The sequence below is a fragment of the Callorhinchus milii genome, unplaced genomic scaffold (genome assembly GCF_018977255.1).
Source record: "Callorhinchus milii isolate IMCB2004 unplaced genomic scaffold, IMCB_Cmil_1.0 Scaffold1, whole genome shotgun sequence".
NCBI lineage: Eukaryota > Metazoa > Chordata > Chondrichthyes > Chimaeriformes > Callorhinchidae > Callorhinchus > Callorhinchus milii.
Window position 1 is genome coordinate 65,908,285 of NW_024704742.1, and position 65,440 is coordinate 65,973,724.

Genomic DNA, 65,440 nt, shown 5'->3' on the forward strand with positions numbered 1-65,440 from the left:
TTCAGAACAAATCCCTTATGGTGGCAGTGGACTGACAAACAGCATTTAGGATACATTCAATCCTCACTTGTCACAATAGGAGCTGGGGGAGATGGCGACTCATTGAAGCAAGGGCAAGCTGCTCTGTTTCCAGACAGGATTGAAAGGATTCACTTGACAAGGCTTCAGGCAACCTCTGAACATTCTGTCGGTTCATGTAGGGCTTGAGCTGTAATTGGAAGCCATACTTGCTGCTGTGTCAGCCTGGTATCACTCTCACCTCGGGGTCAGAAGGTTGTGCATTCAAACCTCATGTCAGGACGTGGACTTGCAATCTAGGCTGACACTCCAGTACAGTGACAATAATAGTAATCCTTGCATTTGATGTAGCGCCTTTCATGCTGGAAGGATGTTGCAAAGTGCTTTGCAGGGTTTACCATAAAGTGAATCTTGACTGTGTAATTTGTTTGCCTATAAAACACACAGTCACTGCACTTTAGGGTATATCTTGTGAAATACTTTTGGACGTCCTTCCGATGTTAAAGGCACTTTCCCGAAATACCAAATACAAGGATTATTATTTATTTTGCAATGAAAAACAGCAGGCAATTTGCTCACAGCAATGGTTCACAAACAGCTATGAAGTGAAAGACCAATTTTATCTGAAGAATTGTCAGCCTAGGCGCCAGGGGCAACTCCCTTCTCTGTTCAAATAGCACCATGGGATCTTTAACATCCACCTGAACAGGGAGACAGGACCTCGGTTTCACGTCTCACACAAAGGACGGCACCTCTGACAATGTATCCCCCCCCCCCCCCCCTCCCTTCCTCCGCGCTGCACTGGAATGTCAGCCTAAAACCAGAAGCTCAAAGTCCCATCATAGGCAGAGCTGAGTGCCGTACATACTTTGTTAGACAAGAACAAGAGAAGGAACACATGTTTTAAAACAATATCTTTTTATTGTTGTGGAATGGAATAGTTCCATGTTAATAACAAAGTGTCACAAAGGTTCTGATCAATGCTGGTTTCTTAACTCCAACAAGACCCATCTGTGAACTCTTTGCAGGCTTCTGTCATTTAAATAGAGGAAAGAGTTTTTTTTATATATGAATTAGAATTTTTGCTTTCTTTCAGTTGAGTTCTGCGATTATTCCCCAGACTGGAATGTGTCAGGTGACATGTCTCACTCTAAACCACAGAATATAAATCAGACGATCACCATTTATTATTGCAAATAAAATGCTTTTAGAATTTCAAATCTCTCCACAAGAACATTCGGATATCATGTTAAAAGTTCGGTCAAAGCTACAATACATTTTGTTTTAAAAAACTCAATAAATTAGATATATAATCTAAGTTCTTTTGCGTAAATCATGCACAAATTTCAATATTGGAAAAGGTTGGTTTTATTCATTAGATACCCTGGAATGTACACTTTCCACAGCGTAAGAAAATACTGACTTTATTTCTTTGCGATTTTACAAAAAATTACACAGCTCTACAGAACGCCTACTTCTATGACACAGAGAGAGAGTTAAACAGGGTCACTTTCAGCTTTCGAATGAACCTTTCGAAAGAGAAAAAGAGCTTTGCGGATCTAATGAGGGGTGGAAAACGGGATGAGTTACTGATTTTTAGCAGGATCCTGGAATTCACACTTCTATGTTAACTGTGGAATCCCACCCAAACTCCACGTCTCTTGAATTCAACCCCCAGCAAACCCTTAACTGTATAGTGCCTTGGGATGCTCTTCCGACGTGAAAGGCACTATATAATTGTCATTTATTGTTATTGTTGGAATCCTATTTAAAAATCATTTGTTTGCATACCCTCCACAACGCAACTTGCCATTTCTACGTCTTTTTCGACGGCAAAGAAAAAAGTCTTAAAGAGAGAAAAATGAATCCCCCTTCAAACAAACAGGGTTTAACCTCTGCAAACATTGCACAAAACGGTAGGAGCCCACAGCAGTCTCACCATCGTGCTTTGGGAGGGGGTTTGGCTGCTTTTATAATCTACATAAAACATAGAACTCTCCTCTCCTTCCCCCCAACCCCAACCAAAAAACGGTCATAGAATCATTACACACTTCCTTGATGATGGGAGGAGACTGCAAGATTTTTTTTTGGGGGGGGAGGGTTGAAGGTACAACGAGGACATCTGTGATCATTACCTCGCAGTTTAACAGTGGGAAGGAGTGACGGATGTCCCCATAATAATAACTCTTGTACTTGATATAGCTCCTTATCACATTGTCGCAACATCTCAAAGCGCTTCACAGAATATACTGTAAAGTGGATTTGACTGTCTATTTTGTGGGCAAAACGTGGCAGACAATTGCTCACAGTGATGTCCCACAAACAGTGGTGGGAGAGGGACCAAGTTTGTGCATATGTTTGCAGGGCTGACTTTTTCGCAGGTCCAATGGGGCGAAGGTTTGTCTGTGTGTGAGGGGGAGGACAGAGAGGAATTGGGGAGGAAACGAGAGGCTAGGTGGAAAGGGGGGAAGGAGGGAACGAGAGGAGGGAGAGAGGGCTGGGAAGGGATGAAGGGGAGATGGGAGAGAATGGGAGGGGGAACATGAGGCAGTTAGGGAACACACTCATGCACACTAACACTCTCTCTGTGCCCCCTTCGCCCCATACTTTCTTCTTGTGAAACGTAAACACAAGTCAGCCAAAAAGCAAAACCATGGCTTGTTATATTGCAGAGAAACCAAAGAGTTACGGAATCGAGATCCTAAAGCAGCAAAAAAAATCATTGCAATCTGAAATCAAATAAAATTTCACGCACTCTGTCCCCACATGGCCTTTCAAAACTGGCCGCTAATCCTTGCTTCTCGGAAAAACCTGGCTCTGCGGCGCCTCTAGTCAATTTTACGGGTAATAAATTAAAATTAAAATTTATTAATAAACACAAAATAAATCCAGAACCTAGGTTACGTTACTAAAGGTGTGTACAGTGACCGGGTAAGTAAGCTGTATTCTTATAAATCTCTTAACCAAAAAAAAGATATGTTAAATGTCTATAAACAACTTTACAAATATACAATATGCTAATCAGGTTGCAAATAATTATTTTTGTAATTAATTTAACCCCTTGTGGAATGAGTTTCTTTAAACGATTAATACTAAATGCCCTAGACTGTGATGACTGTAGGAATCATGTCCTCTCCCCTTGTAGTTATAATGAGCAGTGAATCTTTTTCTCTTCTCCCCCCCATTCCCCAGTCCTTCTCTCGCCCCCTCCCCCTCCTCTCCTCAAACAGACAAACCTGTAAGTATACAACCTTTTTTAAAAAAACATTATCATACATATCCGTATTTATATATTTACACAATGTCCTGAAAATCTGCAGCTTCACGCAAATAAAAACTATTTAAACACTCTCTCTCTCTCTTTTATATACGTAAAGAAAAATAATGCTTTGTTTCAGTCTTCCTGTTGCTCTAATGCTTGCGTTCTGGTCTCAGGCACAGATTGGTGGCTTGTAGGAGTCACAATGCCTGAGGTCAATAAATCATCCCCTCCAGGTTTTTTGCAACAAGTTCGATTTCAGCTTCTAGCTATTCAAGAATTATTATTATTTTGTTTTTAAAAAAGTTTCGCTCCCCCCATCAACTAATCCTCCCATAAATATATATGTTATATATATATAACATATATATAATATAGATACAGTACTTAAAAGATGTAAGGCTCAAATACATATGGGGAAAATAAAACAGGACATATTGACCAGTTTGCTTGTGTCCTATGTTTTCTCTGTTGCGATCTGTCCATGGTTCAATGTAATATTGTCAGCCTGGTTGATCAGCACAGTTTCATGTCCTGATGACACCATTGCACTGCTGCTGGTGTTTGGGAAGGCAAGGTTGCTCGGGCAAGGGATCGTGAGCAAAGACTGAGTCGTCTCCCGAGGAGCAAGTGCTATGGGAATCCTGGCAGGCAGGCGAATACTGCTCGAAGGGCGCGGACAGGTCGAGGTACTCCTGAAAGATGGAGGGAAGAAATAAACAGGTTTAAAAAAGTAATCAGAATAATCTTCGTGTTTGATAAAGCGACTTAGCAGATCGTTGAGATGCCTCAAAGCGCTTCTCAGAATTTACAGTAAAAGTCACAGAAAATAATAATAATCCTTGCATTTGATATAGCGCTTTTCACATCTTCTAGACGTCCCAAAGCGCTTCACAGAATATACTGTAAGGTGAATTGACTGTATATTTGTGGGCGAACGTGGCAGCCAATTGCGCACAGCAATGTCCCACAAACAGTCGTAGATTGAAAATGACCAATTTATTATTGTTTTTGGTTTTGGAGGGATTATTATTAGGCTCTGTGTGGAGTAAGGAAACTTGCCCAAGGTTTCGCCCTCTGCCTGGAATTGAACTCAGGTCTCTCGATTGCAAAGCGAGTGCTCTAACCACTGAGCTACAGGACTCCACAGAAGTCTTATCCTTATAAATCGGATAATCACCTAAGTTGTACATTCACCCCATTCAGTTTTCTATCAAAACCACTTTGATTTATTTGCATTACTCATATCAATCACCTCCTTACTCATAACACCATTCCCCCATCGTCTATTACTTCTGTACTTATCGGCTGCATTGAATCATAGGAAATTACTGAATTATGCATGAACAAGGGACAAGCAAGAGGCCGGAGCCAGCCGAGCGGGGGCAGCGGGTAGTGCTGATATTGATTAAATCCAATTTTATATTGCTTATACATTTTGTTTGCAACTTGGACTTTGCTTACGTCATATTAAATGCTAGGGTCCCGACTGATATGACTTATGTGAGTTTTACTGAAATGCAAAATAATAGTCTGTATTTTGGGAACGGTTGCAGCTGCCAAATTGTGCACAGCAACGTCCCACAAAAAACCACGGAGTGAGTGACTAATTTTATCTGGGGGATTGTTGGCCAGGACACCGGGAGAAACTTTCTTCTATAAACTACTGTGTCTGTGTAGGTGTTAGGCAAATGTGGCAGCCAATTTCCACATAAGAATGTCCCACAAACAGTAACAAGCGATTTAACTACCAGATTGCTGGAGCCTCCTGACCCTTAACCCTCCCATCTTCCTCACCCAGCCTACTCCTTCTCTTTAAAGCTCTCTGAGACGTTTACCCTATCAATGGCAAGCTATGCGGGTATAGTTGATTAGACACAATCCGCTCGGTCTTGCCAACCTGCGCCTAATACTTTCCGGAATTAGGTAAGCGAGATGTGTCCCTCCAGGGAGAGAGGGCGGATTCCATTCCAACAATCTATCTCTGGAACCTCCATGTGTAGATGGGATGGGATGCCTGGAAATCTCAGCTTGGTTTGGATACTCTTAAGCATGGTGATGGGTTTCTGCAATGAGTCACCCGGCTGACCAAAAAACAGACGTTCACCCTATGTGAAATGTGTGACACAGTCTAAATTGTTGCTCTGATTGGTTTGAGATATGTTGTGAAAGGTGCTGTTTAAGTGCTAACTAGGATTAGAACGTAGTTATGTGTTATGAAATTGCAATTCAGACTCAGGATTTTGAGCTATAGCTTAATGAATGTCTATCAGAGTTTAAAAGGATATTTAAGGGTGCTGATTATCTCTTTTGTCGATCTTGTGTGCTTTTATATTTTAAAAAATCAAATGATTTATATAAAACATTATTTCAAATGCACTAAAATGAATTGTAAAGTTACAGTCTGTCGCATATATTGCATTTGGTATTTGAATAATAATAAAAGTAATAAATCATTCCTGTCAAATATTGGCTGTTGTTCAGAACGTTTCCCACTTAGCATGTCAGCCAAAGACGGCTTAATAATAATTATACTTAAAAATATAGAAATCGGAGTAGGCCATACGGCCCCTAGAGCCTATATTCTGTAAGATCATGGCTGATCTGTACCTCAAGTACAATTACCTGCCCTTGCCGGTATCCCTTAATACCCTGACCTAACAAATAGCCATTGTGGAGTCCTGTAGCTCAGTGGTTAGAACACTCGCCTCGCAAGCAAGAGACTTGCGTTTGATTCCCGCGAGGGCGAAACGTTGCCTTATTGCGTCCTCGAGAAGTCTCAAAGTGCTTCACAGCATATACTGCAAAGTGAATTGACTGTGTATTTTGTGGGCGAAATGCGGCAGCGAATTGCACATAGCAGTGTTCCACAAACAGCCAGGGATTGAGTGACCAATTTTATTTGCGGGGTGATTGTTGGCTAGGACACCAGGAGAAACTCACTGATCTGGTCTCTACCCTCACACCCCAACCCCCCCAGGTGGTGGTGTGGGCAAGCCGGAGGATTGAGGGAGAGGTAGTATTGCGGAGCACTTAACAGTCTCGGAGCTTGGCGTTGAGCCGAGAGGAGGGAGGATATGACTGTAAGCACGGTCGAAGAGGAAGTTGTGATCTAAAAGAGGGGCAGCAGGGGGCAAGGTGGAGAGATTGAGAGAGTTCCAGAGTTTTGGGGTGTAGTGGCTGCTGATGATGGAGTGGAGGAGACGAGGGACAAGCAGGAGGCCAGAGGAGCGGAGGCAGCCGGTAATGGAGTGGGCAGAAAGGAGGTCAGAAAGGTAAGGAAGTGTCAGGGCGTGAAGGAATTTGTAAACTTACCTCATTCGATGCTACCGTCAGGACTCTGTCCAGGTCCTCCACCAGCTGCTTGAAGGTGGGCCTCTGGGATGGTATAGCGTGCCAGCATTCTCTCATGATCATGTATCTGGGAGTGAGGCACAGAACACAGCGTCAAACACCAGCACCACATGTCTGCACTGCCCTGGGAATGCTCACAAACACAATGCCAAGTTCAATGCCCAGTTTACTTGGAGGTTTGGGCGATGGGCACTGTGATCAGAAAGATTTTAATTGGAAACAGCCTGCGAGACGCCAGCAGGAGAGAACTCTGAGACAGAGGGAGATAGGAAGTAGACGGGAAGGAGGAGGGAGACAGGAGGAAGTGAGAGAGTGAGTGAGAGAAATGGGAGTAAGTGAGGAGAGAGGGAGGGAGGCAGGAGTGAGGAATGAGAACGGAAGGGAGGAGGGAGACAGGAGGAAGTGAGAGAGTGAGTGAGAGAAATGGGAGTAAGTGAGGAGAGAGGGAGAGAGGTGGGAGTGAGGAATGAGACAGGAGTGTTAGAATATACACTTTTTGTATACTGCTAGAATCATAATAGATGTTGTGAATGGGTTAACTTTTAAGTTAAGTGTGGGGGGCAACTGGACTGACACTCATGATTAACACTCAAGAGCAACAAAAGGCAACCCTCAAGAATAGCAGCTAATGAGCAAATTGCTTAAACTAGAGGACCTTGGTACCATCCCGGGATACTGATAAGAAATAACCAGTCACTTAAAAGGAATGTACTAATGATCCCACCTTACAAAATAACAAGCATCAGATAACAGGGGTCTTAAGGACAATGTGTGTGTGTGCTGAGGCACGTACACCCCATGAGGTGTTCACGTGAACCCAGCATGATTTCGGCAGGTGGTCTAATGTCCGCACCATGATTGGATGAACATCGGTATAAGAGTTCCGTTAACTTTGTGAACGGGGCCGTCCCGGGTCGCGGAGACAACGGTATGGGAGATGGGGCCATCCCGGGCTGCGGAGACAAGGGTACGGGAGATGGGGCCGTCCCGGGTCGCGGAGACAAGGGTACGGGAGATGGGGCCATCCCGGGCTGCGGAGACAAGGGTACGGGAGATGGGGCCATCCCGGGCTGCGGAGACAAGGGTACGGGAGGATGGAAGACTGAGAGCTAGAAACACTAAGACTGAGGATATCAGATGGAAGATTGAAAGCTGTAAGCAAGAAGACTGAAAGCATGAAGAATCAAGCTTGTGTGCTGGAAAGACACAGTGTTGAACTCGAGATATCTACGGTGGTATTATTCTGTTATAAGATCTGTTGATTGTACCGGCCTTTGGTCTGACCCATCGGGATATTGGGGAATAACGAACGAATAATAATAAAACAGTGATATCTGGTTGCAAACGGATTATGGCTGATTTTATTTTCTAACAGGAGGGAGGAGGGAGACAGGAGGGAGGGAGACAAACAGGAGAGAGTGAGGAGGCAGATGAGAAGCAGTAAGTGAGGGAGGGATGGAGGCGAGAGAGAGAGAGAGTCACTCACAGCTCGTGTGTGCAGTTGGCCGGCTTGTCCATTCGATGCCCTTCCTTCAGCAGTTTGAAGAGCTCCTCCACTGGGATGCCAGGATAGGGTGACCCCCCCAGTGTGAAAGTCTCCCACAACATCACACCGAATGACCAGCTGGGGAGAGAGGAACACAAAACAATTGTTGGAACATTTTAAAATTATTGTCTCCATCCCTCCCCAAGTGTGGTGGGGGGCGTGTGTGACATACCACTTCCTTTGCGCTTTCGGGCTCCCCCCACCTTATAAATGGGAGACCTTGGTTTCCATCCTCAGCTTGGGTACCAGCCAGCAGTGAGTGGTATGCACTTTAAGATGTCTGTTGCTCCTCCCCCCCACCCCATCGTGAAAGCTGCTGTGAAAATATACAGGGTGTACACAAAGTCCTGTTAGCCCCATGTTTTTTTTTACGCAGTGCACTGACCAACAACTGAAACATGTGGAAGAATGATGATAATTGTGTTTAGAAGCACTTCATTGTATTCAGTGCAAGTGTTTAACTGTATTTAGATCCTCATAGAGGATCGGTGAGTGTGAGTGCCATCCTTTTCATGGCAGATAATGATCCATCACAACGTTTGATGTGACATCTTCTGTAACATGATGGCGTGATGAGGAGAAATGTATCTCTTCAACACTTGTTTCAGCTCCTCCGTAATCTCATATCACTGTTTTGTAACAGGACTTTGTGGACACCCTGTAAATTGCATTGTCTTGTTCCTCTGGACAGTACTTACACATCACTCTGGTGAGTGTAGACTCGGTCAAACAAAGCCTCTGGGGCCATCCACTTCACAGGCAAACGACCCTAGATTTGGAAGGGGAGGGGGAGGAAGAGGAGAAATAAAACACACTATTTTAGTGATGGATGGATCCAGACACACATAAATATAAGACAAGAATGAATAACCCTTGCATGTTTGATGCAGTCCCTTATTACATCGTCAAAGTTGCTCAAAGCTTTCACAGGATTTTATAATAATAATAATCCTTGCATTTGACATAGTGCTTTTGACGTATTCTAGACGTCCCAAAGCGCTTCACAGAATATACTGTAAAGTGAATTGACTGTATATTTGTGGGCGAACGCGGCAGCCAATTGCACACAGCAATGTCCCACAAACAGTCGTAGATTGAAAATGACTAATTTTATTGTTTTTTGTTTTGGAGGGATTATTATTAGGCGTGTGGAGTAAGGAAACTTGCCCAAGGTTTCGCGCTGCCTGGAATTGAACTCAGGTCTCTCGCTTGCAAAGCGAGTGCTCTAACCACTGAGCTACAGGACTCCACGATTTTACTGTGAATTGTAGTGACTGTGGGATTTTGTAGGTACATGGGTTGGGGGGGGAGGGAGGGCGAGGAACAGTAGAGAAGTGGGCCTATACAAACAGCTTGTAGAGAGCCCGGCAATGGCATGATGGGTGGAATGGCCTCTTTCTGTGCTGAAACCATCTGTGATTTTCTGCAAAATTTCTCCAGGAATCCCTTGGCCATTCACTGCTTGCACCCACTCTCGGCCTTCAAAACCCTCCCAACTGAAAAATGTCTCTTTGAAAGTGCTTTTGCCAAACATCCCCCTCGCGCGCCTTGGTCAGTAATCCAGCTCTGTCTCTTTCTAGAGGAAGAGGGGGTCACTGCGTTATGTGAAGGCCACTATGTTAGGGTACGTTGTAATACGTTGCATCCAATCTGCGCTTTGACCTGCGCTCGTCCGATCACTGCAGTTAGCGGCAGGTGAAAGGTTATATATAATACACAGGCAATTTCCACTTGTAGGTGGGATGCATGGATCTCTGCAGCCTGGTTTGTAGATACATATATAATAATAATCCTTGCATTTGATACAGGGTCTTATCACATCCTTCAGACGTCTCAAACACCGTAAAATGTAGTGACAGTGTATTTTGTAGGAGCAACGAGTCAGCCAATTCTGCACAGCAGTGTCCCACAAACGTGGAGACTTGGATGCTCTTAGGCACTGCGATGAGGTTTCCGCAGACTGAAAGACTAAGCAGCGAGAGAGGGTCGCGGAGACACGTACGTTTGTGGTTTTCTTGTAGTAGTCGATGTTGTGCACGTCCCGGGCCAGACCGAAGTCCGCGATCTTCATCACGTTGTCATCCGTCACCAGCACATTGCGAGCTGCCAGGTCCCGGTGAATGCACTGCAGCGAGACCGCAGGGGAGCAAACAAACCAGGGCAAGGTCAGCCCGACATAACACATTTATCCTGTGCGTAGGGTTGGGGGGGGAGGGGGGGCAGTGGGGTTGACTACAATGTGGTATTTGCTAATAGACTACGATGGCAAACAGCAACTCCCACCATTAATTGGAGATGTGTCCCACCAACCCGGGCACCTTGTACACATCAGCCATGGTCTAATGGAATGGTGGAACAGGCTCGAATGGCTGAAAGGCCTACTCCTATTCCTATGTGTCCACAGTCTCCACAGAGGCTGGAAGTGGAGGACTATTAAAGGGCGTGTGTGTGGGAGGGGGTTGCTGGGGGAGAGGGAGAAAGTGAGCAGGGGAGCGGCATTGGATTAGGTGGCTCATGTGAGCACAAACCCCAGTGCTGGCCTGATGGACAGTTGGAGGATGCGTCTGTTGAACGTGTTCTTACCTTTTGGGAGGCCAGATACTCCATGCCACGAGACACCTGGTAGGCACAGGACACCAGGTCCTTGAAGGTCAGCTGCTCATCTGGGATCTTGCAGGTGTGGAAGGAGTAATCCATGCCAGGTGGCCTTCGTGCCTTCAGGTACTCCCGCAGGTTGCCTTTCGATGCATATTCAACAATGACGTAGAGAGCGCCTGACAAGAGAAAGGAGAGGCTGCAAGTTACATTACCGAGTGAGACACGGGGATATTTACATGTGTGGGCAGAACACATACTGCCTGTTCTTTGAAACTTCGTTCGAGTCCCTCCAATACCCTCCCTCTTCCACAACACGTCTCAGAATCTACTTCTTTGACCACAGCGCTCAGATCTGTGCTGTGTGAAGGGTGCTATATAAAGTAGTATATCAAATCCAAGGATTTATCATCTGAAGCGCTTTGAGGTCTTTTCAAACAACAGGACACTGTATCAAACACAACCATTGTTACTAATGGGCTAAAAATTCACGAGGAGGCAGGTTCCAGCCATTAATAAGCAGTTTGTGGCACTGTGGGTGTGAAGGCCATGTGTCCCACAAGCACTCACCATCCTGTGTGCAGGCCCCGAGCAGGTTAATGATATTTTTGTGTTTCCCGATCATCTTCATCATCTCCATTTCTGACACCAGGTCAGACAGATCCTTGTCAGTAGCATCATCTGAAGGGAAAAGAATGCACAGTTCAGCCACTTAACTTCAAATGCTGGCTCCTTTAAGAGCAATCCTTCTGGTCCCATTTACCTTTAGCTAAGCTTTGGAACTCTCTGCCTCAATCCCGCCACCTTACCCCCTCCTTCCCCTCTTTTAGATCACGACTAAAGACCTTCCTCTTCGACTGTGCTTATGTCACCTCCTCCCTCTCCCTGGCTTGGTGAGAGGTTCTGCCACTGTTAAGTGCTCGAGATGCTGCTCTACGTGAAGGACGCTATATAAATGCAAGTTGTTGTTGTAACTACTCTACATGTGAAACATTCCCCCGAACCTTCCCATTTGCTCATTTGCTAACAAGTTAAATAAATTTAAATAAATTGAAACCGTGACTTCACTCTGAGCTGGTCCCAGCCCCCACCCCCTCCCTCCACCCCGAGATCACCTGATGATTGTCTCTTGCTGATCCACACAGACATGCCCGCTTCCTCTGCACAGCGGGATCTGGCTTGTCCCACCATCGTGGGTTGGGCCTTCAGCCTCTTTGCCCCCACCCTTTGGAACTCTATCCCAGAGTCCCTTTGCCTTGCTTCCCTCCCGTGCCTCCTTCAAAGCAAGTCTCAAACCCTCCTCTTCAACTACGCCTTCGGTCACCCTCCTACCCTCATACTCCCTGCTCTCCACTCACCCTGATCCCAACCCCCAGCTCGGGTCCAAATCCCTGACTGTCCTTGGGACGTCCTCCCAATGTCCTCCCGCCGCTCCCCACCATCACTCCCACTTTGAAAAAACCCTCCCTTGATGCGTCGCAGCTATCAAGCTACCGGCCCATCTCCAACCTCCCCTTCCTGTCCAAGGTCCTGGAACGAGTTGTCGCCTCCCAGCTGCGCTCTTTCCTCTCCACCCATTCATTATTCGAACCCCTTCAGTCGGGTTTCCGTGCTGCCCATAGCACAGAAACCGCCCTGGTCAAGGTCACTAATGACATCTTGACCATCTGCGACCAAGGCTCCCTCTGCCTCCTCAACCTATTGGCCGCATTCGATATGGTCGACCACGCTGTCCTCCTCCACCGCTTGTCCTCCCACCTCAACCTTCAAGGCCCTGTCCTTGAGTGGTTTAGGTCATACCTGTCCCACCGTCTTCATTTTGTTTCCACAAACGGCTTTTCCTCCGGCCCCCGCACTGTCTCGTGCGGTGTCCCTCAGGGCTCTGTCCTCGGTCCCCTCCTCTTCACCCTCTATATGCTCCCCTTTGGTGACATCATCCGCAGACATGGGGTTAACTTCCACATGTATGCGGATGACACCCAACTCTACCTTTCCTCTTCTACCCTCAACTCCACGACCACCGATGTCCTGACAGCCTGACTGTCCGACATCGAGTCCTGGACGAGAGACAACTTTCTTCAGCTCAACGTGCGAAAAACTGAGGCCCTCCTGATTGGCTCACGTCAGCGCCTCCGCACCTCAGGCGCTGACAGCATCAGCATCCAAGGCTGCACTCTCCACCTCTCAAAGCCAGTCAGGAACCTCGGCGTTTTGTTCGACCCTGAGCTGTCCTTTCTTCCTCATAACCGCACCACAACTGGCACCGCCTTCCATCACCTCCGGAACATCGCCAGACTACGGCACTACCTCACCCCTCACGCTGCTGAAACTCTGGTCCACACCTTTATCACCTCAAGGCTGGACTATGGGAACTCTCTCCTCGCCGGCCTTCCCGCCACCTCCCTCCACAAGCTGCAGGTCATTCAGAACTCTGCAGCTCGTGTACTGTCCCGCACCAGGACCACATCACTCCCACCCTCGCTCGCCTCCACTGGCTCCCCATCCCCCAGAGGATCGAATTCAAGATCCTCATCCTCACCTACAAGGCCATTCACGGCCTTGCTCCCTCCTACCTCTCCGACCTACTATCCCCCTACCTACCTGCCCGTACCCTCCGTTCCTCCGGCTCCGGTCTGCTCCACATCCCCCGCCCCAACCGCCCTACCATCGGTGGCCGGGCCTTCAGCCTCTCAGCCCTGAGGCTCTGGAACTCTATCCCCCAGTGCCTTCGCCGCCTCCTCCCTTTCCTCCTTCAAGGCCGGTCTCAAGACCTTTCTCTTTGACCGTGCCTTCAGCTCCCCTCTCGACTCTCTACCCCCTCCCCTCACCCTGCTCGGGTCCCGATCCAACTGTCCAGCACCTTGGGACGTCCTCCCGACGTGAAAGGCGCTCTGTAAATGACATCTTGTTGTTGTTGTTGTGAAAGGCGCTATACACATGTCATTTGTTGGTAAAACCTCTCACCTTTCAGCATTTTGACAGCGACAGTTATGGGTTTGTTGGGCTTCTCTCTCTCAATGCCAATGGCCTCAGCCATCACCACCTGCCCAAAGCAGCCCTCACCTAGTGGCTTCCCCAATGTCAGTCTGCAAACAGAACATTAAATAACAATGATAAATAATATCAGCTTTGCATTGATATAACACTGTTTACATGTCAAAGCACTTCACAGGATTGGCTGTGGAGTGTTGGGACTATGTGTTTTGTAGACAAACACAGCCTATGTGTCTCAGTCTGTGTCTCAGTCTCTTTCTCTCTCTTGTACTCTATCTCTTTCAGTCTCTTTCTCTCTCTCTCTCGCTCTCTGTCTCTCAAACACACTCTCTCAGCAGCCAATTCATGCTCCAGCAAAATCTTACAAACAGCCACAAAGTGAGTGATCTCACTTTTTCTGGGGTATTGTCTCCGGGGTCATGTGTGCGCGTGCGTGTGTGTATGTTGGGGGAGTGGGGGGGTTGTGTGGGAAGTGGAACTTGATCTCTTTTCAGCCAATATTAACATTAAGATGAGTATTCAGTAACCTGGAGCGTTGAAACTCCCACTTGGGATCGGCGGGTAGTTCCAGTTCGGAGACGTTGGCCAACATGGGTGAGTCACTGGAGGATAGGCGGGTGATGCGTACGAGCGGGGTGTTGGAATTCATGGAGGAATTGGATTCCAAGGACACCTGCTTGAATGAAAAAACAATTCACATTTGTTACCGATCAGTGTAAGTTACTGCAATGACCCTCCGAGTTAGCAACGCCATCCTATTTGCTGACAATTTGAACTTCGAGGGGCAGAGATTTGCGGGCCCTACAATTGTGCCAAAATACCGGTGGGAGAGGAGGGGGGAGGGGGGGGAAATGGTCAAACCTGAAATTGTTGACAATTATATCTGTGGAATCTGTTATGAAATATGTCACACTCCCTTTCTATATTATGCACAATCTTAACCAGAAATGGAGACAAAGAGAGGGAGAGAAGGTTGCAATTTGGAGAGTGTTTCCCGAGACTTGGATTTACTCCACGTACCTACTTGCAAACACCACTCATCAGTGACCAAAAAGGTCTTAGAACTAGAGGATGAATTCAATGCTTATTAATATAAAGAAAATAAAATGCCACAAACATTTTTACAGATCTCCGAGATGCTATCCTGCGTGAGGGGGGCGCTATGTAAATACAACTTGTTGCTGACAAATATATAGTGTTGTCATGTAGGATGAATGTCTTGAGATATTTCACAGAGATGCTGGGGATCAAGGAGCCGGGAGGAAAATCAAGGGAGCTTACAGGGTGTTGACCAAAGGCACGATCAAAGAGGATTTGGAAGGCAAGGTGTTCCCAAACATAGAACCAGAGGATATGTCCTGAGATTGAAGGGCGGGTAAAACTAATCTGCAGAAACATTATTTCAGTGAGAAAGTGATAAATCTACAGAACAGCCCCTCTAGGGAGACAGTGGAAGCAGAAAATGTTGATCATTCAAATAGCTAGATTTCTTTTAGAAAATAGTATTTTGGATACAGTATATAAGTAATTTGAGACATGACATATAGTAAGTGCAGTATGGCTTGGAAGAACCAGGCAACTTTGGATCTAAGGTTCTCAAATGCTTTCCACTCTATTGTAGTCTAATCAAGATAGAATTAATTGCTGTCAACATCTCCATTATTGTAGCATTTGACTACAAGGATGATTGAAGGTGAACTACATGGACATTGAACTTTTCATCAAACAATTCCTATGTTCCTATGAGTGAAGCCTCAAGGTGTGAAAAGTGAATGGCCCTGAAGATTAGGATGAGAATCATAAATTCGAGCTGTTGTGGAATTGGGAAACCAGTGGCTAGGATGGGGGTTGAGGAGGATGGGTGTGTGGGGAGCCTGGTGCAGGAGAAAATGTATATAAATACGAATTATTGTTGTAAGACTGTCTGAACTCTTGTATCTACTTTCTGTTACCTGTCTCTTGAGTGGGAATTTGGAGAGTTTCTGGACCGGAGGTGGGTTCAGAGCTTTCTTGGAGGATGTCCTCATTCTGCACATAATGACTATGATGACAGTCAGTATGATAAGGACGCAGCCCGTTACGTAGATGAGGACGTCAGCGTAGACTGACCCCGAGTTATCCTCCTTCACCAGCTCTTCTGCTGCGGGCAAGGCAGTTGTTAGTGAGACACCAGGTTAAAGAGGCAGCAAGACTCTCTAGGAAAACAGGAGCAGGAGGAAGCCATTTCAGCCCATCAAGCCTGTTCCACCAATTCATCAGATCTTGGCAGATCTGTTCATCCCAATGCCCCGCTATCTCTGGCACCGAGCCAGTGATTCATTGCGGCAGAGAACCAGTCAGCGAGGGGCTCACTTCAGCTCGTGAAGGAGAAAGCCACGTGATCGTCTGAACGGTTAGAGGTGAAATGTTCACCCGTGTCTCTCTCACATGCTGCTGTGGAGCGAGGAGATCAGCACGCCACCTAGTGGCGACGCTGTACCCTACACCAGGCAGCACCTTCACCTTCTGGTCCCATCCCTTGACACATTAGATACACACAAACATTAAATTGTAAAACATCATCACATTAACTGACTGTAACGAGCGGAAATGGAAGTTTTTCCCCTGGGTGGGTGGGGGGGTGGAGATGGAGATATGGATAGGAGTGAAGGGGGAGTGACTACTTCACACAAAGTTGTGACTGAAGGGATGGAGGGGAATGCCTGGTTACCCTCCCCACCTGCGAAGGAGCTCGTCCCACCGAGAGAATGGGGCGTCACCTCTCAGGTGACACCGGGTCCATACTCTTTAAACACCAATGTCATCTAATCAGATCTTTTGGGGAGGGGGCAGGGCGACAAAATGCGATATGTGATAATTGTCACATTGTGGGATATTTTGGTCCTGGAGGAAGGATGGAGATGGAGGCAGGAGAAGGGTGGTGGAGGAGGAGAAGATGGAGGAGGAGGAAGTGAAAGACGAGGAAGAGGAACAAAAATTGAACAGCGACAAAGAGAAAGGGACCTGATGTCACGTTTCCCTTTGAACAATTTACACCGGATGCAATCAGTACGAGGAAGCAGGAAATTTCAAGCCCAGGGAGAAACAGACACCCACCACAACCGAAAGAGGAACGAAAGAGCAGAAATACCTGGCAGGACGGTGAGCCATGCAGAATGATGGGAATAACCGATAGAATTACCAGCCAAGCAGGTATACTCCCCCGCATCCTCAAAAGTAACATTTCGCAAGTACAGAATTTCTATTTCTTTATCCGTAGTGTTAATACCAGCCGTCTACAAGAGAAAAAAGACACCAAACAGAAAGGACAGAAGGAGAACCAATAAAACCAAACCACCAATGAGACAATGAGATGGAACAAGAAGTAGAGCACCTCGGTTAATGAACCTGCCCGCCACCAACCTGACAGCAAATTTTTTGTGACCTGTATGTTAAGTCAACCAAACGTTTCCCTTCACCAGGCTCTCACTCTCTCTGTCCCATTGTTAGGCAAGCACGTGAGCACTGAAAAATGACGCACAATTACTCTGGATTGCTTCAGCCAGCCAGCAAGGAAGTGTCGGTCTGTCTGCTCAGACCGGGGTGGTAGAATTTAAGGGGGAGGGGGGGGTGGTTAGGATAAAGTAAGAGGGTAGCAGTTTAGGGACCAGGGAGCAGTGAGGTGAAAGCATATGAGCTGGCAAGCCAGTCAACATAACTGGTGCCTGTCGTTTGTAAAGTGTGGTTAAAATAGAAAGGGGGCGGAAAGAAAGAAAATAACATTCAGGCCCCAAATTCAACCTGGGTTTAGCCCTGAGACCGTTGCCGTAGAAACTTCAGCCTGCGAAACTTCAGCCTGCGAAACATTTTGGCCAATTCTTAAAATATAACCTTAATTTGAAAGGCAGACCTTAAAGAATACGATCTTTTAAAATTAAAGTCGTATTTTAAGACGTTCACAAAATATAGTCAATCCACTATTCTGTGAAGCACTTTGAGACGTCTCAATGACATAAGGTGCCATATCAAATGCAAGGATTATTATTATTATTATTATTAAGATCTGGGTTGCTTCAGAATTCAGGCTGGGTTGAAGAATTAGCACAAAAATTGCTGCACAACTCCCCCCCCCCGCCACCCCACCCACCACCCCCAAATACGCACACATAGAAACTCTTAAGGTAACGGTCCCAAGATTTAAGGCCTTGAGGAATTTGGGGGCCAAGGTTGGAGGGGAAGAATGCAATCTTCTCGTACTGTGGGAACATTTCAATGCAACAAGCAGCAGATTAAGCATGGCAGGCAAAGCGGAGAGGGTTACACTAGATTTGGCTGGGAAGTTTGCAGCAGTTGAATAGTTTTTCTTGGTTCCAGGGTGGAGAAGGAGTTGGAGGAGGTGATGATGAGGAGGGGGTTATAAAGGTCAGATTTGGGGTTTCCAGTGCCTGGGACAGAGTTTCGCGTTTACCTGGTTTCGGTTCAGCGACGTACAGCCAGAAGGGCTTTTCAGCCGAGCCAACAAAATTGGTGGCTCGACATAGATACTCGCCCTGGTCCAGTTCTGTCACATTGTAAAGAAGGAGCTTAACGTTCGCTTCAGCTGTATTACTTATCCACGACTGCAAGGGACAGATCACACAGAGCTGTTATCATCTCTTGTCATGTGCTAACTACACCCAGCCAGCAAACCAAACTCAATTTTGGATCACTTTCTGGGGGTAATAATCTCTTAAAAAAAATTTTTTTAAGTTAATAAATAATAATAATTTGGTCACTCAATCCACAACTGTCTGTGGGACACTGCTGTACGAATTGGCTGCCACATTTTGTCCACAAAATACACAGTCAATTCACTTTACAGTATATTCTGTGAAGTGCTTTGAGACATGATAAGGCACCACATCAACTGCAAGGATTATTACTATTATTAGTCCTCGTTGCTCTGGAATGCACTCTGTGGTGCCCGGAAAAAACTCCCCTTCAGGATTATTGGAAACCAATGGTAACCGTGCTTTCAGCCACGACATCCCCGACCCTCTGGAACTCCCTGCCTCAATCCCTCCCCCTCACCCCCTCTTTGCTAGTCTTCAAATCACACCTGAAGACTTTCCGCTTCACTCGTGCCTATGGTCAACTCTCACTTCTACCCGGCTTGGTGTCATTTTTAAGCGCTCCGAGTCACTGTACATTATATAGCGCTCCATGTGTAGAGCGCTATATAAATGCACGTTGCTGCTTTTGTTCACCCAGCTTTTCAGTCTCCCAAGTCTTTCCCAGCAACATAATGGTCTAAAAACTAACAGCTGCTGCAGGAGGCATCACTGGATGGTAATAACCCAGATTAATAAAAATGATAGTTCACAACACGGTTGTTTGTGAGACATCGCCGCATGGAAAAAAGGGTTGTTTACAAAATACACGGCTAGTAGCTACTACACTCTACAGCAGTGTCTGTGAAGCACCCAGAGATGTTTTGAAGTTGTAGGGACCATATGAAATACAAAGAATGCTATTAATGTTAATTTGGAAGCCAATTATTAAAAAGAATTGGGGTGGGTGGGGCGGGGAGAAAAACAGCTTGCAATTGCAAGGATCATTACAACAACTCTTCTGGAGATCATCATTGACTCCAGGCTGTTTGTGGGACACAGCGGTGTGCAAATTAGCAGTCGCTTTCGCCTACAAAAGCACAGTCACTGCACTTTACAGGAAAGCCCTGTGAAGTGCTATATCCTCCCAACATGAAAAGTGCTACACCAAACATGATGATGATTATTGTCATAATAATTATTATCATAAGGTTGTTCAAAAAACACAAGTTAATTCTTTCTTCCCCTGCTTGTTAAGCAGTGCCTGGGTGAAGTCATTGCTTGCTCTGGAGTCACCCAAGCGACTGAAAAAACTCCTCTCGTAGCCACAGAGCACATTCCACAGCACTTCCTGCTTACAACTTTCCCCGACTTTGATTATTGCCTGTGATGTTCCCTTAACCTAAGGTTCACGTTGCAAAGGACAAGGAGTTTGTTCAGCATCCAATGTCTAGAGCTCGAACAAAACAGACATGAAGGGCTTAAACAACAACTTGCATTTATATAGCGCCCCTCACGCAGGGCAGCGTCCCAGAGCGCTTGAAGTCTGTCCGATGGTATGTTTTATTCCTGTGTTTTTTTTAAAACAAACGTTCTCGCCTTTGTTTTTGTTCTGTTGCCTCCAGTCCAAATCCTGAGGGGGGGGTGCTGAACTCCGGAACCAAATCGTGTCGGAGAATGTGTGTGTGTGTGGTGGGGGAGTGGGTGCCTGTACCTGTGTGTTTCCCTTTGCTCAGTGGGTTCCGGTTTGCTTCATGTCTCCCGCCCTACCCGCTCCGACTGACAACCATTCTGCCCCCACTCTTTGGATCTCCATCCCAGAGTTCCTCCGACTCATTTCCTCCCTCATCTTTTTCAAGGTCCGTCACAAGATTACCTCTTTGACTGCACTTCCCTCTCCGCACCCTCCTCGGCTCCCACCCCCAGCTTGGGGGTGCCAAGCCAGGGTTGTTAAGCAGCTCCCAATGTGAGGACACTCCCCCGCGCCCCCCTGTAAAGGAGTCACTTTTTGCAACTCGAAGCAGATAAAACAGGTTTTATTTCCATTCTCCCCCACTGAGGGCCCCCTGGGAAGGGTGAATGAGGCCCAGACCCTGGGCTTGAATGAACCAAGAGGCAGTTTGAAGCTGGGTTGGGAAAGGCAGGAGGGTGAGATGAAATGGGGTCATCCATCACCTGAACCTCTCGTGACTTAATCCTGCTCTTGATCAGTCACGTCTCTGGTGTCGGCACTGGGGGGGGGGGAGGGGTAACTTTAGAATCGCTTCCCCATAGCCCGGACCAAACCCACTTCTTACTTACTTTCAAGACCATGACGTAGGGCGTCCCGTCCGGCCCCACCTTACTGCCGTTCACCTCCACGTGCTTGAGCCACTGGATGTGAGGCTGAGCGTCACTGAAGACCTTGCAGTGGAACTCCGCGTCGTTGCCCACCACCACCGTCTGGTTGGCCGGTAGCCCCGCCTGCAGGATCGGCCGATGGGGAGAGCGCTCTGCAAACCAAGCCACACCTTCCCCGTTACATCCTGTCGTCTAGTGCTTACGCATTTCTAATAGGATTCTAATCTCATTGTAAAACGTTGCTAGTGTAAAGCGAGCAGGGGTAATGGACCCATCAATCTCCAGGAGGAGTGTTGTGTGGTTTGGGGAGAGGGAGAGGGGGAATGAGAGATGGTGATGAGGGAACAAACTTATGAGCTCCGCTACCAAGAAGATAAAGACTCACGTGAAATTTCTCTCAATTCCCAAAGCTAATTGAAGAGAAATTCCAGGGCATTAATCCAATCTGACAACTCTGACCTGCTGCATTCCTTCAGTGACTCAGTCGGATGCCAGCACCACAGGAGCTATTGTGTTCCCCCAGTGGATTAGATCCTTATCCAGGTTTCCTCGCGCCCCCCCTCCCCACCCTTCATGACTGGTTGTGGGCTGTTGCTGTGTGCAAATTGGTTGGTGCGATCGCCCAGAAAACTGACACAGTTACTACACTTTACAGTAAATCCTGTGAAGCTTTTAGGGGTGTGAAAGACACTATACCAAATATAAGATTATATTGTTTTATTATTATACTCACTAAAATAATAATAATTGCATTTGATATAGCACCTTACCGCATCATTGAGACGTCTCAAAGCTTCACAGGATATACTGTTAAGTGATTAATTGCCTATTTTGTGGGCAAAAAGCAGCAACCAGTGGTGCACAGCAATGTCGTCCAGGCAGCCATGGAGTGAGTGACCAATTTTATCTGGGGGATTGTTTTCCAGGACACCAAGAGAGAGAAACTCCTTTCTCCTTTCGAATAGCACCATAGGATCTTTAACATCCACCTAAACAGGCAGACGAGGCATCTGTTTGAGGTCGTATCCGAAGGACGGTACCTCCGACACAACAACAGCAAAATTGCATTTGTGTAGCCCCTTTCATGTCAGTAATTTTGTTATTATCCTCACTATATACAGGTTGGGTGGGTGCATTTCATCTCCTCGGATCGACCAGTTGCCAGGAGACTGTAGTACACACACACTGCAAATTGGTTGTCATAAAATTGCCCAGAAAACAGACAGTCACTATACTGGGATGCAGGGCACTTTGATTGGCCATTTTCCAGTGTAATGACCCCCCACCGCAACACCCGGAACATCCCAGGACCTGCTAGCATTACTTGCAAGAACAGTACCCTTGAGTGGATGGCTTCCTGCGGCCTAGATACAAAACTGCGGGGATGGAAACAGTGGAATTCCACATTACGTTCTCCTTGTGATGGTTATCATGTGTTCTGAAACGCCTCACGCTTCACCCTGGAAGAGTGAGCGGGTCACTGGCTCTGTAGCTATTTATTGCTGGGTCCCCAGGGACTTGCACGGTCCAATTTTCTCCAATTACCTTTAAACAGACTGTAAATGACTGTTATTACAGACCAGAGTAATTATTGTGGGTTTCACATTAATAGTAAAATCACTGTAATTTAAAACACTTCCACGTTGATTCCCTCTTCTCTTCCTTTCCTTGGATGTCCCTGTGTTGTCCCCTGCCCATGTGTCCAGAGGCTGTCTCCACGACCTGCTTCAAGCCCTTTGCGCGGTGCAGGTCTCTGACCACTCGGAGGGTACCTTTCTCTCTTTTATCTCTTTTTATTTTTCCCTCTCTGTTTCCTTCTCTCTCACACATTCTCTTGGTCTCTCTTGCTATCTCTTTCTTTCACTTAGATAATAATAATAATAATCCTTGCATTCATTATAGCACCTTATCATATCATTGAGATGTCTCAAAGCGCTTCACAGAATATACTGTAAAGTGTTGTGACTGTGTATTTTGTGGGCGAAACGCAGCAGCCAATTGCGCACAGCAGTGTCCCACAAACAGTCGCGTGTCAATGATAGATGCCCTAAAACAAGAGGAATATTAAAGGGAATGGGGGAAGCAAGCAGGAGTGTGGATTAGACTTGGTGGCTCACGTTAAGAAAAGCCAGCGAGCTTGACATTTGATGGGTGTTTGGCTCCTGTCCTCTGTGAGGACTGTGCGAGGCTCTGATCACTTACCGAGCACGTCCAGCTGGTAGGTGTGTGTGATGCGGCCATACTTGTTCTCCACCACACAGGTGTAATTGCCTCGGTCCGAGGGCACCACGCTCTCCATCACCAAACTCCACTGCTGGTGCCGGAGCTAAAGGAGAAAGCAAAAGGGAGAGTAAATAGATCTCCTTGATCAGTCAATGATTACCAATAATGTCGTGGGATCTCCAAAGTCCACCTGAACAGGCAGGTCCTCTTGCTTGCGAGGTGAGTGCTCTAACCACTGAGCTACAGGACTCCTCAAGATTAGTCCAGTGAGTTAATCAACCTCTGAGTAAAGAAAAACTTGCTGATTCTTATCTTGATATTGCCCTTTGCAACTCTAAACGTATGTCCTCTTGTTCTACTGTCTTAGTGCTTCCTAAAGTACTGCTGTGGGTTTATTTTTTCAATCCAATTTAAGTAACAACAACTTGCATTTATATTATATAGCACATCTCACGTGGAGTAGTGTCCCAGAGTGCTTGACAGTGTCGTGGCATGATGCCGAGCTGAGGGGACGTGACCATACGCACGGTCGAAGAGGAAGGTCTTCAGGTCGCACCTGAAGATGGGGAAGGAAAGAGAAAGGCTGGGAGATAGAGGAAGTGTGTTCCAGAGTTTTGGGACGTAGTGGCTGAAAGCACGGCAACCGATGGTGGAATGGCGGGCACGAGGGACATGCAGAAGGCTGAGGCCAGGCAAGCAGAGGCAGCGCGTAGTGGGTTGGGGAGTAAGCAGGTTAAAATTTTATGCACCTCCTCAAGGTCCCTCTGAGATGCACAGCTCTCAAGACTGAAGAGCTTGTCTAATTATTGCTCAAAGTTATTGCAACCTGAGTTGTTAAGGAAGAAAAGAAACTGAAGAGGAGAGGAACACATTTGGAGACTGCTATCACCTGTGAGACAACAGTTGGGCAGCTCAGTTAGGGGAAGCATCATGTAAAGCACCGTGTCTTATATGTTGGTTAAATTGGGAATGGTGATGGGTGGGTGGGGGGTGGGGTGAGGAAGGAGGATCACATGAGTTTTAGAAGGATTATAAAATACTACAGATTCCTAAAAGGATTTGAGTGCGAAGACTTAATTAATTAGACAAGTGGAATTTTAGACTGAAACGTAGCTTGGAGACTTCTGATTCACGGAGACATAGGTGTCTGCTTATTTGGAAAAGTTTTAGAGTGAACCAACAAGAAGTGGTCCCATGTGATCCTATACAAGACAAAACTTTTCTTATTTTAATAAAGATTTTCTTTGTTGCTCTTGTGTTTTGCTTTGAATCTCCTCCTTGAAAATTTCCTCTTGCGAGGAAATAATATGGAGCGATCAAATAATAATAATACTACTACTAATAATAATCCTTACGCTTGATACAAGGCCTATAAAGTTGAAATGCTGCAAAATCCTTGAATAGCAATAACAACTTGCATTTATATTGCGCCCTTCACACGGGGCAGGGTCTTGGAGAACTTGACACATGACAGCAGCCAGTTGAGGCATGGCAAATTGTCCCACATTCACCCTCAAACTGCACCGTCATAAAACATCACAGGAGAGGTTAATAATAATAGTAATTAATAATATAAAGTAAAACAATAAAATCCCACAGTCCCTTCGCCTTCTCCCCTTCGCCTCCTTCAAAGCCCGTCTCAAGACCTTCCTTTTCCATGCACTTTGGGTCACTCTCCTACCCCTACCTTCCCTGCCCACCACCCCTCCTGATCCCAACCCCCAGCTCGGGTCCAAAACCCTGACTGTCCCCCAGCACCTTGGACGTCCTCCCGATGTGAAGAATGCGCTACACATGTAATCTGTTGTTGTTGTTGACCCAGGTAACAGGAAGGTGTGGGTGGGGAGGTGACGGCTCACCTTGATGCCGCCAATCCGGTGTTCTCCCTTGAATTCCTTCCCGTTCTTCAGCCAGTGAATGGTGGGGGTCGGGTTCCCCGCAGCAGCGCAGCGGAAACGAACAGTGTTAGCCGCTGGGACCGCGTGAAGCTTCTTCTCCATCCGGTCAGGGCGTGCCCAGTACGGAGCTCCTGGGAAAGCAAACACACGGAAACGTCAGGGGTCTTGGTATAGTAAACTTACTGGAATGTCAGAATTCCCGGGATAGCAGACACGCGGGAGCTGCCAGGATAGCAAACACGTAGTAATAATCCTTACATTTGATATAGCGCCTTATCATGTCGTTGAGACGTTTCAAAGCGTTTCACAGAATATACTGTAAAGTGAACTGACTGTGTATTTTGTGGGCGAAACACGGCAGCCAATTGCACACAACAATGCCCCACAAACAGTAAATGCATCTATACCATCTGCTGTACTTACATAGGGCATTCAGGTGGGACAACCACCTTAAAACACTTCCTAAAGGTGACAGGCGGTACGGAACAAGAAGATCAGGAACAATTTGATCAAAGGCATCTCTGACAATGCAGACAATGCCGACATGACTTCACTGGAGTCTCGTGTCAAATCCTAGTGTGTGGCTTAAACCCACAACCTCCTGACCCCAAGGCGAGAGTGCTATCAACCGAGTCAAACTGAAAATTACAAGTCAAGAACATCGGTGGCAGTTGGGAGCTCGCGCTCTGGCTCTTGATCTGAAGATTGTGCGCCTCCTGCCCCACAATGAGGATTTGATCTTATAATCTAAATCGACATTCCAGCACAGATCCTGGTCATGGTGGGGGTGGGGTTGAGGTTGGCCAAGGTGCCACTAACGCAGGTTCTGTCTACCTGCTCTTACCAATGGAACATTAAACATTAAAGATATTGTGATACGACGCTGTATTTGAAAAGCAGGAGTCAGCAATCCCTTGGATGAATTGAATGTTCACCTCACGGCTGTTTGTGGGAGCTTGCCATGTGTTAAATGGTGTCCACCATTGGCAAGCCGCACTTTCCACCACTACACCCCGAAACTTTGGAACTCTCTCCCTTCAGTCCCTCCGTGTTGCCTGCTCCTTCCCTTCTTTTAGATCACGACTGAAGACCTTCCTCTTCGACCGTGCTTACAGTCACCTCCTCCCTCCCCCCGGCTCGGTGTCAGGCTCCGCCACTGTTAAGCGCTCCAAGGTGCTGCCCCGCATGAAGGGCGCCACATAAATGCAAATTGTTGCTGTGTCAACTGTTAAGTGTAACATGTTTGGTCAAACACATGGTACACTTAACAGTAATTACTTGGTGAAGTGTTCTGGGGCGTTTCAAAGTGATCAGACGCCATAAAAATGTTGTCTCGCCCTTTCTTTTGTTTACAGCAGGAATTTCTTTCTAACAAGCGAACATATCTTATGACAATGCTTCTCTGTGATGTTTGGCCTTGCAAGCATTGCTGCTGGTTGACGTGAAGTGTAAACAGTGGGAGAAGTGAGGGGATAAAGTGCTTTCATTTCAGCTTTGCTTATTTTACACAGTTGTCAGATACTGAGCAGAGCTGTAAGTGATAAAGGCTGGTTCACAATTGGGGAGGGTTGAAAAATCACTCGTGAGGCTCAACATCTGTGAAAATGGTGTCCTGATGCAGGGAAAAGTGCACCTCAGGATTTAAATTTTATCTCTTATTAGTAAAGTGCAATCGAGAGAGTACAGTGTGGGTCACAAGGACATTAACAAGGATGAGTGGACACAGCTATCAAAAAAGGTTGGATAGATTGGAGATCTCTAAGAGTTGAGATGATTGAGAGCGGACCTGATAAGTCTGGTTTAGGATTATGAAAGCATTCCATAAAAGGTGAATGCTGATCAGCTGTTTACCTTGGTAGTGAGTCCAAATCTAGAGGTTATATGCTAGCCAATGTTAGATCTACTGGGGAATTCAGGAGAAACTTCTTTACGCAAGAGGGTGATGAGGATGTGGAACTCATTGCCGGAAGCTATGGTTGAAACAAATGGCATCCAAGGATTTAAGGGGAAATTTGATGTGTAAATGAGGGTAAAGGGAATTTTAACATTGGGGCAACTTTACATGGAGCTGTAATTATAGTGACCTCCTGGCTATATGTCTTCAGAATGGGTTTTCCCTTCTCAGTTAGCCCTGTACAGCACTTTGAGACATGCTCCCGACTTGAAAGGCACTGTACCAAATGCAAGGATTATTATTATTTTCATTAACATGGGTCCTCAGCCCATTCTCTTGTCAGTTTACAACAATTTGATAGTCATAATATTAATAATCCTTGCTTTTGGGTGCTCTATAAATGTAATTTTGTTTGATATAGTGCCTTATCAGATCGTTGAGGCATCTCAAAGCGCTTCACAGAATATATTGTAAAGTGTGTATTTTGTGGGCGAAACTCTGGTGGAGTCCCGGGGAGGGAAGAAAAAAAAACTCTCAGTGAGCTACTAACCCTTGTTATTTTACGTCCGTTTCTTCACTCAATGCTCCAGTAACAAGCGAAATCTGAAACATTTCAGGGCTCCTTGCCAGATTATTACAGCGTCCGTTATCAACAATCAAACAGCCTGGAGAGTTTGTGCCGCGACGTTGTGTTTTACAGAATGAGGTCGGAGCCAAATGATCATTCTTAAGAGTCTGGAGTGAGCAATTACAATGAAGCAAATAAAACATGATCGCAGATGGGTAAGTGCGATAGGTCTAATGGGGGAGCACTAGTCCCTGACCACTGGCGCAGGACACAATAATGATGTTCAAATTCGTCTGCCAGTTCCAAGTCTATATTTTGCCAAAACAATTGACCAAAGAATAGAGTAATTATAGAGACCTCGGTCATTAAGAGAGAGACTTCCAGTCATTAATATAGAGCGAATTCCAGTCATTAATACAGCGACTCAGTCATTAATGGAGATGGTCATTAATAGATAGCCCCTTCAGTCAGTAACATAAAGCCCCCCCTCCCAAGTGCCCCCTCCAGTAATATATGAGTTTTTTCAGCTCCAAGAAGACTCTACTTATTCCCCAACCCCCGAGGATAATTTGCTTACACTAATGTCTCACAAACAGCTATGGGATGATTGAGCGGTTTATCAGGGGGGATTGTCGGTCAGGAGTGTTAGCCTGATGCTACGTGAGCCCAAAGTCACGATGAGACTTGAACACCGAACCTTCTGAGCCACAGGCCAGAATGCTACCATCTGAGCCAGGGTGACGCCAGCCTGGCCGTGTGTTTGCTCAGGAGCGAGGAGGACTATCACAAGCGATAAGTGGCAGTACTGGACAGCGTCACTGTGGCTCTGATCTCCGTAGCTTGTAAGTATGATTCGCCGGAAGAGCTTTACTCGCCTGTCGTTCATCCTTACCGGGCACGGCAATGCTACACAAATCAGGAAAGTGAATCTTAGCCCTCACTAAAGAGAACAACTCAATAACACAGGTCAGCTGCTTCCACCTGGCTTTTATAATCTTTAATAATAATCCTTGCATTTGATATAGCACCTTATCACGTCTTCGAAACGCCTGAAAGCGCTTCACAGAATACACCTTAAAGTGAACTGACTGTACTTTTGTGGGCGAAACGCGGCAGCCAATTGCGCACAGCAGTGTCCCACAAACAGTCATGGATTGAGTGACCAAATTATTATTAGTAGTATTTTTGAAGGGATTATTACCCCTGGAAAGCGATCTGCCAATCGACTAACAACCGCATTCCTACTTACTGCTAGATAAACAGAGGCGTGTGGTGTAAGGAAACCTGCCCAAGGTTTCGCTCTGCTGGGAATCAAACCCAAGTTCTCTCGCTTACGAATGCTCTAACCACTTCACTACAGGACACTACAGACACCAGCTAATGAGATTGGCAATGATGGCAATGTTACTGAGGAGACAGATGTGACCACAAACACCATCTCCCTGACCTCCAGATCCAACAGAGAACACATGGCAGAGTGATTGAATCGCACGAGAACAAAACCCTGCAGGAGGCTGTGGGGAGCGAGGTTATGGGCTGTGGGAAGGGACGAGCTAGCGCTGTGTTTGAGGTGTGTGTTTCTAGTGTAAGCTATTTATATACGTCCCTGACTGATTGAGGAGATGAACCTCCACAGTCTGGTGGCAAGTTGCCTAAAATAACTCACAAAAACAACTATTAGCCTGATACTGTCCCTCCCCATCGAGGCTTTCAAAGCTAAAGCTTTTATTACAACTGAACGAAGGAGTGTTTAAGACAGAGAGAGAAAAGGAGAGAGAAAGAGTGAGATAGGCTGATCTCTTTGTAGCTGTCAAATATTTATGGTTTAATGGTGGATTTGGTTAGGATCAGCTTACGCTAGAGATGTAAATGGGCCTGCTCCCCCTGCCCAGCCCTCCCTATCATAGGTGGTCAGACCTTCAGTCTCTCTGCCCCATCCTTTGGAACTCAATCCCAAAGTCCCTTCACCTCACCCCCTCCCTTGCCTCCTTCAAGTCCTGTCTCGAGATCCTCCTCTTCAATCACACTTTTGGTCATCCTCCTACCCTCCAGCCCTCCTGATCCCAACTCTAACTTGGGTGTAAATCCTTGACTATCCTGCCCCTTGGGACAACCTCGCGACGTAAAGGGCGCTATACAAATGTAATTTGTTGTTGTTAGAATTGGTTGATAACCTGGCATCAAGCAGCAGGTCTGGACCCCAGGATGGTCAGTGACTGGCAGCCTTGGAGCACAGGTCTCACTTAACCAGCGGGCACATTAATTAGCGGAGCGCTGGCCAGGGCAGGAAGTGCCTAAAGTTACTTATTTCAAATGCTTTAAATTTGCTTATCACCTCTCTGCCTGTTCAGGTGGATGTAACACGATTGAAAAAGAGAAGGGAGTTTCTCCCAGTTTCCTGGACAATAATCCCCCAGATAGGATGATCCCCAGTGTTGGAGGAATGAGCTATGAGCAGGGCCAACAGAAAAGTGAGGCCATTTTTGTAAAAAATTGCAGAGGGCTTTACAAATCTTGCGGGAAATTGTGGAGGGCTTTGCTAAATGTTGTGGGGAAATTGCGGGGTTTCATTGCTATTGGTTGGTGCTATTGAAGTACATTTACTGCCAACCCACATTTTTGATAAAAACTAAACATGAGGAAATAACACATATTAGATTGTTGCAAAAAAAATCTTAATTGCTTCTTTAACAAAAACTGGGTGGGCTTTTATTTTGGGGGGGGGGTGGGGGAAGCCACCAGCGAGGCTACAGGAGCTCACACCGCCTCCACTTCGTCGCGGCAAATGGCTTCTCCTCCAGCCCCTGTGCGGTGTTCCTCAGGGCTCTGTCCTCGGTCCCCTCCTCTTCACCCTCTACATGCTCCCCCTTGGTGACATCATCTGCAGACATGAGGTAAATTTCCACATGTACGCGGATGACTTCCAACTCTATCTCTCTGCCTCCATCCTCAACTCCAGGTCTACTGGCGTCCTGACCGACTGCCTGTCTTGACATCAAGTCCTGGATGAGGGACAACTTTTTCCAACTCAACGTCAGCGAGACTGAGGCCCTCCTGATTGGCTCGTACCAGCGCCTCCGCACCAGCTTCCACGGCTGCACACTCAACCTCAGTAACCCAGTCAGGAACCTGGTTGTCTTGTTTGACCCTGAACTGTCCTCTCTCCCCCACATCCGGGCCATGACCGACACTGCCTACCACCGCCTCCGCAATATTGCCAGACTCCGTCACTGCCTCACCTCTCAGGCTCCCGAAACCCTCACCCAAGCATTCGTCACATCGAGGCTCGATTGCGGGAACTCCCTCCTCATCGGCCTTCCCAACTCTTCCCTTTACAAGTTGCAGATCATCCAAAACTCTGCAGCTCGTGTACTCTTGCGCACCAGGCTCCGTGACCCCATCACTCCCACTCTCGCCCGACTCCACTGGTTCCCCATCCCCCAGAGGATCGAGTTCAAGATCCTCGTCCTCACCTTTAAGGCCATCCATGGCCTTGACCCCTCCTACCTCTCTGACCTACTGACTCCCTACCAACCTGCCCGCTCCCTCCGTTCAGTGGGCTCCGGCCTGCTCCATGTCTCCCGCCCGACCCATCCTACCATCGGTTGCCGGGCTTTCAGCCTCTCTGCCCCCACACTCTGGAACTCCATCCCACGGTCCCTTTGCCTCGCTTCCTCCCTTGCCTCCTTCAAGGCCGGTCTCAAGACCCTTATCTTCGACCGTGCCGTTGGCCTCCCTCCCAACTCTCTGTCTACCCTCACCCCTACACCACCCCTCCCCCATGCTCGGGCCCCGACACCTGACTGTTTAACACTTTGGGACATCCTCCCGACGTGAAAAGCGCTCTATAAATGTAATTTTGTTGTTGTTGTCTCAGAGCTGGCACCGCACACACTCAGAGAGAGAGACACGCACTCACAGAGAGAGGCACACACACACACAGAGACACACACTCACAGACACAGAGATAGACACACACACTCAGTGACAAAGAGGGAGACACACATTGACCCAGAGACACTCATAAACACACACATATAGAAGAGAGTGTAGCTGTTTGTGGGATACTGCGCCCACAGTGACGTCAGGTAAACAGCGCGTGTGGCCCGCCTGACAGAAACTACATTTAAGGCGAGTTTGTAGCGGGCGGGTCGTTGTAGCGGAAAATGAGGAAAACGTGAGTCCATACTTTGCTATTGGCCCAGGCTATGAGCGCGATTAGACAGGACAGGGCTCTTCAGTCTTGAGAGAAGACGGAGACCTCATAGAAATTTCATGTATGAAATTTTAAATGGGATTGAATAAGGAAACGCAGATCAACACTTTAGATGCATCGAGACAGTAGAACAAGAGGACATGGTTTAGAGTTTAAAAGTTCAATTTCAGGATAGACACCAGGAAGATTTTCTTTACACAGAGGATAATTAATAATCGGAACACATTGCCAAGAAGGGTGGTCGAGGCCAGAACACCAAGTCTCTGTGAATCTCTCTCTGTAAGGTTCTCGCTATGTGAATTTATGTCTGCATGTGTGTGTGTGTGTCTCTCTCTCTCTTTGAGTGTCTGTGTGAGTCTCTCTGTGTCTCTCTCTGAGTCTTTCTGTGTCTGTATTAGTCGCTCTCTAATCCTGCTTTGACCTGTATCAGATCTCCACTGCATCTGCAGTTTCACAGTTGGGAAGATCATGTGTCTGGTAACCTGGTGCTCGTGCACACGACACAACTCAGACCTTTCATTGATACGAACAGCCCGACATTGAGCAGGTTACGAGACGCTGTTAATTTCACCCTCCGATTCTATGAAACAAACCCGGTAGCTGGCTGTGTGCTCAGTTACATTAACAGGACTGAGAACCCATTGAACAGATCAGACCTGGCTGTGAGGCAGGGCTGCGAGACTGACGCCTGTGAACGGCACAGACAGATTTAACAGGAGATCAATTTGGTTCAAAGGCTGAGAGCCTGAGGGTGAGCTGGGCGGGGGTGGTGGGGGGGTTGGCCTTGAGTAAACAGATATTTACTGAAAGTGAGGCATTGTTGTTGTTCCAGTCAGACATGATTGCCAGAAACACATAATTATCCCTTTGCTGTCAGGTCAGTGCCGAGGTTTTCATTCCTAATGACCGGGACGGAGCACAAACTTCCACTGTAGGCAACGAGTTTAGCCACTGAAAAGACATTGCAGCAAAACAGACCTCACAATCCTTGCATTTGATGCAGTGCCTTATCATGCCGGGAGGACTTCTCAAAAAGAGCTCCACAGGGTTTACTTACTGTGGAGTGCGGTGACTGCGTTTTGTAGGCGGCAGCCAATTTGCGAGCTGCAACTTCCCACAAACAACCCATGGAGTGAATGAACCATTTTATTTGGAATTGTTAGCCAAGACTTGCGGACAAATAACTACCATTGGTCATTCGCTTCATAATAATATCAATAATCTTTGCATTTGATATAGTGCCTTACCACAGCGTTGAGACGTCTCAAAGTGCTTCACAGAATATACTGTAAAGTGAATTGACTTTGAAGTGGGTGAAACGCAGCAGCCAATTGCGCACAATAGTGTCCCACAAACAGTCGGATTGAGTGACCAAATTTTTTTTGAGAGATATTATTACCCCTGGAAAGCAATCCGCGAATCAACTAACAACCGGGCTCCTACTCACTGCTAGGTAAACAGAGGTGTGTGGAGTAAAGAAACTTGTTTTGGGTTTCACCTTACTTTGGATTCAAACCTGGATTCTCTCGCTTGCGAGGGGAGCGCACTAACCGCTACGGTACTCCGCTTGCACAAATCACAATCTGTGACCTAAACACACCAGGAAACATTGCTGTCACATGGAGTACAAGAAACTTAGACATAGACTGTTTTGTTTCAGGAGGAATGAGGGCGAGGAGGAGGGAGGTGGAGGTTTATTAGATTTGGATTAGCAGTCATCTAACCAGCTAATACAACAAATTGCTTCTAATTTCTTCTAATCCTTTTAAATGCCGATACCCTGTGACAGAACCAATGATAGTCACGAGGGAGATTTATGGCTGGGATTATATTCTCTATCATGGAGGGAACATTTTGCCGCCAACATTGTCCTCGCTAACATCCCTGTTTACCTGTCTGCCGTCACCTGCCAGTAGTTTACACCAAACGGACGAATGGATAAGTTACAAGGAGCTGCAAACTGGCAACTGATCAAGAAGCTTTATTGACCCATTCAGAGACTCTCCTTTGTGCGACTTTAAACCGCTTTGACATTCCGAGTTTGTCAGCAGAGCTAATAATTACTTCCATTTAAATTGTGCCTTTCACATAAAGAGGACGTCTCACAGGATTTACATTAAAGTCTACTGACTGTGCAATAAGTGTATAGAAGATGTGAAAAACACTATATCAAATACAAGGATTATTATTATTATTATTATTGTCATTATTATTTTGTAGGCAAATCCGGCAGTCAATTTGCAAACAGAGCAAAACAACTGCTCCAGAACCGTCCACAAAGAATAGCCTTTCTTTCCGGTGCTGTATTATCTGAAATACTTTTTTCAGAGTCGCAGCACCCTCCCCCATCCCCGTCTCCCTTCTATCCGCATTTACACCGCCACCTCCACCCTCCTGCCCACGCACAAATAAAGTCTGACACTGAAAAATTACAGTGCTCCACTGGCAGTGCAGTCAACACCTCAACACAACTAGTGGGTCACAGCTAAACCATAGCTGGTATCAGTGCCCCTGGGGGCTGAGTAAACTCAGGTAAAGGGCTGGTCCCATTTAAGATAGGTGAGTCACTGGCTTGACTAAAAGATCAATCAGCTAATCAAAGGTGAGGATGTCCCAACAAGCAGCCAGATTGGAAGTGGACGGGTTCCACCGATGGGTTAGGAGAGCGGCAAACGGGGGTCAGAGGGGGCTATGGGCTAGGGCTGTTCGGAGGACTATCTGTGGTGTGGTCCTCCCCAGGGCTTTCCCATCCCAGTCCCTTTAAAGGGGTGAAGGGTTGGGGGGGGGGGGGGGGCGGCCATCTATGACGCCAGTACGGAGGCTAGGCTGGTCTTAAAGGGGACTGACTGATCACTCAGCCCTTCAGCCCCAACACCACTCCAAAGAATATTTTCACCCAGGCGACAACAATCGGAGGAGAAATATTGGCAGAAATTAAATAAAGGCGTCTTCTGGCTTCAGCATCGCAACTCGTTCAATCACTTGAGCTGCAGCTAACCTGCCACTTCCCCCCCGTGGAGTTAAAATGCACTCCCTGAACTCTCTCAACACCCAGAACAATGCAGCACTTGTCAGTGGAGGCACGTCTCACACCTCCTCCCTGGGAACCAGTCAGTGCTGCCTAGTAGAAAGAGCTGATTCCCTTGTGAAAGTTACCTTCCCTGTGAGCTGGCCAGAGATACCGACCTGATGGATGGGGCCTCGAGAGCTGATTCCCCGAGCTGGGTTTCCATCTGAAAATCTGAGCTCACAAAAAACAATAATAAATTGGTCATTTTCAATCTACGACTGTTTGTGGGACACTGCTGTGCGCAATTGGCTGCCACGTTCGCCCACAAATATACAGTCAATTCACTTTACAGTATATTCTGTGAAGCGCTTTGGGACGTCTAAAGACGTGAAAAGCGCTATATCAAATGCAAGGATTATTATTATTATAATAATCTCTTGCATTTGATATAGCGCCTTATCATTTTGTTGCGACGTCTCAAAGCGCGTCACAGAATATACTGTAAAGTGAATTCAGTGTGTAATTTGTGGGCAAAACGCAGCAGCCAACTGTACACAGCAGTGTCCCACAAACAGTTGTGGATTGAATGACCAAATTTTTCTCTCTTTTTTTCGAGGGATTATTTCCCCCGGAAAGCGATCCGCCAATTGATTAACAACCGGGTTCCTACTTACTGTTATGTAAACAGAGGTGTGTGGAGGAAGGAAACTTGCCTAATGTTTCGCCCTGCTCGGGAATCAAATCTGGGTCCTCTCACTTGCGAGGCGAGTGCACTAGACCTAGGAATCTGATGAAAAAGGGGTCGCTCTCCTGATCAACCTTTACACTTGCCCGAGTATCAAAAACGTACAAGTGTGCACCGGGCAGAGGGACATGGGTGGGAGAACCAAAGTTTTTTTTACACGTTCGATTTCTCTGTGTGCTGAAGAAATAAACAAGGGGGTAAACTCAACACTACGATTGCTGAACACTGAGCTTCATTCACAAGCTGGAAAGAGCTGTAACTCAGGAGCGTCTGTGGTGTGAAAGGCACGAATACCTCACTCACACCACAGACTCCCCCCCTCTCTCTCACTCCTGAATTATGGGCCTATTGCTCTTGTGAAAGAAGCACTGCATTCACCGCTCTGGCCCGAGTCCTGGCTTCTGCTCAGTAGTGTCCAAATAAGTGTCAGCTAACACCGTGCATTTATAATAATAAGTTGTTTTTATGTTAAAAAAAAACTTAATTTCTCACACGTGGATGATCGCAGTCACACGGCATTAGGGACCCGAAATTCCATCTAGTCTTAGCCAGTGAAGCCACCACTAAAAGCCGCCTGTTAAACCGTCTATAACCTGTAACCTAGAGGTAGAGCTAAACCTGTTGAATTTGTTACTTTAAAAGAGCGAAGGAAGAGAATCGTCCTGAGCCACAACAAGTCTAGTCGTTCAATTACAAGCACTCAGCACTGAGGCCGCCCTGCTCACCCCACCTCCACGAGAGCTGTTCTTCTGGTATCCACCCAACCCAGACGTGCTGCCACTTGCAAGACGTGCTGCAGGGAGCAGAGAAATAAGCTTAGCGTCGCTCCAGCTCTCTGAGAGAGGAATGAGGAGACACTGGTGGTCGGTCAAGGCAAACTGTCTGTGGGCCACGGACCCCTTTGCATTGCTACTGAATCCTTATATTGTAATAATCCTTACATTTGATACAGCACATTTCATTTGCGTACAAAATATACAGTCAAATCACTTTACAGTATATTCCTTGAAGTGCTTTTTAGAGAAGTCTCAATGATGTAATAACAACAAGAATTTGCACTTATATAGCACCCTCCATGCAGGGTAGCGCCTCAGAGAACTTAATAGAGTGATAAGGCACTACATCAAATGCTATATCAAATGCAAGGATTATTACTATTATCATTATTATTATTATAATGTCCCAGAGTCTAATTTTCTTGCAAGGATTATTCACTTCAGGAGGTTACCTCAAAGCACTTTGCAGGATTCACAGTAAAGTGTTTTGTAGATGATTGCGGACTTAACTTACACACAGCATTGCACACAAACAGCCCCAAACAGTGGATTCGATGGATTGTTGGCCACACAGATACATATAAACACCAACACACACACACATATATACTATATATATATATATATATATATACATACATGCACACACACACAGACACTCACAAACTGTCTCTACAAACACACCCACATTCAATTCCAAACATATACACAACACAACAAAATTACATTGTATAGCGCCTTTCACATCAGGAGGACATCCCAAGGCACTGGACAATCAGTGTTTCAGACCTGAGCTGGGGATCAGGATCGGGGAGGGCGAAGGTACCGTTGAAGAGTAGGGTCTTGAGATGGGTCTTGAAGGAGGCAAGGGAGGGGGTGAGGTGGAGGGACTGTGCGATGGGAGTTCCAGAGGGTGGGGACAGAGTGGCTGAAGGCCTGCCCGCCAATGGCGGGGGACATGAAACAGGCCGGAGCCCGCTGAGCAGAGGGAGTGGGCAAGTTGGTAGTAGGTTAGGAGGTCGCAAAGGTGAGGGGAAGCAAAACCATGGAGGGCCATCCTCTGTGTGATGAGAAACTAGTGGAGTTGGGTGAGGATGGAAATGATAGGGTCATGGAACCTGGTGCGGGAGAGGACACGGGCTGCAGAGTTCTGGATGATCTGCAGCCTATGGAGGGAGGAGTTGAGGAAGCCGACAAGCAGGGAGTATGCGTAGTCAAGCCTGGATGTTATGAATACGTGTATGACGGTTTCGGTGGCCTGCGCTGTGAGACAATGGTGGAGCCGGGCGATGTTGTGGAGGTGGGGTAAGGTGGAGTGGGTCATGGTATGGATGTGGGGTAGAAAGGATAGTTGAGGGTCAAACAATACGCCAAGATTCCGAACTCATATACACACATACTTACTCTAACATACACACCTATACACACACAAACTTACATCTATCCCCATAATACACACACCCACATATGCACATACTTTAACACACCCACATACATACTTACATTTATATACGTACATTTACACCTCCACACACACTCTTGCACACACCCACACATTTACATCTACACACACACACACACACACAGGGTGACCAAAAGTCGCAGTACCATTACAATGTCTAAAAGGTCTTAAATAAATGATTGTTTTAGATAACTGGGTAGACATTTTATAGTAAGACTTTTTGGTCACCCTGTACAAATACTTACTCCACACGCATTTAACATTTATATATACACACACACACTCACTCATACAAACAGCTCCTCACTGACTGATGGCGTGTGTTTTGAATCAGTTCAGACACAGCAGTTAGTGTTGACCGTGTGCACTGGTTGAACCAGAGTTCAGATACATTGAGCTGGACAGCCCGGCCTCCTGGCGACTAGTTGATGCCAGAGCACCTCAGAGAGAATGCTGAGTTGAACAGAGATCTTCTCACAAAGAGGATGTCGTGGGCAGCAGATAGACAGCGCCTTGGGACACAGGGTCAGTTCACTGAGGCTTGCACATAAACTGGATGATTGGAAATAAGTCAACTCATGATACACAGAAAATGCCTCTCTGAAATGTGGTGGCGATAAAGAGCGAATGCAGAGTTTCCTCCAGGGAATCCCCTATAATAAAATAATAATCCTGGCATTTGATAAAGCACCTCATCATGTTGTCAAGAAAGCGCTTCACAGAGATTTTTCATCAGGTGCAGTGACTGTGTATTTGGTTGGCGAACATGGCAGTCTATTTGCACACATGAACTTCAGACACAAACAGCCATAAACTGAACAAACAATTTTATCGTCCGACACCAACCTCACATTTACCTGCAAGACCATGGCTTTGAGGAGCTCTGAAGCTCGCGTTTCCCCACAGATTTAGGCTTAAGGCCGTTCCTTGCCTTAAAATTTCAGAGTGACGATAATTTGCGAAAATCCTTAAAATTTATTCTTAATTTGGACACCGGTTTCCTTATTTACGAAGAATTTTTCAAAATTGTAAAACAGAATAGTCTCGAGCCTAAGAATGGGAGAGATTTGATGGCTCAGATCTCCTTAGTGCCCTTGATTAATTGGCAACGAACATGGGGCAGTTTATAAATTGGGACGTTTCAGACACAATTATCTCCCTACCTGTGTCATCAGAACCATCATCATCGTCTTCATCATTGCCTGAGGAAAACGAGTCTGAAAGACACAAAGGAAATGAAAAATAAAATAATTCTTATATTGACACACTGCCTTTCACATCAGGAGGATGTCTCAAAGCAAAGCACAGGAGTTTACTGTGAAGTGTGACTGTATTTTGTGATGGGCCTTGAAGGAAGGGAGGGAGCACCACACCCCCACGCAGACGTACAAAACCGCCCCCCCCCTCACCCACACGCCTAAACCCGTACCAACACTCCCCTTTCTAACCACAACCGTACTCCCCCAACACACACACACCAACACCCGTGAACACAAACATACATCCGAAACACTTTAACCTCACACATGTAAATTAACCATGAGTTTAAGGATAGTTTTCCAACATTTTGCCAATGGAACCTGGCGAGGATGGGGTTAAAGAACATACAAAGCTTTCAGTGAAGATTCAATGAGCTGGGCCCTGTGTGTAAAAGAAAGTCTCCACTTCAATGTCAGGAGCTGAGAGTTGCCAGGATTGGATCCGAGACCCACACAGCTCATGTATACAGCACTGCTTTGTGTTATGTGGTTTGGTGTTGATAAGCCGGCAAAGGCGTGGCTTTTTGTGTGATCTGATTGCAGAGACTTAACACTTTATTTACACTGGCTCCTGAACTGAATCCATTGGATCTTTTGTGTCTCTGCATCTAGACTTTCCGTCTTGTGCAATGAGTCATCAAATATCTCTCTGATCTAAGAGTTGCCTGGGGAGTATCGCAATGAAGAGATTTGTATTCTAGGGAATATCTGTGTGTTATCATGTGTTCTGTGTATGTATTGATACATACATACATACACACACACACACACACACACACACACACACACATACATACATACATACATACATACAAACAAACAAACATACAAGTAGGGTGGTCCTAACTGGACAATGTGGGAAGCTTGCCATATCGTGTTTTCAATGGTAAGTTATGTGGTTTTAGCTGGTTAAACTCCAGCAGTTACCCCAATGTACATTCGGGTCCCCAAGCCTTGGCTCTTGCCAACCTGCGTCCAATACTTTCCAGAATTAGGTAAACAGGATGTGTCCCTCCAGAGAGAGAGAGTGTACATTCCATTCCAGATACAAGAAATGTCCATGTATAAGTAGAATACATATGCAAGGATTCTGAATCTTAATGGTTTCTAAGGTATTTTATTACAAATTAAATTAAACTTTTAGTTATTTGTTCATCTGTTGCTGACAACATCTGATGTAACACTACAATCTCCACCTTTCCAGGGAGCTCTGTCTATTGCCCTCTGGGCCCATCTGATAGCACTTTGGTTTAATAATAATAATATTTAACGCCTTATCTGAAGGACAGATCATAATCCTGCAGTTTATACAGCGCCTTTCACATCACAAGGACACCTCAAAGTGCTTAACAGGCTACACTGCAAGTGGAGGGTTTGTGTGTTCTGTCGGTGAAGCGAGTATCAGCCGGATATCCTACTGCACCTGAGCCACATCCTGACTTCCCTCAAATTCCACAATCACCTTTCAGTGGAGAGTTGAGAGGAGCATTGGAAAGTGATCAGTGGCAGGTATCCTACCTGGCGGATCGTTTAGTAACACATTGCAGATTTTTCACAGATTTTTTTTTACTAGCCCATGACTGATTTTGACAAGCTAACAGCTAGTTTTTTTTTGTGTTTTTTTTTGGAGCCTATGGCATTGCTGTCTTGAGTGGGATCAGCGAACACAGCACAAACGGGATTCAATCGTTCACACTGGGCAGTGCCTTTATAAAATGAACCATCGGAGGGAGCTAGGTATGTTTAATCTCAAGAGATGTCATTATTTTCCATTCAGCACGAGATCACAAGAGAGATTCGGATGAAGACGTCCCTTTGGCACATTTGATCTCTTTCTTCCAGAACATCAACCTTCCTGCCCTTCCAATAGCAGCATCGAGGAGTTCCAGGTTCCTGGCCTCGACCATCTTTCATTCTAACCTTTGCCAGTCGTTAATTACCCTCCGTGTAAAGAAATACCGCCTTGTGTCTGTGCTGAAGTTGCCCTATGCAACCCTGAACATGTGCCCTCTTGTCTCTTTGCTGCCCTGACGTGTCTGAAAGCAAAGTGATTAATACAAGCCAGCACTGCTCTGGGCAGAAGTTATTGAGAACTGACACTCACCAGTGACTCTCACTGTGAAATTGCTCAGAATCTCATGGGTCTGCAAAAACTTGCAAATGTAGAGCCCGGAGTCGTCGTAGGAAATGTTGATGATTTTTAGTAGTCTCTGCTCCACTTGGCTCCTGTTGCTAGGCACAATGTCAAGTCCGTCTTTCACCCATTTGGTAGCCAGCGAGGAACCCTGAGTGTTGCAAGACAGCTCCAGGGTGTCTCCACTGCTGAGCACAAACTCCTCCAGTAAGGTACGCTGTCTTCCCATAGACTCTGCTCCTGGAAAGTGAGAGAGAGAGAGAGAGAGAGATTAACACTGTGTTTAATGATAATAATAATAGTAATTTGGTCACTCAATACATGACTGTTTGTGGGACACTGCTGTGTGTAATTGGCTGCCGGGTTTCGCCCACAAAATATACAGTCAATTCACTTTACGGTATATTCTCTGAAGCGCTTTGAGACATTTCAAAGACATGATTAGGCGCTATATCAAATGCAAGGGTTATTATTATTACTGACTAGTATGGAATTTTGGCTTATTGCAGCACCTTATTAAAATAATTATATCTGAGCACCGGAGGTGGGTAAGGAGATGACAAAGTGCGGTCAAAGAGGTGAGTCTTAAGGCTGGCTTTAAGAGGAGAAAGAGAGGATGAGGAAGGAGTTCCAGAGAACGGAGCAGGATGGCTGAAAGCTCGTCAGCCGATGGTGGCACAGATCGGGGTTGGGGAGTGGGTGGGTGGGCGTGAAGCACATCAATGTTCGCTGAGTATCTTCAAAATGGAATACGATTTAATTAAACCGAAAGTGAGGAACAGAGCTCTGGAGAGACTCGGTGCAACACGGATGATGGACGACCAACTCTGCTTTGTGTTAGGAGTTAGCTGGTTAGGAGCAGCCAAGTTATTTGAATAACAAGAGACTGAGAACTTTTAAACTCAAGTTAAATATTCGGTGAAGCTAATTGTTACTGTTCAGCACTTGGCTTAGGTTTTGAGACGATGCCCTCCACCCACCCAACTTTCAACATAGAGGTCATCTCCCCATTAAACACCGAGGTGCCCCCCCCTCCATTAACTGTAGAGAAAGAACCCCCCAATTAAACACAGAGATACCCCCCACCCCATTAACCAGAGAAGTTGCCCCCTAATTAAACACAAAGAAAGTCCCGTTAAATAGAAGGAAATAATTCTAAGTAATTCAGCAGAAAACAGCTATGGGTATAGCTGTCAACACACAACTGTCGAGCTGTATGTTTTGGCCAAATGTTCTACACAATCCAGCGCCTCAGGAATACTCACAGACAAAGCAAAGCAAATAAAACAGGTAACTAACATAACGCTGCCTTTCATTCATTCACAGGCTCCTACACACAGCAAACACTGTGCTGCAGCATTCTGTATATATTTTCTGCTGAGCAGTCAGCCCTCTGTGCTGAATGGCTGCAATTCTATTACACAGGAACGCCTCAAATATTTTTGTTTACCGGAGATGCCGGTATGTTAAGAAAACATTTATATATATATATATATATCTAAAAGAGAAAAAAACAAGTTCTCTCTATATCTCTCTCTCAACTTAAATGCTAACACAGCTAAGCTTGTTCTGAGCTACAGGCCAATATTGCTGTCAGAATGACTAACCATTTTGAACCCAGACATCAGTAACAAGGCAAATTGTTGCACACACAAGTCTGTGCAGTTACCCGCGATATATGGGCAGAGGCATTCGTGCATCAAAGGTGGAGAGATTTACCAGATGAAAGAGCGGGCGAGAGATTATGATAATAATACCTTGCATTTACACAGGCGTCTTTTGTGTGCATGATAAAGGAAAGCCTCAAAGCGCTTCTCAGAATATAAATGATTAGAAACGAAAGTGAACATCATCGTACAAGCAAAGGCGGAGAACATCATCGTACAAGCAAAGGCGGAGACTAAACTGTGCCAGTGACATTCCGTAAACAACATTGTGCAGCCAATGAATCTGAATTTGTACTTGTGTGTTAACCTTGCTCAGTCAGTGGTGATTTCGCCTCAAGAGTTAGAAGGTCATGGGTCCAAATCCCCTCATCGGGACTATGAACATTTGTTTGTGTGTTATATATATGTATATATATATATAAAAAAGAGACTAGCTAATAGTTGAGGCTGAAACTCCAATGTAGTTCTGGGGGAGACTTTACGTAGCTTTGAAATAGAGAGGTCGTGGCAGTCCCTTTATGTCCACCTGAATCAAAGACAACAACAACTTGCAGTTATATGGCGTCCTTGACCTGTGCATCTCAGAGCGCTTAACAGTGGCTGGCCAAGCCGAAAAGGGCAGGGAGGTGACAAAAGGCATGGTCAAAAAAGAAAGTCTTTGGGTATGATTTGAAGATGGGCAAAGAAGGGGCACAATGGAGGGATTGAGACAGGGGGTGCTAGAGATTCAGGGTGTGGTGGCTGAAGGCACGGTCGTCGATTGTGCAAGGGAGCAGACCCGAGCCAGCTGAGCCGTGAGGAACTTTAAAATCGATTTGTTCTGCAACAGGCAGAATCTACATATCATAGCACAGCCAAATAATGGGATAATGATCTGGAAAAAAAATAATACAATTGAACATAATGTGGGTTTATACACGCAGGAAGCTGGCCAGTCTGCCCAGAAGCGACATCAGCGGCGTCCTGGAAGTGGCCAGTTATTTTTGTGGCCCCTTTATAATGCAGCGTCTACTCTTCGTGGATCCACAGCATCATTTTGTAAACAGGAGTCACCGTGCCCTGTGCTATCCTCTGTGGCTGATTACTCTCACAGCAATCTAGTACACTGTGTTCTGCTCGTGTACTCACCGTAACCACAGTTAGGTGATGATACAGAGGGAAAACGTCATCGATAAGTCTTTTTAAAAAAAATTCAACCAACTTCCCAATGTCTCAGCAAACTTGCCCGGGAGTAGCCGAGCCACACAAACCAGCAAAGATCCCAGGCTGCAAGTTAGGACCGCGCTGAATTAGCGGGCCTCAGCACTTTGGGTTAAGAGAGGAGAGAAACAGCTAGGTCCAGACGGTGGGGGCTGTGTCAGGCTCAGTTATGATGCCTCTTCTGCCCCCTCTCCACTCTCCCTCTATCCGTCAAGCAGCCTGCCAACCATCACCAAATGATGGTTTGAGAAGACACCCCCCCCCATTAAACATAGAAATATCCCACCCCCACCCCAACCATATTAATATTCTGCAAAGTTAATATTCTGCAAAGCAAATTGGCACTGTTCGGCATTTGGCTTGGGGTTGGAGAAACACCCCCTCCCCCCCCACCCCAACGTTTAACTTAGAGGTCATTTCCCCCATTAAGCATAGAGAAGTTGCCCCCTCATTAAATACTGAGAAAGTCCCATTAAATAGAAGGAAATAATATGAACTGTTCAGCAGAAAACAGCTATGGGCAAAGCTGTCAACACATAACTGTGGAGCTGTATGTTTTGGCCAAATGTTCTGCATTCCTGGTCGAGGTGTCATAGGGTAGACACGTGCCTCCAGTGGAGGGCATGGAGCAAATAAAGGCAAAAATTATTGCACACACACGCGCCTACACACAAAACGCCACCGTTTTTTCAACGTTTCGCTCCATCAAAACTAATCTCCTGCTCCCAACATGGCAATTGAGTCAATTGAGTCTCTGCCTCCACCCTTGACTCCAGGACCACAGCTTGCCCGTCAGACATCAAGTCAGACAAAAACCCTCCACTATCCTTTCTACCCCACATCCATGCCATGACCCGCTCTGCCTTTCCCCACCTCCACAACATTGCCCGGCTCCACCACTGTCTCACACCGCAGGCCACCAAAACCCTAATACACACATTCATAACATCCAGGCTTGACTATGCAAACTCCTTACTTATCGGCCTCCCCAACTCCTCCCTCCATAGGCTGCAGATCATCCAGAACTCTGCAGCCCGTGTCCTCTCCTGCACCAGGCTCCGTGACCCTATCACCCCCATCCTCGCTGGACTCCACTGGCTTCCCATCACACAGAGCATACAGTTCAAGATCCTGGTCCTCACCTTCAAAGCCCTCCATGGCCTCACGTCCCCTACCTCTACAACCTCCTACCAACCTGCCTGCTCTCTCCTCTCAGCGGGCTCCGGCCTGCTTTACGTTCCCCGCCCCACCATTGGTGGGTGAGCCTTCAGCCACTCTGCCCCCACCCTCTGGAACTCCATTCTGCAGTCCCTCTGCCTTGCCGCCTCCCTTGTCTCCTTCAAGACCCATCTCAAGACCCTCCTCTTTGACCATGCTTTCTATCACCCTCCTTCCACCCTTGCCCTTCACCCTCCCTGATCCCGACCCCCAGCTCGGGTCCGAAACACTGATTGTCCAGCAACATGGAATATCTTACCGACGTGAAAGGTGCTATATAAATATCATTTTGTTGTTGTTGACAACTGCTTCCCACACACTCTCCTTGTTCACAGCACGGCGAGGCGGTGTAAATATTTCCTCTGCTATCTGCATGCTAATGACAACAGTCATTCAACCCTTTCTCCCTTCCCCGAGCACAACCTATACTGAAGCCCAGTAACGATTTACTGCAGGCTGCAATAATTCTAATAATAAATGTAATAATAATCCTCACTTTCAATAAAGCATCTTCCACATCTCAATAAAGTTCACTGTAAAGTGTTTTTTTGACTGCATATTTTGTAGATGAAAGTTTGGGAGTTGAAGGCCCTTTTCGGCCCATTTGATCTCATCCTTCAAAAGTACCCACTCATCCTACCATCTTCCCATCAGAGCATCAAGCTGTCTCTTGAATGAGTCCAGTGTCCTGACCTCAACCAACCTTCCTGGTAACCTGCTCCAGTTGATAACCACCCTCTATCTAAAGAAACACTACCCAGTGTCTGTCCTGAAACCACCATTTGCATGTCGGGAGGATGTTTGCTTTCTCAATCCCATTTAGAATCTTATACACCTCTAGAAGGTCCCTTCTCTGAGATGTCTCTCTTCAAGACTGAAGAGATGTAGTTTGTCTAGTTGTTGCTCCAGCCTCCATCCGTACCTCACAACCAAAGTGGCCGAAACCCGCATACACGCCTTCTTCACTTCCCGGCTGGGCTATTCCAATGCCCTCTTTGATAGTCTCCCCGGCTCCACCATACACAAAATTCAACTAATTCAAAACTCTGCCACCAGATACTCACCTGAACAAAACTCCGTAACCCCATCAAACCAGTCCATCACACATTCAAGCCATGACCCGCTCTACCTTCCCTCACCTCCGTAACATCGCCTGACTCCGCCACTACCTCACCCCTCAGGCCGCTGAAACTCTTGTCTTCATCACCTCCAGGCTCGACTACGTAAATGCCCTACTTGTCGGTCTTCCCAACTCCTCCCTCCACAGGCTGCAGATAATCCAGAACTCTGCAGCCCATGTCCTCTCCCGCACCAAACTCCGTGACCCCATCTCCCCCATTCTCGACCGACTCCATTGGCTCCCTATCCTTCAGAGGATCCAGTTCAAGATCCTGGTCCTCACATGCAAAACTCTCCATGGCCTCACCCCACCCCACCTCTGCGACCTCTTAAGCTCCTACCAACCCGCCCGTTCCCTCCGCTCTGACCCACCCGCACCACCATTGGCGGGAGACCCTTCAGCCACTCTGCCTCCAACCTCTGAAATTCCATCCCCCAGTCACTCCGCCTCGCCCCCTCCTTAGCCTCCTTCAAGTTCTGCCTGAAGACCCTCCTCTTCAACCATGCCATCGGCCACTCCCCTTTGCCTTCCCTCCCTTTCCCCCCCAACCCCAGCTTGGGTCTGAAATGCTGTACTCCGTCCAGCACCTTGGGACGTCCTCCGACATGAAAGGCGCTATACAAATGTAATCTTGTTGTTGTTGTTGTCCTTGTCAGGCTCCACTGGTTCTGAATTACCAAACAGATCGATTTCAAGATCCTGGGACTCTCTCCCTCAATCCCTCCACCACTGTATGCCAACCCGCACGAAGGCCGCTATATAAACATATAAATGTAAGTTGTTGTTGTCGTCTTTCTCTCCTAGGCTATAAACTGAATATGGTACAAGCGTCACTGAGTTGTCTCTGGTGTTCTGGCTGTATTCTCCAGTCTGGTAATTTATCTTTCTCTGACACTAATGCCAGCTGTTAGCACTTGCCTGAAAGCCCCATTGAAGCCTGAAGGCAGACACCACGTAAAGGGACATCTGCACCCATTTACAGGCTCCCGCATGTATCTCCAGAGCACACTTTTACTGATTTTTTTTCTGACAAGCTATCCTCTGCTTGTCCAACAAAAAACAAACAGCATTTACACAGCGCCTTTCACATTGTCCATGTAGGAGCACCCCAGGAGCCGAGTGGGAAGAATCCCACTAAACTTCTGTCCTGTCTCTAAAATATCAATGTGTCCGTGGGGGGGTGGGGTGTATGAGAATGTATGTTTATCAAATATTCTGGAATTGCCCCCATCTCATTCAAAGGTTTAAGATTAAAACAACGACCAGGGAAACAAGACATTACCTGAGTGGAGCTGGATTTGAACCTAAATCTCAGAAGTGAGCTTTCGTGTCACCAGCATTACGGGGAATAACTTTAACAAGTGTAAAGATTAGTGCTTTAATCAAGGGCTTTCGTCTTGTGATAAGATAACACTGTAGTCAGTAAAGTTGTTATCAGGGCCGGCAAGCCTCTTGAGCACAGGTATGGACTTCTGCCTGGTGGACTGTAACTGAATACGTTCTCACATTCCCTGATGCTAGAGAAGGTTTGCTAAAATTCACGCACTCCGTCCACCCGGAAAGTGGACATATCCCTCTCCTTGGTTATCTCCGAATCCTGAGAAGCCTCATTCATATCTGAAGCCTTGATATGAGAAGCCTCTGAATATCCAACAATCTATCTCTGGGACTTCCATGTGTAGGTGGGATGCATGGAATTCTCAGTTTGGTTTGGATACTCATAAGCACGGGGATGGGTTTCCGCATGTGTCAGACACCTGGCTGACCAAAAAAAAGATTCTTAAGACAAGAAACCTTGGTCGATAGATAGTGTGGCATAGATGTATGAGTATCTATACTCTATACCAGGGATGAGGTTGGATGTTTTATCTCTAGGAGTTGGGGTGACAGAGGGGATCCGATAGACGTTTAAGGTTATGAAAGGATTCAATACAATGGACATTGATAGGCTGTTTCCAAGAAACTAAGAGATTGGCAAGACCTAAGGCTGGAGGACCCTAGGGTAGGGTTGGGGTATTGTTGGAGTTTAGCCAACTTAAACCACATAGATTGCCATTGGAAGCACCGTGCAGCTATTTTGTTTTGGTTAGCCATGTGCCTGACACACGCTGAAACCCATCCCCATGCTTAAGAGTATCCAAACTAAGCTGTGAATTCCGGCCTCCCACCTACACATGGAAATCCCAGAGATAGATTGTTGGAATGGAATGTGACTCTCTCCCTGGAGGGACACATCCTGTTTACCTAATTCCAGGAAGGATTAGGTGTAGGTTGGCAAGAAACAAGGCTTGTGGTACTGCTGGCATCTAACCAGCTAAAAAACACAACTAGCCACTAGCTAAAGGACCTACAATGAAGTGCATTGCATCAAGCCGCACCATATTGTACATGCAACACCTTCTGTCCCAGTTTTACGTCCCAGCACAACATCTTAATGAGCAGCAAAAAATTCCAAGCGCTCACTTAAATGACACAGCCCAGGTTCTAAACTGTAAACGAGGTATTGGAGGAACGAAACCCATTCAGAAAGACTGGGAATTGAACCAGCTTCTATCTTTACAGCTCCTATGACGTTGAAATGTTTCAAATTGCTTCACTGGTAAATCCTATCAAGTGCAGTGACCATGTAAACCTGCGGGAAAAAAGTGGCAGTCAACAGCGTGAAGTGAACAGCGTGAAGGGAAAGACCCATTTAAATGACACCCTTTGCTTTTGAAACGGTAGCACAGGATATTTAACATCCACCTCAGTTTAACGTCTCACAGTAAGGACGACAATGCAGCAGGCTTCCCTGGAGTGTCGGCCTAGACTTTGGGCTCAAGGTGTGGTTCGAGCCCCAACCTTCTGACTCAAAGAGGTGAGATTGCAACCGACTGAGCCAGGCTGTCACGTCACAAAGGTACAAGCACACAAGCCCTTCGAGCCCATTGGTGATGCTGGCTTTGAAGCGTTTACAGGCGCCATGTCACATTATTATAATTATTGTATGATTCTATCTCCACTGAAAGGTCGCTGGGCAGACGGGAGTCAGCTGGAGCCGGGCCTGTTGCTACGGATTGTCCAGATGTCACGTGAGACATGCGGACACCGTGACAAAGCAGCAGGTTTGCTTGTTATTTCACAGCTCTGCAGATTCTAAATCCTGCCCCTCTTGCAGGCCTTGCAGTTCCAGTGTCTGTGGCTAATCTGCCTTTAACACTGCCTGAACGGATGTAAATACAATACAAACAAAGGCTTTAATCCTGTGCATCCTGCAAAACATCTCACTGAAATGGGGAATAGGATGGGGTTAGGAATAGGAGCGCAAAACAGGCTGGAGGTGGGAGGGTGGTGGGGGGGAAGAGATGGGACGGAGTTGGGGGATGGGGGGGGAAGAGGAGGCAGTAGAAACTGGGAGAGGAAGGCGGGTGTGGTGGTGGGGTGGGGATGTTAGTTGTGCGTTAATGCTGACGTAAAGACGGAAAAAGGTGAGAAAGTCCATCTAACTCAGATGCGGTTTGACAGATGTGGTGATTAGCCACTGTACACCACACTGTTTAGCAATGGAACAGTTCAGTTCTATTCACTGATGACCCCCAACTGGGGACGCATTCACTCAGCGTTATTTATCATTCCAACAAAGCCTGCCCTACTTTCTCCAGCAGTGCTGTGTGGACAGTTGCTGTAGAAACTGATTCCCCCCCTCTGTTGGTTTTCAGGCAGTAGCGATAGGTTTCAAACACAGTATTGAAGCCACTAGTTTAATTCTAATCTTGCCCGGTTTACTCTGCCTTTCCAATGTTATTGCTCTCCACTAACCACCATCAACCCCTGGCCCAATCCCTACATCCCCTTCAGGGGAGCTGCCTTCAGTCAGTGTCTGTCGGCTCCTCTTTCACCACCTACTCAGCTGTGTAGATTAACAATAATAAAATCTGTTTTACATCTGATACAGGCACCTTTTACATCTCAAAGGATTCATTGCAGTGTCTTTCGGATAGAATACTGGGGTCTTTCACATTCACCTGAATAGGCAAGCAGAACAGACCTCAGTTCATCCAAAGAACAACACCTCCGACATTGTAGATCTCCCCCAGCACAGCACTGGAGGGTCAGCCTAGACTGTGGCTGAGCTCGAAGTCCTGCATTGGGGCTTGAACCCACAACCCTCTTGAGTCAAGAGGCGAGAATGCTACTGACTGAGCCAGAATGACAACCCAGACAGATTGAGGGGTATGGTGGGGGCAGAGGATGGGGTCCTATACACTTACCATCTTATACTGGGGGCTGAACAGCAACCAGCCCTTTTCTGGGCTTACATATCTTTGCATAAACTGTCAGCAATGACTAGGGCTATGGTGATGAAACAGTTAACACCTTGGCATTTCAGATAGGTCACACATGCTTTAATTACCTCGGCCATTTTCTCATCTTGTTACCTCACTTAAAGCCTATTATTTCAAACCTGGCTCTCAATAGCTCCCGCTGACAGCGTTTTTTTTTCTCTCGTGCAAATTGTACAATTCTGGAACAAATTAAAACCAAACTATTTGGCAATCGAATTAAACACCATTATTTGAGCTTCCTTATGACTTCCGAATGGAAATGACCTTTTCAACAAGAGTCATTTCCTGTGTCTCAAGTGCTGCAGACACTAGATTTCAGGCCCCCTGGGTTTTCTTGCACAGGAAAATGCTGTCAAAAGTCTTGTGTGTACACGTGAATGTTTGCATATGTACTCTTTTTATACTGTACATATATTATCTGAACTACTGTATAATGTGTGTTTGTGTGCATGATTTCATGTATGCGTATATATTGGACATGTGTATAAATAGTGGATATGTATAAGAATATACTGATACATAGTGGATATGTACGTGAATATTTCAAATAGTTAATGTGTGTATATTTACAAATAGTGAAAGTGAGTGTATAAATAGTGAATAAGTGCGTTATTCTTCCAAAGTGAAATGTGCTATATAAATATAATTTGTTCTTGCTATTAGTAGATATGTATTTGTATATTATAACTAGTAGATATGTGTTTTGTATTATAGATAGTGGATATGTGTATTGGTGTTGAGTGTGTGTGTATTTATAAGCACTCCGAGATTTTACTGACCTGAAGGGTGCTATACAAATCCAAACTGTTGTTATAAATAATGGATATAAATAATAATCCTTGCATTTAATATAGCCCCTATCACATCATCAAAACTTTTTAAAGCGCTTCATAGGATATACTGAAAGTGGTGTGACGGTGTAGAGTATTGTGTATTCTGAATAGCCAATATATATGTGTGTACTTGAACACAATCTAACAGTGGTAAGCACATGGTTAGAAAGTCCCATTAATTCCTATTGTGTGCTTTCTCCTCAGAAAATTTCTCCTCCTTCCAATGCCTTGGGAAGTCCTTCCGATGTGAAAGGCGCAATATAAATGTAATTTATTATTGTTGTTTAATCAAATACAGTTACTCACTTCCGTACTTTCACAAACGGATCAGGGCAGAAAATTATAGCTGAGCGGAGCAGCTAAGGCTTCGTGAACAAAGGCCATAATTTAGGATATAAGCCACAGTGAGTGTACTCGTGTTTGGAACACTAAGTAAATGCTCAGGAGTAAGCACATTTAGCAATTCCTGATTTGTTGCTAACTTTAGAACAATTCAATACAACCCTGCACACTTCATGTTCCAGGAACAGCCCTCACTGAAAATCTCATGTGGAATTATTCATTGTAAAGACTGGAGTCCCTGCAACCTCCACCCCCACCCCCCCAACACACACACACACAGCTGAGTCCCTGTGTACCCCCACAACTGGAGACTGTTGTTGTTAATGTCTCTGTACCTCCCATACACTATAATCTCTGTATCCCCACAGCTAGTGATAGCACAGTCAAGCATATAGGTTTCAGATGTATGCATTCATGTGAGTGTGCACTTGTGTTTGTGCAAGCACATGTATATTTGTGCACACATGCCTGTGCACAAATTTGAGTGTTTGAGTGTGAGTGTGCATGCGTGTATTTGTAGATGTAAGTGCGTGTAAGTGCTTGTGTTTGTGCACACACTCGTGTGTTTTTTCCCAGTTCGCTGTCCCTAGCAATGTGATGATCCAGCCTTGGGTCAACCTCCCAACGTGAAAGGCACTATACAAGTGTAATTCTGAGTCACTGAACAACGCACAGAAATAATTTAAAAGTGAGTTGCATTTAATACTCATTCTACTCTTGAGGTTTCAGTCTTAAATCAAACAAGGTGAATGTATTCAGCTATCTCAGTCACTCAGGAGATGCCCGCTGGACAACTAGCTAGAGGAAGCAATAAGCATTCAAATTGAAATCTTCAGTTTCTCTATGAACCTATTAACATCGATCTTAGCCAATCCTTTCCTAATCTTAAAGCCCCCTGTATTCCCTCTCAATCCAATTGTTGAAGAATAAAACTTACTTTGTCGAAAGTCTTAAGTAACGGTGATGTGTTTGGGGGGGTCGTGTGGGGGATGGAGAGTTAAGAGTTAGTACACAGAATGCACAGCCAAAGACAAATTACAAAGGCTGAGAAACAAAGTGAATCACCATCTCAGCTGTTCAAACACTCACGGCCTGAAAGAGTTAAGACTTTGGTGATCTCTACCCCACCATACACACATGTTTAGCACTCGGTGGTGCCTCTAACTAAAGACTTTCTATTCAGTCATTCACATATAAAAAAAACTTAATCCAACAAGCGGAGGGGAAATTTAGCCCAGATGAGGCCCCTTGTGTCTTGGACTCTATTTGGGCCAAACCAGCAACTCCTGTCTTCCAGCCTAAATAAAGGCCACGTCCCTGTGGAGACTTTGATATCTGTACAGTAAATTCCCCTTCCCCAACCCCATTCTCCATTTGACCCAAGTTTGTTGACATGGATCTTTTGCAATGTGTAATTCAAGTCCTGTAGCATAGTGGTTAGCGCACTCGCCTCTCAAACGAGTTCCTACAGTAAGTAGGAACTCAGTTGTTAGTCGATTGGCGGATCAGTTTCCAGGGGTAATAGACCCTCACAAAAGCAAAATGTGGTCACTCAATCGATGACTGTTTGTGGGACACTGCTGCGTGCAATTGGCTGCTGATTTTCACCCACAAAATATACAGTCAATCCACTTTACAATATATCCTGTGAAGCGCTTTGAGACGTTTCAACAACATGATATGGCACTATATCAAATGCAAGGATTATTATAATAAGTCTCTAGGCTAAGCTAAATGCCAGGATTTTATAGAGGAGCCCATATCTAGGTACAAAGCTGCATTCACTCAGTAGCTGCTCGCGTCTTACGGTCTGCAATGCACTTTGGGGAGGGGTCCCTGGAGAGGAACTCCATCCAAGGCATTAGAAACCTCAGTCACAGTCTGTGAGCAGCACAGTCAATGCAGTGAGGAGCAAGACTCAGCGATGTGAGGGAGGTGGGGTGGGGGGTGGAGGGAGCGAGGCAGGCTCCAGACTTAATCAGCAGCCACTTTATTACCAGCGTCGTCAAGTTCATCAGCAGCTCACCGGGTGCACCGTAAATCAGCTCCCTCGGCTGTGAAAAATGAGCTGAGTGAGTTACATTTGGAATATGTGTTTTATTACAGCTTGCTTGCTGACAAAACCAGCCGCGTGCAGTGATTTATTGCGTTAAACAAAAAAAAGGTGGGGGGGGGAAACGGAGGGCGAAAGGTGATACCTTTACTCTTAACTTTCCACGTGGCAACGCATTTTCACTCACGTCTTCCTTCTGCACACAAAGAAATCAAACGTTTGGCTATTCTTTTACAATTTAAAAGAGTTTTTTTTTAATTTGTCTCCTTTGGGAATCTGGGAGGTGATCGAGAGAGGGAGAGAGGGGGTGGGGCGTTAGGAGGAGAAACTGCCTTCTATCGAATGACTTCAGAAAATAAACACAGCTGAATATTGGACCTCATGTAGTGTGGTCTGTATAAGAGTGTGTGTGTCGGGGGTGGGGTGGGGGGGAGAAATGAAAGGAACAAATCATCTAACACTGTGATTTCCCCTCTAAATGTCATGACTGAAACCACATGGCGTACTGTACAAGCGAGATGTTTTATGTCAACGTTCTGTGCTTTTTGAGCATCCTTGCTTATATAAAAAAATCCCTCACCCGTATGTTTATAACATACAAAATGAGCATTGAGATGGCAATGCAATGCTAGTATTGTGTTCAGGTCTGGGGGAGCTGTTTATCAGTGCCAGGGCTCGACTTGGCAGACGTACAACTGCAAGTCAGAAATTAGTTCACCTCAACATTTGCAACTGAGGGCTGCTGTAGTTGATTTTCAACAGATCGGTTATTATTCGCCAAGTTATTAAGTGTGAATTCTTTAATGTTGCCAATGGCCGCCCAAACTGTGAGTAAGGGACAAAAGGCTAGAGGCAAAAACAACTGCAATTAATAATAATAATCCTTGCATTTGATATAGCGCCTTATCACATCATTGAGACGTCTCAAAGCGCTTCACAGAATATATTATCAAGTGGATTGACTGTATTTTGTGGGCGAAACACAGCAGCCAGTTGTGCACAGCAGACTCTCAGCAACAGTCGTGGATTGAGTGAGCAATTTTTTTTGGGTGGGGGAGTGGTGACCCCCGGAAGGTGATCTGCCAATCGATTAACAACCAGGTTCCTACTTACTGCGAGATAAACAGAGGCGTGTGGAGTAAGGAAACTTGCTTAAAGTTTTGCCCTGCCTAGGAATCGAACCAGGGTCCTCTCGCTTGCGAGGCAAGTGTGCTCGCCAATAAACTATGGGACTTCATGCCGCTACGCTACGGGATTCCAATTTAAATGTAAATAGTGCCTCTCCCATTCTGTCAAAGCCATTCATCTCAGCTGATTGGGAGCCCAAGGGGGGAGCTGAGGGAATGGGGGGGGGAAAGGTGAGGTGAAATCACATTTGAGTAGATGGGTCTGAAGACTGGCTTTAAAAGGAAGGGAGGAAGGGGACGAGGTGGAGGGATTCCAGGATGGAGTTCCAGAGAACAGGCACTTACATTGGGGCGAAGGGAATAGAAGTGTATGGAAGGGAGTCAGGAGTGAGGGTGACAAATGTGATGGTTTGAGGGGCCTGTTTCCTTGCCGGTTGAACGGTTGAAATTGTGGGGTGGATCCAGCGGGGGACATGGAGCAGAGGGAGAGACCGGGGAGATGGGGTTACGGGAGGTCACAAAGGTAATGAGGGTGAGGCCATGGAGCATCTGAACATGAGGGTTGAGGATTTTAGTACAACAACTCATAGATGGAGCATTTATAATAATAATCCTCACGTTTGACACAAATCCTATCATGTACAAACATCTCAAAGTGCCTCACAAGTAATTGGTGTCAAGTGTAGTGACTGTCAAGTGTGGCAAGTGTAGTCAAAGAAAGCAGCAATCACAAACAACCATCAATCCACCTGGAGAAAACTGGCAGAAATTTCCTTCTTTGAGTTCGGAATATGCAATCTTAAACGTCCATCTGAACAGGAAGACGGGACCTCAGTTTAATGAAAGGTGGCACTTCCGACAATGCAGCATTCCCCTCTACTGCATTCGAGTGTCAGCCTAATCATCTAACTGGCGGCCCGCGGGCCACATCCGGCCCAGGGGATGATTTTATCCAGCCCGCGAACCATTCCGACAAGCAAATGCAGTGACACGCAGGCGCCGAGCCAATCGAGAGCTGGTCACCGGGGGCTCAGGTTCTGACTGACAATGGATTGGACAATCAGGATAAAATATTGCTTATGTGGCCCACGGACGTTCCTCAAATCCTGCATCCAGCTCTCAGCAGCCAAATGTTGGACCACCCCGGCCTAGACTGTGTGAGTTTAAGGTCTCAGTAACAAACGAGTAATATATGAGGAGGAGAAAAAAACAGGAATGAGCTCTGCACCCCCTGGATCCCTGAAGTAAAAGCAAACCAACCTGGCGTTCTTCTTTCTGGTGCTGCGAGGCGGTGCCTGGCCGCTGGCACGCTGGTCACGGTCACGAGGCAGATGCAGAGTGTGCGCCACAGAGTGATCATTCCTTCAGAGCCCCCGCCTCTCCGACTGCTGCCGGCCCCTCCAGCCTCAGACATCATCCGCTCCCACACGTCACATGCATGGGGGCTCACGTCTGTTCCTGGCCCCCACCTCCCCTTCCCGCTGAGTGCCCTGCAGAGAGAAGAACAGGGTAAGAAGATGAGACATTGGGACATAATGATAATAATAGTAATCCTTGCATTTGATATAGCGCTTTTCACGTTTTCTAGACGTCTCAAAGCCATTCACAGAATAGACTGTAAAATGCTGTGTAAATGCTCCAAGATGCTACCACGTGGTGAAGCCTGCTACATAAATACAAGTTGTTGTCACTGTATTTTTGAGCAAACACAGCAGCCAATGTGTCCAGTAAGGTCCCACAAACTAGACTATGATAGACAAGCTGACATTATTAAAATAAATACTATTTACATGTGATAATACCACCTACAGTGCCAAAAAGTCTCTCAGCGCTTCACAGCTTAATTGTAGTGTGAAGTGTAGTGTAGTGACTGTGCATTTTGGAGCACAGGAAGGTTCCTCAAACAGTTGTGAATTACAAATTAGGCATCCAGTTAAGAAATTCTGGGTCTCGAATTCTGTTATCTGATTTTTTTGGTTAGATTTCGTAATGGTTTCCATGAAAGGTCAGAGATGCATATTTTTCATGCTGCAAAGTTAATAATAGTAATCCCTGTATTTCTTATCATGTTATTGTGCCTTATCATGTCAAAATGTCTTCAAGCACTTCACGTATTGTGTATGTGTAGGCAGACACTGCGGCCAATTTGCACACAGCAATTTTCTTTGCAAATGCCATGAAGAAAAAGACCATCTTTATTAGTTTGGGGGATTGTCGGCCAGGACACTGGGAGAAGCTCCCACTCTTTTTAAATAACTTCCACCTAAACAGGCAGACACAGACCTTGGTTTAACATCTCACCTGAAGGACAACAACACAGCACTGCCCCACACTATAGTGGAATGTTAGCCTATACTATGAGCTTCTGATGTGGGGCTTGATCCTACAACCCTCTGACTTAGAGGTGGAAGTGCTACCAATTGAGGCAGGCTGACAAGTTCCCTCAGGTTGTGTAAGGAACAGGGTAGCACTAGAGCTTAACACTCACTCCTGTCACCAATGGGACCAGGTGTTGAGGCCAGCCCGAGTTGATAGGTTGTTCCTTCTCCTCCCTCTTGGTTTTGAGGGCAACATCAACCCAGTTAACAATAATATTAATTATTATCATTATTAACCCAGTTCCCATTTAGGTGCAGGTCCACAGCGCCAAATAGTCCATGATTCAGTATAAAATTATTCAACACGATTCAACATGAAATTAGCCATTATTCGGCACAAAATTGTCAAGTCCTGTAGCGAGATGGTTAGAGAATTCGCCTCACAAGCGAGAGGACCCGGTTTTGATTCCTGGCCAGGGCGAACCTTAAGCAAGTTTCCTCACTCCACACACGTCTGTTTACCTAGCAGTCAGTAGGAACCTGGATGTTAGTCGATTGGTGGATCCCAAAAAAATGTGGTCACTCAATCCACGGACTGTGGGCCACTGCTGTGTACAATTGGCTGCCGTGTTACGCCCACAAAATACATAGTTAGCACACTTTGCTGTGAAGCACTTTGAGACATCATGAAGATGTGATAAGGTGCGATATCAAATGCAAGGATTATTATTATTATTCAGCATAAAATTATTCAACACATTTCAACATGAAATTAACCATTATTCAAATGAGCCCAAATTGTCAAGCCTCACCCAGAGTTTTAGCTGATCCCAGCAGCAGCAGAAAATGAGGCACTTCAATTTGGCTTTAGCGTCTCTCAAACTCAGGAGGACAGAAAATGCAGCCAAGGTTCCCAATCTGGAACACTATCTAACAGTGCTCCTGCTGGAGAAATGAGTCTGTGTGTTTTTTTAGTCAGCTGGGTGTCTGACATGTGGAAATCCATCATCATGCTTAAGAGGTTCCAAACCAGATTTTTATTTGAAGGATTGTTGGCCAGGATACCGGGAGAACTCTCTTCTCATTTCGAGCAGACCTGTGGGATCTTTAACATCCAACTGAACAGGGAGATGGGAATTCTGTTTAATGTGTCACCTGAAGCACGAGAAAAGGCAAAGCGCTTTAAGTGAATGACAAATTCTATCTGGAATTGTTGGTCTGGACACTGGGATAAATTCCCTTTTCTTTTCAAATGCTGAAACAACTTACAATGCAGTATGTTCTCTCTCTCGCTCACACACACACACACACACAGCATTGGGGTGTCAGCCTGGACTATGTGAGTTCAATGTCCTGACAGGGGGCTTGAACCCATACCTTCTCTCTCAACGAGGCGAGAGTGCTACCCACTGAATCGGATTGAAACACAAAGTGACAACTGTTGTTGTGTTGCTGTTATGACTGTGTGTTTTAGGGTTTAAGGCAAATTGCCGGGGAAGAGTGGAGAAAGCTTTCCTCCACACCAAACTATGTTGTAGATAGATGACTCGCCACAGTGTGAGGGGAATGTGAGTGTGTGTGTGAGCCACAGTGTGAGGGGAATGTGAGTGTGTGTGTGAGCCACAGAGGGGGAATGTGAGTGTGTGTGTGAGCCACAGTGTGAGGGGGAATGTGAGTGTGTGTGTGAGCCACAGTGTGAGGGGGAATGTGAGTGTGTGTGTGAGCCACAGTGTGAGGGGGAATGTGAGTGTGTGTGTGAGCCACAGTGTGAGGGGGAATGTGAGTGTGTGTGTGAGCCACAGTGTGAGGGGGAATGTGAGTGTGTGTGTGAGCCACAGTGTGAGGGGGAATGTGAGTGTGTGTGTGAGCCACAGTGTGAGGGGGAATGTGAGTGTGTGTGTGAGCCACAGAGGGGGAATGTGAGTGTGTGTGTGAGCCACAGTGTGAGGGGGAATGTGAGTGTGTGTGTGAGCCACAGTGTGAGGGGGAATGTGAGTGTGTGTGTGAGCCACAGTGTGAGGGGAATGTGAGTGTGTGTGTGAGCCACAGTGTGAGGGGGAATGTGAGTGTGTGTGTGAGCCACAGAGGGGGAATGTGAGTGTGTGTGTGAGCCACAGTGTGAGGGGGAATGTGAGTGTGTGTGTGAGCCACAGTGTGAGGGGGAATGTGAGTGTGTGTGTGAGCCACAGTGTGAGGGGGAATGTGAGTGTGTGTGTGCGCACACAGCTGCAGTAATCAACTTAGATCTGTACAGCCTATAAACTGCTACGAATGAGTATCCCAAATCGGCATAATCCTTCAGCCTGGCTCAGTTGGTAGCACGCTCAGTTCGTTGGTTCAAGCCCAAGGTCAGGACTTTGACCTCACAAGGGTGACACGCAGTGCAGTGCTGGGGGTGTAGGGGGTGCGAGCTCTGCATTGTCGGAGGTGAAGTCCTTTGGAATTTTACACTCTCGAGAAGGGGAGTGTCCCAGCCAACACTCCTCCAGGTACAAAGTGGTGGTCGACTTCTGTGGGTTCTTGCTGTGAGCAGGATGCTTGCTACATTTGCCTGTACATTTGTCTGTGAACACTTGTTATTATTTACTGTCGGGCGTTTTAAGATGTTTTGCGGTGGTGAGCCGCTGTAAAATAATCCTCAACTCTTAGCAACCAGACTAGTACAGCCGGTTTGTTTGGAAAGTTTGCATCTGTGTCACTTGCACATCTGGCCTTCAACCTTGCCCTTGGGTTGTTTAGGCGGTGCTGTTCCAGCCAGATGTTTCAACCTTAGAAGGCATGGAGTCCACTTCTCAGTCTAAACATCCAACAGGGCAGAGCTCACACCCCCTCCCCCACCCTGAGCGCTGCACTGGATTGTCATCTTAGGGCTAGAGCTCAAAGTACTGACCTGTGGCTTGAACCCACAACCTTCTGGCTCAAAGGTGAGGTGCTGCTGACTGAGCTAAGGGAGTCGATTGAATTCTCACAGCGTAATGTCTCAGCGCTCCGAGATGTGTGAAGGATGCTGCATACATGCAAGTTGTTGTTGAGGATGGTGTGGGAGAGCGAGGGGCAGTCAAGACTGCTGATATGTCTGTGTTAAAGTCTAGGCACTGGGCTCCAGGTGAAGAGGGAGCCTCGCTATCTGAAGCAGTGAGCAGCCAAGAGCTGAGAAAATGGGAGTAGGGATTCTTCCCACTCAGCTCCCATTAACTTTGCAAACCAAAGCAACTTATCGGTTAGGGTAGTCCTAGCTGGACAAGCAGCAGGAAAGCTTGCCGCACAGTGCTCTGAATGGCAACCAATGTGGTTTTAGCAGATTAAACTCCAGCGGTTACCCCAGCGCACACTCCCGGATCCCCAAGTCTTAGCACTTGCCAAGTGTGCCTAGCACTCTCTGGAATTAAGTAAGCAAAATACATGCCTCTAGGGAGAGACACAGTGAAATAACCATGTGTAGGTGATGTACAAAGGTGTGACTCTCTGTCTTCTTTGGATACTCTTAAGCACGATGATGGGTTTCAGAGTGTGTTAGCCACCTGCCTGACCTGGATGTGCACCAGGCTGAGGGGTGGGGTGGGGGGTGGGGGGTACATGGTTGGAAGTAATAATCACGTATGTCTGAAGTGTCACATGTGAAAGATGGGCTCCAGTTGAAGAGGGATCCAATCTGTAGCAGAGAGCTACTACAAGCTGTGCCTCTGGTTAATGATCTTGTTGGCTGGAGGCTGGTGTTGGGATGTCTTTTATACAGACACACACATACATGCACATACACACACATAGACACAGAGGAGGGGCAGTGTTAGTAAAGCTGCTTGTTGCAGAAGGCCGATCACACAAAGTCTTTTGTTTACTGATAACATTCCCTTTGATCTGAAGGACACAAAGCAGGTCCGGCCAGTAAGATTAGAAGGTAAATCTTGGCAAAATGAGAGGCAGAATTACTGAGCAAAGTGAGTCACGGACAATATTCTGAAGAACTCAGGGCAGAAATCTTTCTAAAATATAGCATCCTTGGCTTGGGATGGCATCCCTGGGCTAGAGAGGGAAATAAAAATGAGCCAGGGTTCCTGCTCCAGCTGATACCTTGCTGTCTACCTACCTCTGTTAAGCGTTTTGAGACATTATCTCACAAGCAAGGCACTATGTAAGTGTTGAGTCATTTCACTACACTTGTTTGTCGTCACCTCTGTTCATATCCTCTTGAATGAAAGGCGCTAAACAAAATGTAAGGATTATTATTATGACCAGTTAAAGAGGGAAGTCTTAAAATGGGCTTTAAAAGTGGGAGAAAGTGGGCAAGGTGGAGGGACTCCAGAACACAGAGAAATGACAGAAGCTCCTGTACTGCTTCAATGAAGCATCTGGGGACTCTACAGTTTTTAAAAGAAACATAGCGGTCCTTAGAGAGGTAAACAAGATTTTAAATGAGATTGAGAAAGTAAACCTGGAGCAATGCTTTTGCATGAAGCAACACAGCAGATCAAGAGGATATAGCTTTAGAGTTGTAAAGGGCAATTTCAGGACAAATACCAGGATTTTTTTTTTATCTTTACTCAGAGGATAATTATAATAGTATTAGTAAAAATAATAATCCTTGCATTTGATATAGCACCTTATCATGTCTTTGAGACGTCTCAAAGCTGTTCACAGAGTATACTGTAAAGTGAATTGACTCTATATTTTTGAGCTGAACGTGACGGCCAATTGCGCACAGCAGTGTCCCACAAACAGTCGTGGATTGAGTGACCAAATTATTATTTTTTTTTTATAATCAATGAATGGCATAGGGTTTCCCGGAATGTGTTTGAGGCCAGGACACTGGACTGATTTAAAAAGCAGCTTGATGCTGTGACGGTGGGTATTCCGCAAGGAGGAAATGAAATGGACCTTCTTCATCCAAACCAACCTAGTGAGTGATCTTCTGAACCGTTGAGGCACCACCACATGTGGAAAAGATGCTGCCATTTTAGACAGCGATTTAAATCACTATGGTAACAGCTTAGTCCGTTTTAAGCTGTCACTGGGGCAGTGTAATGTCCCAAGCGCCTCAGAGAAAGCTAATGCCCCTTTAATTAAGAAATACTTCCGATTTTCTGAGCTGCCCCCGGAGATGCCAAATGAATGGGATCAGCTACCAGTTTAGCAAGTCACAGGCTGATTGCTTGTTAAAGGGTTGAATTGCAGGCGGGCGGCTAACCTAACATCGTGATGATCGGAAGGTGCAATGCTTCACTTGTGCAATGGAACTTGATCTGGTTTAAGAGCAGGCTGCACTTCCTCTCCTCTTTACAGTAACAGTAAGCTGTAATTATTTCTTTAAACTATTCCTGCTGGAGAACTAAAACAAAGTGATTTGTCACAGGAATGAGTAATGGTCTCCTTCCACCCGCCTCATCTTTCCCATTCACAACGCGTTCAAAAAGATCATTCACTTCACGTCTGGTTGTGGGACAGTGCTGTGCGCAAATTAGCTACTGCGTTCACCTATAAATACACAGTCACTACACTTCACAGTAAATCCTGTGAAGCGCTTTGAGATGTCGGGAAGATGTGCTGAATGTGGCAGCCATTTTGTGTATAGTAGTGACCCCCAAATAACCATGAAGTGAATGACCAACAACAACTTGCATTTATATAGCACTCCCACCCACCCACCCCCCTCTCACAGGTAGTGTCTTGGAGCGCTTAATTCTTCCTGGAGTACTGCTGTCCAGGACCTGGGAGAAACTTCTCTTTTTGAATAATGCCTTCAAATCTGAAAAAAAACGTAGTCACTCAATCCACAACTGTTTGCAGTACTCCATAGCTTTAATATGCATGGATTAAATATGTATAGAAACCTTGCCTATGTTACCAACCAGTTTAGTACTTGTGTACTTGTTACGTGTAAGTCATATAAAATTCGACTTATACACAACTTTGCATAAGTCATATATGATATTGTTTTTTTTCTCTTTTTTTCCAACAAAAAACACTCAAATGATCTTTTCATTTGATACAGAGCCTTTCCTATCGGGAGAACATCTCACAGGGCTCCACAGGATTTACTGTGAAGTGTATTGACTGTGTTTTGATGGGAAAACGACTGCTTTGTTTGTTTTATAATAATAATCTTTGCAGTTGATATAATGCCTATCATATCATTGAAACATCACAAAGGGCTTCACAGATTTCACTATAAAGTGTAGTGACTGCGTATTTTGCGGGCGTACGTGGCAGTTAATTTGTGCACAACAATGTCTCACAAACAGCCTTTAAGTGAATGATTGATTTTATTTGGGGGATTATTGCCCGGGACACCCGGCGAAACTCACTTCTCTTTTCAACTAGTAAGATCTTTAACATCTGTCTGAACAGGTAGACTTGGTTTAACGTCTAATCCAGAGGACGGCACCTCCAACAACAACTCCCCCAGCTCTGCATTGGAGCGTGAACAACAAGTTGCATATTTATAGCACCCTCAGGCAGGGTAGCGTCTTGGAGTGCTGGAATGTCAGCCTGGACGATTAGTTCAAAGTCGTGACGTAGGGCTTGAACTCACAACCTTCTGTGGCGAGGGTGCTACCAACCGAGCCAGGCAGACACATTTATTCAACATAAAAACAGAGTTATCAATCATCCACTTACAGCACAATCTGACTTCTAATAACACTATTCAGTTACCTGGGTATAAATAGTATCTGGCAGAGGCTATAATTGCCACAGACACACAAACAGACTCATTCATTCACTCACTCACTCACTCACTCACTCAGAAACCATTTCCCTGCCTATGCCAAGGTCTGTATGTTAATTTTGAAGTACAGTATTAATGTAGCTTGTTTGCATTATAATAATATAATAAAAATAATCCTTGCTTTTGATATTGCACCTTATTACATTGTCACAACGTCTCAAAGCTCTCACAGGCTATACTGTAAAGTGCAGTGACTATGTATTTTGTGGGTGAAAGGAAGCCACCCTCGTAGACCATGCTCCAGTGATTTCTTCATGATTTGTTCATGTGTGAGCCTAGATAGTAAATGGCGGGAGTGGGTAGGGGTTATCACAGTCAAACCCATACGACAACAACAAATTGCGTTTATATAGTGCTTTTCACGTCATAATCTGCCGAGTCACTGAACACTTAAGGGTTTGCACCCAGGCTGGGGGTTGGAATCAAGAGGGTTAGAGAGTAAGGGAGGTGGGGATGGGGGTGGGAGTGTAGCAGAAGGCATGGTCAAAGAAGAAAATCTTTATCCCAACTGATGATGATAATAATAATTTTTGCTTTTGATATAGTGCCTTATCACGTCATTGAGACGTCTCAAAGCACTGAAACCTGGCAGTCAATTGTGCATAGCAGTGTCTCACAAACAGTCGTGGATTGAGTGACCATATTATTATTATTTGGGATGGGGGGGATATTATTACCCCCGGAAAAGCCATCCACCAATCGACTAACAACCTAATAATATTATTAATAATTTTATAATAGTACAACAACAACAAAATTACATTTGTAAAGCGCCTTTCACATCGGGAGGACATTAATAATAATACAGTATACAGTATAATGTTATTAACAATACAGTATTATATTAAGAACAATTACTTATAATATTATGCTGATATAATATTAAACCTAGGTGACGACCCCCTTCCCTCTTCCCCCCCCCCCCAGCTTGTGTCTTGTCTGAGTTAAGAGATCCTTTGGTTTCAAACCTCTGGATGAGGCACTGAGTGAGGTAATGGATGATAAAGTTAAGAACGGCTCATTGGGAAAGCAGTGAGCAAAGTAATGTGAGCTAAAGTGGCATTGCAATCAGTAGTTGTGGGCAGATTTTGGGAGAGGTGGGTGGAGAGAAGAGGGAGAGGGAGAGAAGAGGGAGAGGGAGGGGGGGAGAGAGAGAGAGAGAGGGGAGAGGTGGGTGGAGAGAAGAGGAGAGGGAGAGAAGAGGGAGAGGGAGGGGGGAGAGAGAGAAGGGGGAGAGGTGGGTGGAGAGAAGAGGGAGAGGGAGAGAAGAGGGAGAGGGGGAGAGAGAGAAGAGGGAGAGGTGGGTGGAGAGAAGAGGGAGAGGGAGAGAAGAGGGAGAGGAGGGGGGAGAGGGAGGGAGGGAGAGAGAGAGGGGGAGAGAGAGGGGGAGAGAAGAGGGAGAGGAGAGAAGAGGGAGAGGGGAGAGGGGGAGAGAGAGAGGGAGAGGGGGGGAGGAAGAGGGAGGGAGAGAAGAGGGAGAGGGAGGAGAGAGAGAGAGAGGGAGAGGGAGGGAGAGAGAGAGAGAGGAGAGGGAGAGAGAGAGAGGGAGGGAGAGAGAGGGAGGAGAGAGAGAGGGAGGGAGAGAAGAGGGAGAGAGGGAGAGAAGAGAGAGAGGGAGGGAGAGAGAGAAGAGGGAGAGGTGGGAGAGAAGAAG

The 65,440-nt window shown here is 46.1% G+C and overlaps 1 protein-coding gene across 6 annotated transcripts; it reads right to left on the reverse strand.

Annotated features, from left to right (window-relative positions):
- Positions 1–2,056: 2,056 nt before the first annotated feature.
- On the reverse strand, positions 2,057–56,230 carry fgfr3 (fibroblast growth factor receptor 3). 6 transcript variants are annotated; one of them, XM_042343219.1, is made up of 17 exons: positions 56,005–56,230; positions 40,830–41,099; positions 38,630–38,683; positions 24,757–24,926; positions 22,877–23,000; positions 20,636–20,826; positions 16,897–17,041; positions 15,719–15,903; positions 14,294–14,442; positions 13,737–13,858; positions 11,343–11,453; positions 10,761–10,951; positions 10,180–10,302; positions 8,876–8,946; positions 8,118–8,255; positions 6,593–6,698; positions 2,057–3,972 (listed from the first exon to the last, which is right to left on the reverse strand). In XM_042343219.1, the coding sequence occupies exons 1-17, from the start codon at positions 56,159–56,161 to the stop codon at positions 3,805–3,807; spliced, it is 2,475 nt and encodes an 824-aa protein (XP_042199153.1). In that variant the 5' UTR covers positions 56,162–56,230; the 3' UTR covers positions 2,057–3,804. The 6 variants fall into 6 exon arrangements, with proteins under 6 accessions (XP_042199153.1, XP_042199148.1, XP_042199141.1 ...); XM_042343214.1 differs by having other exon boundaries at positions 14,294–14,439; positions 15,719–15,906; XM_042343207.1 differs by having other exon boundaries at positions 15,719–15,906.
- Between the last annotated feature and the right edge of the window lie 9,210 nt (positions 56,231–65,440).

Excerpts from the sequence above, each read along its gene's own strand:
- fgfr3 (XM_042343190.1), bottom strand. The coding sequence starts at position 56,161 with ATGATGTCTGAGGCTGGAGGGGCCGGCAGCAGTCGGAGAGGCGGGGGC. Across the intron at positions 10,952-11,342 it reads CGGGGCCTGCACACAGGATG|GCGCTCTCTACGTCATTGTT; the intron begins GTGAGTGCTTGT and ends TTCTCTTGTCAG. Across the intron at positions 10,303-10,760 it reads AGTATCTGGCCTCCCAAAAG|TGCATTCACCGGGACCTGGC; the intron begins GTAAGAACACGT and ends GTCTCGCTGCAG.